Raw genomic sequence first — 72089 nt, forward strand, 5'->3', positions numbered from 1 at the left:
TATCAACAACAGATAATCCCAGACGGGACACAGAAGGGGATATTGAAATTAGGCTGGCCCTGCCATTAATCAGAATGAAGACTCTGTCTCAAGCAGTTGGCTCCAGGTGTCAGGTAATTAGTTACTTTATTTTTCTCTCACTTCTCTATGCATTTTCTAGGTAGTTTTCTAAGTATAGGGTAGAAGAGACTTAACTATTCCCTTTTTCTGGGACCATCCTGGGGCCATGCAGCTTGCCCAAGGCTACGCTGGCTTCCTCTTCTCCTACAGAACCAAACTCCCAATCTTTGGCTTCAGAGCCAAATGCTTAGATCTCTTAGCTACCCAAGTGTAACTCTGCTAAAACTTTGTCTGTCATATAGAGGTTTGCTGATCCACATGTGATCCCCTTATCATTTCAGTTTAACAACACCAGGATGCTCAGTTTAATGCTTCGCTGGGTAGCACATATATTCACAAGTCCTGTTCCTTCCATCCATTTTTCTCACACACATGAGCAAACATCCTGCTTTCTATTTAGGGAGTTCTTTGCCACCTAAGGCTTTAAAAAAACTTTTGATGTAGTCTGTTACCCTCACTCTGCAACTTCCCTGAGCTGACAGTTCTTGTCCCTTGGTGGTCTCCTTTTCTCTACAGCCTTGATAGCACCATCAGCGTATGGCAACGGGAGTACTTGGAAAGTTGGGTAGTGAGTTTCTAGGAGGCTGAGTAGAAGCAAAATACTTCTCCAGACCTAGAGAAGTTTATAAAGAAATCCCATTTATTGACAAATGATAGAGAACATACTTTCTCTGGTGCATATTATTTTGAACTAGTTCTAATAGTGTTTTAAAAATTATCTAACTAGAGAAATATCTCTGATTTGAAGGGTGGTCACATAGATGGTGGAATAAATTTAGTTTTTGATATTCCAAAGGGTAGGACCCAAACCACTGGGATTCAAATTACAAGAAAGGAGATTTTGTCTGAACCTTAGAAAGAAGGTTCTTCATGGTGAGAGTTGTTCAACATTAAAATACAGTGGTGCCCCGCATAGCGACAATAATCCGTTCCAGATAAATCGTCGCTATCCGGAAACGTCGCTATAAGGGGCAAAAAACCCCATAGGAACACATGAAACTCTGTTTAATGCATTCCTATGGGGGATAAACTCACCACTAAGCGGGAATCCTCCATAGGGCCGCCATTTTCACTGCCTCGGTAAGTGAGGAATTGGCGTGAAAATGCTGCGGGAGGCCATTTTCTTGATCCGGCGGCCATTTTGGAACCGCCGATCAGCTGTTCTAAAACATTGCAATGCGAAGATCGGTAAGCGAAACGCTTACCGATCATCGCAATGTGATGTTTACCCTATTTAAACATTGCAATGCGATCGCAAAAGTGATCAAAAAATGTGCCGCTGTGCAGATTCGTCGTTAAACGGTGCGCTCCTTAAGCGAGGCACCACTGTAGAAGGTGGTGGATTCTCCTTCACTTGAGGTTTTAAAGCAGTGGCTGGCTAACTATTTATCCAGCATGATTTACCTGTGGATTTCTTGCATTAGGAATGGGTTGACCACATGACCCTTGAAACCCCTTCCACCTATACTAATCTATGACCTGATTGCTGGATGTGTCCCATTTACCTTATCATACCGGTGCAAGGGTGGACTAAGAAATGTTGACTCACACAAAACCAGCCAAATTATTTTGGCACATGAAGTAGTAAATTCCACAAGCCTCTTTCACTGACAGTACAAATATAACAATAACAAAGTAGCTGCCTGCCTGTTCATTACAGGCAAATCTGTGGCTTGCAGTGGCTGCTATACTCTGTCTAATGATAGGGTCAGTTTTATAATCATTGTTCTTGTGACAATATGTAGGGTAGTGTTCAACGTTGCTCTCTAGATGGAAAAGGTCAGAAGCTTCGCCAGCATGTAGATGAGAATATTTAGCTAAGGTTAACACATTTCTCTTTAAACAGAAGATTACATTTTGAGCGGTGCTTGGCAGAAGCAGAGAGGAAACAATATCTATGGTATTACTGTTTTGAAACTGTATCTCCATGCAATAACTTTATTAAACCTGCCACTATTTTCTCCCCCCACTGTTTTTAAATACTTTAATTGAACAATTATAGAACTTCAAATAAATTGCAAAACCAATGCAGAAACACATGCAGTAACAATGAGTCAGGGTGTCAAGAGCTCCTGACTGCTGCATGGCGATTGCAGGATAATCAAGACCGGTCTGAAGTTTCACAGGAGCCTTTTTGCGTTCCTAGAATTTAGTTGCTGAAGCAGGCCATAGTTCATAGAATCATAGAAAAGTGAAGCTGGAAGGGGCCATCAAGGCCATCAAGTCCAACCCCGTGCTCAATGCAGGAATACAATCAAAGCATATCTGTCATGTGATTACAGTATCTAAGTTTTTCTTGGAGCACTCACCAACTCCCGAAGTACAACAATGTCTTTGTAAACAGTGGTTTGGCTTCCCTGCCCTGCCTCCTCTGCTGGAGGAGATGAGGTGAGCTTTGGAGCCCCAAAATGAACCAGCATAAACGTGCGAACCAGCAGTTCATGCCCAACTCTTCTGATTAGTACAGTAGTTTCAGAGTTGGACAAGCCACCCAGCTTGATTGTGATCCTTGTACTGTAGATGTTTTGTGGACTTTTTGCATCAGTCCCCTCTAATCCCATATGACTAGCAATGTAGTTGATTTGTTCTATTTGGAAGTTGCCATTCCAGGCCTTTCCAGGTGATTTGGAGGCATTAGAAGATTAATAGAAAAGTAATATTTGAAGATGGTTGTTCTGGGTTTTTCAAGGTCTTTGGCCGTGTTCCGAAAGTTGTTCTTCCTGACATTTCACCAGTCTCTGTGGCCGGCATCTTCAGAGGACAGCAACCTGTACTCTGGTGAGAGTTGGCGTCCCGATAAGTTGATGATGATGCGCGTGGTGTCTAGTGTAGGTTTCTGTTGGCTAGTTTGGCATTTGTTGAATTTCTGTTTTTGTCTGGCTGTGTGGTTCATCATTTCTTTTTCCATCTTTTTGTAAGAGAGGTTATCAATCTTGTCCCAATCTTGGCTTCTCATTTTTTGGCTGATAGTGATGTGTAGGCCTAGTAGTTCTTTGTCTGTGGAGTCCAATATTTGAAGAATTTGTTTTCTAAAACACTGTTCTGATATGTGTTCACCACATCACAATAGTTCTGGTATCATTTTTTGTTATCAAGTGCCTTTTCTGGCCTTTTCAGTGGGCCTACTCTGGTGTAACTTAGACTAAGAACAGGATTTCAACCAATGTACTTGACTCTGCCCAGGCAGTTGTGTATGCTAGTGTATTCTTTTAAAAATTGCAGAATGAATTTGATTTTTTTTGGCAGGTAAATCAGGGTATTCTTTAATTAATTAAATGGATAAAAATAAATTCTGTTATCTCTGACTACAGTACGGGTTTGTTCTATAACAGTTTTTCCCAACCTGTTGCTCTCAGACGTGGTGGACTAAAACCTCCATTATCCTCAACTACAATAGCTCCATGCTGGTATGGATGATGGGGCTTAGGTTCCAAGATCACTGGAGGGTGACAAGTTGAGGAAGACCATGTTGTAGACAACTTTCTTTGACAGATATATATATATAAAAAACCAAAATTATATTAAACATTAAAAATTACATGCAGCAGTTGGATCAGGTTATTCCCTTTCATTTTTTAAAAGCAGGGATAAACCAGTTTCTGCACTGAACATAATTGTGACTCTGTTTTAGTGTAAATTTATAAGAGTTTCCTGTCATCTCTTGAAGAGCTTACTATGAAGCTTTCACCTATTGATTGATTGATTGATTGATTGATTGATTGATTGATTAAATTTATACCCCACCCCTCTAGACCATGTTTTACAGTCATGTTTTCAAAATAAAATATGGATTTCAGCCCTATACTTTTCCTTTACGGAAAAAAAAATATCCTTCAGTTATCTAAGGTTGCAATTATGGAATTGCATTCCCTAAACATGCCATGAATTTCAAATATTGTCCCATTTTCTTAACTTCAAAACATGAAAAATGACCAAAAAATGTAGCTTACTTGGCTTTAATAGCACTGCTTGATCAAGCTGAGATTAAATTTATATACCTTTTTCTGACACTAGAGGGAGTACCTAATTTATTTTGCAAAAGGACGAGACACAGGCACAGTTGAAGTGGAAAATATATTTATGAAAATATACAACATAAGATTTTTTTAGAAGAGCAATCATCACTATATCTTAAAAAATAACTGGTCCCACGGAGACACCTGCAAAGTGAAGGGTTGTGTGCATCTTGCTTATGAAAGAATATAACAACCCTTGCAAATGTATGCACAAGCAGTCCAAACTGCACAGCTTAGGCATAGCACAGGTTTTCTGGCTGTAAGGAACAGTAGGAGATAATATGCCCATCGATCTATGAAAGCTTTATCTGGGCTCTGATGCCATTATAACAATTAAATCTTTGAAAGAGCTTTAATTTTTCAATGTCCTTCATTTTATTTGCTTGGGGGTAGATATTTTATCCCCCCCCCCCAAAATGTGCCATAAACCTGAAAAACTTGTCCCTAAAAGGCCTTAAAGGTAGAACTTGAAAAATAGCTGGAAATCTTACTTGTTACATCAAAATTATTTCTAAACTTTGTTCCCACTTGTTGCATTACCTTTGAAATGTACCTTCATTGTGCCTTTGTTGCCAAAAAGTATCCTCTAGCAAGTAAATATATGATCTGTAACACGTTAACTCCTAAGCACCTAACATGAAGAGGAAAACCGGGACTGAATTGTGAATCGTGTTCAGCTCAGGCATGTAGTTTGAAAGACAGACATTTATACTTCCCTGTTTTCTCTGTGTGACATCTCCGAGCTGGCGAACTGGGTTGGAGTTCCTGGCTGTGGGGCCAGGAGCTGTGTGTTTGAATCCTCTCTGTGCCTCCTAGGAGAAGGATCACCTGAGAACACTCAGAGGATGTGTAACTGGAGTAATTACACACTCTGGGCAAGCTGCACAGTCCCAGATGACAACTAGAAGGAGGGACTGGTAAATCATTGCTGAGCACGTTATACTTAGAAAGCCCTGGGACGGATGCCATTCGTCAGAACTGACTTGAAAGGACCTAGTTATTTCTATATGACATCTCTTTAAAGAACTGTCAGCCTCAAAGTTTGTTTGGACCCCCAGGGAAGTGCATGTGTCCCACAAGTCACACAATGCCAACTCTTGGTTAAGAAGAAGAGGTTCAATCACCTCCTAATTTTGTGACTGGTGGGTAGCCTACTTACATTCAAAACCAAGAAACCAATGTTTCTGGATTGTATCAGTCCTTCTTCATTAAAGGGCTGGCTTTCATTGACTTCTGATCCTGTTCATACTTGAGACTTCATTCACAGTTTGTCTCTTGAAACATGTTATTTTGGGGTCATGTTAATGGTTACTCAAAGCCACACTCCCTTATAATCATTCGTCATCGTTTAGTCGTGTCCGACTCTTTGTGACCCCATGGACCAGAGCACGCCAGGCCCCCCTATCCTCCACTGCCTCCCGCAGTTGTGTCAAATTCATGTTGGTTGCTTCGCACATGCTGTCCAGCCATCTCATCCTCTGTCATCCCCTTCTCCTCTTGCCGTCACACTTTCCTAACATCAAGGTTTTTTCCAAGGAGTCTTCTTTTCTCATGAGATTGCCAAAGAATTATAATCATTACTAGTATGCTAATAACAACACTTCAGTATTCTATTCTTCCTTAGAAGAAAAGGCTGATAGTGAAATCCTACAGCTGAAATCCAATACAGTAGTGCCTTGACTTACGAACTTAATCTGTATTGGAATGGTGGCTGTAAGTCAAAATGTTCATAAGTCAAAGCACCATTTCCCATAGGAATGCATTGAAAACCGATTAATCCATTCCAGACAAATAAATAAATAAATAAATAAATAAATAAATAAATAAATAAATAAATAAATAAATGAAACACTGCAAGTCCCACGCTGGGACTGCAAAAACCAAATCACCAAAAAACAAACAACAAAGCACAGAAACATACCCCCAGACCAAACCTACCCTCCAAAAGCCACCCAGAACAACTTTTTTAAAAGGAAAAAAGCAGCACCTTACCAGTCCGAAGCCTCCCAGGGGTTCCCTGCCGCCACTGTTCGCTGCCTTCGGAGGTCTCCCAGGGCTTCCCCGCAACCATGGGAGACCTCCCGGGGGTCCCCCGCCTCCCAGGGCTTCCCCGCCGCCGCCAATCACTGCCTTCAGTGGCCTCCCAGGGCTTCCCCGCCACCACCAATCACTGCCTTCGGAGGTCTCCCAGGGCTTCCCCGCTGCCATGGGAGACCTCCTGGGGGTCCCCTGCCACCGCCAATTGCTGCCTTTGGAGGCCTCCTGGGGCTTCCCTGCCGCCGCCGATCGCTGCCTTCAGGATTTCCTGGGGGCAGACTGGGCCTACCAGCGGTGGGGGAGACCCCCAGGAGGTTTCCCCATGGTGGCAGGGAAGACCTGGGAGGCCTCCAAAGGCAGTAATGGCTGTGGCGCCGGAAGCCTGGGAGGCTGAGCCTCCCTTTCCCTAACCATTAGGGCAAAAGAGCTATAAAGCAGCAGCCTCTTCACCACCAATAGTTAGATTTTTTTGAAATTCCCGCCCCTTTTCCCTGCCTTTTTCCGTTTGCAGGTCAAAGCTCCCGCCGCAAGTAAAAGCAAAATTTTGTGTCCAGAGCTGTTCGTAAGTCAAAGTGTTCGTAGGTCAGGTCAAGGCACCATTGTAGTAAGTTGTAACTAGAACAGACCTATGGAATCAACTAGACTTAAATTAGCATTGACATAAAAGTCCCATTCATTCAATGAATCTCCTGTAGTTGTGACTAGCAATTTAACTTGGACTACTGTATTTGCTGAGGCTTACTTCCAGGAAATTGAGCAGCAACCTAGAGGCACTCCTTACATTGGGAGCTGATTGATGCAATATTTATTTCCAGCAATTGGTTCGACGGTTAATCAGCTTCTCTTGCATTTTGTTCACAATTTGAAATGGCTCCTTATGTTAAACAGCTTTCTGAACTGAAATGTAACTAAAAAAATCTATTTTTAAAACGCCAGCCTTTAAATTAAAAGCAAACAAGTGCAACAAAATCATTTGGCAGCCTGCTGGATGATCTATTAGTTGTAACCGGCTCTTTCTCTAATAACTCAGCTGCCCAGAATATGAAAAACAGTATGCTATTTTTATGAAGCTTTATGGGAAATTGCCATTTTAAATACTAGTTCTCTTGATAAACTATGAGTGTGTTTTTCAACACAGAGGTCATAAATGTGGTAGATTTAAAATTCTCAATGCATTTAATGCTGTTTAAAGTGCAATACAGCCTACTTTATATTCCATAGCCTAAGGGAAGTGGAGATCCTGTGTTGGCATCTTTCTCAGTGCTCTGATAATTACTTCTGTGAGGTTCTAAAGTGACAGTCATTTTAAACTTTGAAGCAGTACATGGGACAATGAATTAACAATCATGGTAAACCGGACCAGCTGAATCATTTGACAGGTTGGACATTTGTCCTGATAGCTTTGAAAGGGGTCCTCTGCAGCCAGCAGCTACACATTTTGTGGCTTTGCAGACATGGCACAATAGGTGGGGGCAAGTCACATCACTAATGCAGCAACATCGATAAGATGGCGTGGTTTATCTCCAAACACTTCCAGAGCTGAATCAAGGGATTTCTGTCAAAGACAGAGGGAGCTGTGCGAGAATGTTTGATGTCCCTTCGTACTCAGGTACTTGCACTCAGGATGATGTGCACCCATTTGGCAGCAATTGCCTCTTGAAAGTCAGGTGCAGGGTCTTCCTGATCCCTGTGGGACATTCCACTTGAGGAACAGCATTGCTGGGTGGGAGAGGACCTCCCTGTAGGTCCCTGAAGGAAGAAAGCCCATTCTTTGCAGTTATCACAGCTCAGCAGAGCATGCTGGTCCTTGCTGAAGACAGTGTACATATTGGCCCTTTTTGGGCTGAGGAGTTAGTAGCAGGGTCCAAGAAAGAAGTCCATGGGAGGACACTGTGCAGGCAGTATCTTTCCTTCAAGGATGTTGTCTTGGTCATCTCAGACACAGGTACAGGGACCCCCCCCCTTGCCCAGTCCATGTAGTCAGGGCCTATCTACAACACTGCTAAGCTGGCAGGGGAGTCTACTGATACATGAAGATGGTCGCCCATGGATGCACTACCAGTCCATGAGAGTATTCTGAGCCACTCTAGCCCAAGTGAGCTACCATCCTCAGGATTTTGCATCACACGCCTTTAGAACTGGGGCAGCCACTGAGGTAGCCATTTTGGGCCTATCCTCCAACCCTATAAAGCAGATAGGCAGATGCAAGTCAGAGTCTTGCAGATGCTAGATCCAAGAAGTATCAAAACACAATCTTACAGTTAATCAGTGGTCCCTCTCCAGTTATGCAACAGGTTGGGTGTATCAGGTATGCCTCAATGACCACAGCATTGTCCACTGGGCAGAACAATACATGGCATCCAGTGACTCAGGATGGCATCTTGATTTAGACAAGGTGGCATGCATCATATGGCTGGGATAGAGGGGCATCATGGGGTGGCAGCTGGATGAAGAGCCTGGATATTTCATTAAAATGGACACACTTATTTCAGGCAGATGGAGTTCACTTCTTGAACTGGGGACAAGATATATGGTTAAGAGGTGTCAGCATGGTCATCGCAGATTGGTTGTAGCTGCAGTTCTCTGGCGGGAGCTGAGTGGTGCCCAGCTCTAGTGGCAGACTTGGGCAGTTGTCAGGTTATATTAAATAAGCCAATAAAATGGAACTTGAATTTTACAGACATGAACAATAAGCATAGAGATCACATACAGTGTCAGCAGGTGTGCCTGACAAGGACACTGGAATACACATCTTAAAGGTTAAGATGATTTAATGTCTCTGAGAACTGATTGGAAAGTGAAAGTACCGTATTTTTCCATGTATAAACCATACTTTTGTCTAAAATCTTTAGACTAAAAAATCAGGGTCGTCTTATACACGGAAGTAAGCTGAGGAGAGAAAAACCAAGTGGAGGGGAAAGCAGGGATCAAAGTGATCCTGCAGGGCTTTGATCCCTGCTTTCCCCTCCACTTGCTAAGCCTTAGCAAAAGAAAAGCAGGGATCAAAGTGCTGCAGGATGGCTTTGATCCTTGCTTTCCCCTCTCCTTACTAAGTTCCATGGGGCTTAGCAAGTGTACGGGGAAAGGATCAAAGCAATCCCATGACTGTATAAGGGGGAAAGGGATCAAAACAATCATGCAGTCGCGGGATTGCTTTGATCCCTTTCCCTCTCCTTTTGCTAAGCCCCATGGGGCTTAGCATGAAGGGAGAAAGCAGGGATCAAAGCGATCCTGCAGTGCTTTGATCCCTTTCCCCCTACACTTGCTAAGCCCCACTTAGATTTCTTAATTTTGGGTTAGAAAAGTGGGGGCGTCTTATACATGGGGGCATCTTATACACAGGAAAAATACAGTATATATAGACACTGTGTAATGATTTTCTCTCTCTCTTAGCTAATGTATTTGTCTGTGGACTGTAATGCTGCTCCTATGTATATTTGTAAATAGACTTAGTTGGTGGAAGTCTATAGTCTCTGTCTAATTTACTTGACTGTTTGGGCTGGAACAAGGAGCTTCTGCAACAGTCGCTGATGACATTGCACCACTCTGGCAGCATTGGGGTTGGGTCCAGATGATAGGAGGGCAACAAGCAGGAGCTTGGTCACCCCGGTTGTTAAAGGAATCATTTAAGAGGAGCAGGGGAAGGGCCATGATCTGGCCTACCTTAGGGGCCTGTTGGTTCAGCCCTGGCCTCAGGTGGCATGGAGTTGTGGACTGGTGCAAACTCCAGAGGACTGTTCCTTCTAGTGGAATCGTCAGTGGCTGCCAAAAGGGTTGGTGGTGGCCACTGGGGATCATTCGGGTTTCTTAATGCACCAGATCCAATTCCTCAATGCTGGGCCAGAAACAGCTACTGTAATCAATTATTTATTTATTTATTTATTTATTTATTTATTTATTTATTTATTTATTTATTTATTTATTTATTTATTTATTTATTCATTCATTCATTCATTCATTCATTCATTCATTCATTCATTCATTCATTCATTCATTTATTTTATTTTATTTTATTTTATTTTATTTATATGCCACCCACACTACCACTAATGTTGTGGCCTTTATTCTCCAAAGAATTGTATGTAGGCTTAGCCAGCTTGGGGCTTGCCCAACACTCGGCCAACCATCTAGTGTTCTCAACATGCTTAGGGGAGACTAATTAGCCCCACCTCTTTGTCACTTTTTTCACATGCACACCAATAAATCTGAAGAGGAACTATTCTTTCTCATGTGGACACTCTTGGAAATACATATCTCTGGGGTTTTACATTTAAAATTTCCAGGCAGAAGTAAGTGAAACATCAGGTACTGTGCCTGCAGAAACGATGCTCCTACTGTAGTTTCAGACTAACCCTAAGTGTTCAAGAAGAACTGACACACAAATGGGCTGTTGACTGGAGAAAACAAGTCTCAAATACAGATCAGAATCCTTAGTCTCAAAGTCTGGATGCATGCCCTCGCCCTTTTTTTGTTTTGTTTCACTTGGTCACTTGACAAATGCTGTTTGGACTTTGAATCCAGCCTTTGTGCACCAACAGGAGGAAAATGGTGTGATTGCCAAGAATCCATTGTGTGGTTTCAAATTGTAAAGAAAGCACAATCTAGCAATTCCCTTTATTATCTGAATCTCCTATACCAATTTTTACTCATTGAGAAAACTGGAATCTTTCTTCAATGTCTTTTAGAAATGGCCAAGAATTCACTTTATATATTTGAAATTTGAATGCAATCTGATACCAAGGGGGTGGCAGCATGATTTTTTTTAAAAAAAATTTGCATAGCAAAATTAGAAAAAGCTTATTAGAACTCTTTTGAACTTTAAAAGTATAAATAATAATAATCCCATGCTCTCAAGTCAGTTCTGACTTATGGTGACCCTTTCCAGGGCTTTCCAGGTAGAGAATATCAAGAAGTGGTTTACCATTCCCTTCTTCTGGGGGCATCCAGGGACTGTGCAGCTTGCCCAAGGCCACACAGGCTGGCTCTTTTCATAAGAGGCACCATGGGCAATTGGAACTCCCAAGTTCTAGCTCCTCGGCCAGATACCTAAACCACCGAGCTATCCAGCCAGCTAAAGGATTAGAAGGCTGAATAAAACACTGTGTGAAAATACATTGCTTATAAACAGTCTAGAAGGACAAGGAGGAGATTTCAGTGTTGCTTTCTAAAGGTGCATTTTGCAAAAATGGAAAATGAATAAACCTGAAGCATAGTAATATTTCCTTGTTGTTGCACCATATCTGGAATTCCCCAGCTAGCATTTCCATACTGGCTAAGACAGTGAGAGCTGTAGAGACTCTCCCAGCCTCTGGGTAAACTTTCAGAACAGTTTAATTCGGGTCTAATCCATTGGAATTGTAAACCTGTTCGTTCCTTGTAAGGCTGAGATTGCAGCCACATTTGTTGTCCTGTCGTAGTTTTCTATATGCCACTACAATATCTTCCTTTCATTCAATTTTTTTAAAATGGGGAAGTGCTTCCAAACACATGTCCCATCATCTGCATTATGGAAAGTAGGGCTTGGCATGCAGGCTCTGCACCCCAGTTTTACTGCCTCTGCAGCGGTACTTCTGCTACTGCAGAAGTATTGGCTCCCGATGTCACCACTATTTATGCTGCCCCAATTGCAATAACTCCTTCCCTTCCCTTCCCAACATTAATGCTTATCTCTGAGGTGGTGGTGTACTGATAAATTTGAAGGTACAGACACGTACAATGAGAGTCTCAATAACCAGCCCCCTCCCAGTAAGGAAAGTGCAAAAATGCAGGCCACTGGTTCAGTCAAGAAATGGGAAGCAGGTCTTTTATAAAGCTAATGTCTCTATACTTGCCCATTCAAGGTCAATCTGCCCTCAAATACTTTGCTTTCCAGTCGGAACAGGTTACAACAATGTATTGTTCCTGAGAAAATTCAGTTCTGTCCCAACTACTGTGAAGATTACAGCTAAGGTCAGAGGGAAGAAGGAAGTCTGTGGGAGGTGGCAGATGATGTCATTGTCTCTGCTATTAAAAAAAAAATCAGGGCTTTGACTTTGACAGTACCACTGTACCACTGCTCTGTGACCTTATTGTGTTCTAGGATGCAGAAAGATGCTCTCACTCCTTCTTGCTCCATAGAGAGCTGCAACAGCCGGTGCAAAACTTGAGACATCCACAAGTTTGGCGATAGGATTTTCTCTGGCTTTCAGAGTCAGGGAAGTGCAATGAGCCCTGTGAGTCGAGGGAATTGCCAGTTACTGCTGTCATAGTTGAGAACAGTAAAGTCAACCTGGAAGGACTGTACCATGTGGTTCTTTCCTGGACATCTGAAGGAAAGCTAATAGTCCAAGAATAGCTTTGATCTTTAAAAATGGAATTCATTTGTTTCTACTTAATTAGCTTAATGCTGCTGATGTTGTGGTTCATAGGCTGCTGACCAAGCTGTATAATGACATTATAGTAAGCCCTACGCTCTGATGACATTATACTAAGCCCTATGATGAGCTTCTGGAGAAGGCATTAACCTTCTTTGTCTCACTTATAGCTTTTTCTACTGCATTCACTCTACACATTCACTCATTTACTCTGCAGGCATCATTAAGCTGGAAACCAAAAGCCTTTGTGATCAACCAATCCATAACTTCAATTTGATGTAACAGAAAGTATCCTGTAGAGAAATGCATGCAATTGTTCAATATCCTGGAGAGTATGGTTTCAGAAATATAGGAAATAAATTTGTTGTTTGCTTTTTGCTTGCTTTTGATTATTTCTATCCAGCCATCTGATTAGAAGTTCCCTGAGGAAATGCTGGATTTATGCACCAGCGAAGTAAACTATAGTTTAGGGCAGGGTTGGGCAAAAGGCATCCTTCCAGATGATACTGCATGTTCCCTCAGCATTCACCAACATAAACAATGGTGAGGGATGCTGGGGTTGTCAATATTATCTGCAGGGCAACAACCCCCTGATTTAGTGCCTCAGGTTATGAGAGGCACACGGACACATGCCTTTTCAAATTTTAATTTTAAATTTAATTTTTAATGAATGTTCAGAATAATATACATGCTTTTGTACCGTTGTGACGTTTCGTCACACTGTACTTGCAAAGAGTGCATCTCCACTGCATAGTCATACCACTTTAGCTGCCTTGGCACCTTCCTATAGAACCTGGAGATCTGGGAAGGTACTTAGTATCCATCCTCTGCTCAGTTCAGGGAAGTTGTTTGGAGCCCTCATGCTTGCTAGTTTAGTTGGTGCTCATGGTGGATTCAGAAGGCAAATTCAGATTGGTTCAGGCGGTTCTTCAAAGATGATGGTCCAAACTGGTTAGGGAAGAGTGGGGCTGCCTTTTCTTCATGCTACCCATTCCTAGAAACACTGCTTAGGTTTAGAGAAAAGTGGAAAAGTACTGGAACTGACCAAAAAATGTTACAACATATAAGAAAGTGGTATTGGTGGGTCTTTAAACTGCCTTGGTCAGTTCTTTGTCCTTGTAGGCCAGAAGAGGGCAACTGTGTCTTCAAAATATTTTGGGCCCACAACACCCATCAGTCTGAGACAACAAGATCAATGGTGAGGAGTTATAGTACAGAAACATCTGGAATAGAAATGGGCATGTATTTAAAAACATACAGCAACATTAATCAAAAACAGCTAATTTGTCGATTTGTCAGAAGTGACACTCCCTGATTAATATGAATTGATTAATTTTTAGTGATTTTTGATTCATCAGTTTGTTGGGCTATAAAATGCCCCCCCCAGGCACCTAGAGACACCAAAATCTCAGAGAAGCTTTTACTAACTCTCCTCTACAATCCCTGCAAATTTGGTGAGGATTGGATTTTGTACATCCACTTTATATACTCACAAAATAGGTCCCCCCAGGAAAGTACCCTTTAGCAGCTAGGTTGGCGGAAATTCCAGCACTATCACAAGCCAATGCTGGGGTCAATAGAAAAGTCTCTGCAAATTTTGGTGTCTCTAGGTGCTGAGGGGGGACTTTCCTGGGGGTGGCTATTTGTGGGTGTATAACTTGAATGTCTGAATCCCAAACTTCACCAAACTTGCAGGGCTTATAGAGGAGAGTCAGGGGAAGCATCCTTGTGATTTTGGTGTCTCTAGATGCCTGGGGGTGCTATTTTATAGGATTTTTAAATTAAGATGAATTGACAAATCAATTCACAAATTCATCAGAAAAAAGCTTAAATTTGTGATTTGTTGACCCTGATGAATTACAAATTGTGGTGAATTGACATTTTTTTTTAAAAAAAAAATTGCATCCATCTGTAATCTGGAGAGACACAGTTGGCTGCTCTCAAGTGAAATAAAGGAAAGAAGGAAAGTTGTGCCTTGGAAAACAATCCATGCCTAGGTACATCTGTGTCAAACCTTTTAAAATATCAGTGGTGCCCCACATAGCGGCATTAATCCGTTCCAGGATTAACGTCGCTATCTGGAAACATTGCTATATGGAAAGAAAAACCCCATAGGAACGCATTAAACTCTGTTTAATGTGTTCCTGTGGGGGGAAAACTCACCGGTAAGCGAATATTCCCCATCCGGCCGCCATTTTCGCCGCCTCGGTAAGCGAGGGCAGGGTTGAAAACGCTGCCGGTGGCCATTTTCTGCACCCGGCGGCCATTTTGGAACCGCTGATCAGCTGTTTCCCTAACATTGCAATGCGAAGATTGGTAAGCAAAATGCTTACCGATCATCGGAATGCGATGTTTTCCCTATCTAAAACATCGCAATGCGATCGCATTAGCGATCGCAAAAAACACATTGCTATGCGGATTCATTGTTAAACGGTGTGCTCATTAAGTGAGGCGCCACTGTAGTTGTGATCTACTTTTACAATTATGTTTTGCTTAGCCCTGCCACCAATTACAGCTGAGCATGATTTGTGGGCAGAGCGTCACATCAGTTAGGCAACATTATGGTGCAGCTTAGGGCAGGGAGCAATGGGGCTCATGTCTTGCAACGGAGAAGATTTTCCAAAACAGACATTCTGAGAAGTGCTGTTGAAAGTAACAACAGTAGCCAGCCTATAATCAAAGATATGAAAATAATAATTAAACAGAACTGAAAAGGGAATTGAACTGGAACAAAACATAATAATTAATCCATGTTTATAGAACAACAAACATCTGCTCATGTATACACTCTATTGCTCAAATCATTTATATTGTTATAATAGCTTTCATGGACAAGGCATTATCTTGGCTAGTATTTTGGTCAAGTCTTTGGGCAGGGAATGATGGGACTTGTAGCTGAACATATTTGGAAGGCACTAAATTAAGAAAGCTTGGGGTTGGGTTTTTCCATTTCAGAGAGCAAAAATAATGGATTGAGCCAATGTGTCCCTTCAGATTAAATTTAGTTTAGGATTGAAAGGACTCATAATAACCATTAGAATGCATTGGATGAATGTAGGGGTTCTCAAAATGTGTGATGTAACACCCTGAGGCTCCCTGGTGCACCCCCAAGCCAGCCAGGAGCATCATGGAAGTTTCTCTGCATTTTTTTATTTTTATTTTTTAGCCAGGCTGACAGTACTTCCGCTCTGCTGGCTCCAGTTCCAGCTCCTTCAGGCTTTTCTGCTTCTTGCTCCACCCCACATCCCTTGCGATTCCTGGTAGTGCCACCACAACCACTGCCCAGGGGAGCCACAAATTGAAAAAGTTTTGGAACCACTGGATGAGTGTATAGTCGTGGAATCACTCAACCAGCTTATCCTGCTGGTCTCCAGCTTTTGGTTTATGTCTTGTTACTGGGTTGCAGCCTGACCTAAGACGGATCACAGCAGCAACATTACTACAACATCAATATATGTTTTGTTTTGCTTTGTTTTGTTCTTAAGGGTGTAAGAAAGAATTTTCTTTGGTCCACATTTTAAAGTAAACCAGGGTGATTTGCCTTGCCTGGATTACTATGCAGATGAGTAATCCTTTAGTTTCCACATTTTGCAGTACAGTTCTTGAATCAATATTTCCATATAGGATATGTATATTAGAGGGGTTTGCATACAGCATGCTTTGTGAGGGAATATCACAGATGCCAATGTAAAGGTTAGTGGGATGGGTGGGTGTTTTTTAAAAAATTGATTGATGTGGAAATGTGATAGAATAGACTAATGATTAAAAACATGTGAAATGGATGGAGCAACTGGACTGCTACCTGTTCTGCTCTGTGGGTAACATTTATCACTGTTCCTTTCAATATTTATTCCCTATATAGTTGATTGTCCAATTGATTGATTGATTGACTGATTGAAATTCTAACCTGCCCATCTAATGGCCACTCTGGGTGGCTTACAACAGAAATAAACATAAAATCAAACAATAAGCATAACAAACCAGCACAAAGCACTGAGCTGGTGATTCATGCCCCTCATTAGTTATAACACTATTTGTATTATACCACTAAACTGATGCAGTACTAATTCAAATGCTCATCACATCTTGCCAGTTCTGTGGTATTTCACTTCTTGAAGTCACCTGAATGCCACCAAAAGGGGTAGATAGGAAAGTAATGATAATGACAAAGAAGGATGAGGGAGAAGGGGGGGGGCTTTGTGATGAGTGGACACATGAAACACACTCTCCTGATGTAATTAAACATTTTTCTGTGAACAGTGGCAGCAGTTTAAATGCCATGGTGCAATATATAGAAGTTCACAACAACCTGGGATAAACTTTTGTACAAGTTATTCTAACTCAAACCAGAAATTGACAGAGTTCCACATATTTAGCTACCTTGGGTCTCTTCACAGGGAGAAAATTGGCATGAAAATGACAATCAATCAATCAATCAAACAATCTTGGAAAAGTTCTGTTTTGGATTGTAGCTCCCAGAATTCCCCAGCCAACATAGACATTGGCATTCAAAAACAAAAAACAAAAACTTTTCCTAGATCTCCTGATTTACCCCTTCCTATCTTCAATGCATATTTGAGCTGAAACGTGATAACTATTGTTACATTTGTTTTGAAGACAAAAATCATGACTACAGATGTACTGCACAGCTTTAGTATTGACCGTAAAGAAATTGAAATAGTTAGTGAATTTATATACCTTGGTTCAGTCATTAGTCCTAATGGAAACCACAGCCAAGAAATCAGAAGAAGGCTGAGACTTGGAAGGGCAGTAATGAAGGCATTAGAAAAGATCATCAAGTGTTAGGATGTGTCACTGGAGTCTATGACCAATGTCATCTACACTCTTGTATTTCTGATCACCATGTTTGGGCAATAAAGAAAGTAGAGAGAAAAAATGGTTCATCTCAAACGTGGTGCTGAAGGAGAGCTTTGAGGATACCCTGAACTGCCAGAAATATAAGCAAGGGGGTCCTAGATGAAATCAAGCCTGAAGTAGGTCTAGAGGTAAGAATGTTGAAACCGAGGCTGTCCTACCTCGGGCACATCATGAGAAAGCAGAGTTCTCTGGAAAAGAAAATAATGATGGAAAAGGTGGAAGGCAGCAGGAAAAGAGGAAGACCAAATACAAATTGGATTGGCAACCTGAAGGAAGCCACAAGCTTGAGTTTGTAAGAGCTGAGCAGGGCTGTTGAGGACAGGACATTTTGAAGACTGTTTATTCATAGGGTCGCCATATGTTGGAGGCAACTTGATGGTACATAAGAACAACAATCAAGTAGTTAAATGGTTCCCAAACATTTTAGACTCGCAGCTCCCTTGACTCACCAGCCACTGGCCGCAGCTCTCGCAAAACAACAGTTTGGGTGAGTGGGGAGAAGGGAGGGGGAAGCAGAGCTTGAGTAACACTTCTGCGGATTCTGCTCAAGTACTTCCGAGGATTCTGCGGTACTCCTGGGCGGGCTTGGTGGTGCCATGGGAAGGCAGCCCATCTAGAAGGAAAACTCTGATTCCAAACCTCCACTGCCTTGTGGCTATATCCACCGATGGAAAAGGCTTCAGAAGTTAACCTCGAGGCAAAATCCGGAGCTGGAGTCCTGGAAGCAGTTTGTGTCATTCTGGCAACTCCTACGACATTGCTGGAACCAGTTGTATTGGCTCTTGCCTTTCCATTGGACTATTTCAGCGATGTGGAGAGGGGGGATTTGCTGCTTGGGTAACAGCCTATCCTCCATATTATTTTACCCAGGCTTCATGCTCTGGAGAGGACACTCCAGCTTCACGTACAGCGTCAAAGTCCTCCATACAGAGCACGTTACCATAGTCTCTCAAGACTGAAGGATGCCTATGTGGGGTGCCATGACACAGTTTGGGAACCACTGAACTTGTTAAAGAAAAGTGTTAAATATGGAGTAGACCAGACTGGGGATTGGGGAACACAGAGCATTTGTTAGAAATATCTTGTGACTTCCAAACTCCAGAAATGGTGTCATTGAACAGAGGACCCAGAGCATCATCCTGCCACTCCACTATTTCAAATGGCTTAAACTTGTCATCATATCCATTCTTTGAAGCCCCATCTTTGTTCCTATACAGAAGCCCGGAGATAACCCTGAAACCATAACCAACCTTATTGGTTTCAGTGGGGAGCCCATCGTTAAACACTGCAGCCTGTTCCAGACTCTTTCTGTTTAAATGACTGCTCAATTTAGCAATTAGCCATTCTTGGCACTTCCTTTTCCTTTGTTTCCATTCTTTTGAAAAGCAGTTCAATACTGGCAGGCGGTGTAGGTGTTTGGTTACACAGTTAGAAAGCACCAGCACTCTAGGGGAGACTCTTGTTACATTTTAACAAGCAATGACCTTAGGAGTGGGCGGCGGATGATGGAGGACTTAAAAGGAAAAGCATCTCTTTAATGAAGCTGACAAGGGAACGGAACCAGGCTGTTCTGGAGTACACAAACACCCAGCACACAAATCAGTACAACGCAATTGACATGTGTCTTAATTAATTGACTTAATTACATAAGTTGGCTTTAAAAAAAAAGAGTTCTCCAAGTAAAACAAAGCCACTTCAGGATTATAAATAAGGGCGAGGGAAAGAAAAGGAACACTGCCAAGAAAAAGAACAGCAGTGGCAGCAACAACAAAAAACTAACAAGAACTAACAGCAAGTTTAGGCTTGAAATTATTGGGCCACTTTCAATGCACATTGTTCAAGCCGTTCTTCTGAGCAGGGAGGGCTGTTAACACAGCCTTCCTGGAAAGATCGTTCCAATTTCCATTTGTATGGAAATGCTCTAGATTTGTAATAATCGCTGGGTCACATATTCAATGATAACATGTAAACAAGCAAGCAAATAAATAATGGGGGAGAGTGATTATTGCATCATTGTCCTTGCAGCCACTGCCGCAGCCTAAAATCTACTGTGTACGTAGCATGATCTAATTTAATGAACAGCACAATCCTGTAATGTCTACTCAGAAGCAAGCAACAGTATATTCAGTAGGATTTATTTCAAGTGATTTAGGTACAATTGCGGTCTTCAATCCTGTATACCCTGACCTTGCAGGTAGCGCCACTGAGCCCAATGGGAATTACTCTTCAACAGATACTATAGGTGTTTGTTGCAAATCTGCTGCATTGCATTTTAGCACTGTACCAAGCTTCGTATCTTGGACTCCATGATTTCCAGCTCCCCACTCCTATTAATTCTGTTTCAATAATTAGCCTAAAGGAGAGTTGCAGAGAAATTTTACTCATACCAATCTGTGGGCATTGCCATTAATTCGTTCAGTTGATTTAGATAATTAAAACATTGAGCAACTGTGACTTCTGCATTTTTTTCTAATGGGCCGATATATATTTTGCATAGTTGATAATGATCTCCAGAGAACTTTGAATAGCAACCAATTTAGCAGAAGAATCGGAGATTTGCCCCCACCCCACCCCTTCACTACTTGACTATAGATACCAAGTTAAAATTCTTAAAGAAGAAAAGGAGAGCTAGTGGGGTGTGCCTTTCCCAATTCAGCAGTATTCTGATAGCATCCTTTCAGATGGGATGCATAAGTGGCTGCCAGTAGAGATATTTGTACTCTGAAAGTTTTAATTTAAAATCTCATTTAAAAGCCAACAATAGAGAAAGTGCACGGAGGAATACTAATGGCGGCAAAAGTCCTGTGCTGTAACTATCACAATTTTTTAAAAAAACAATATAACAGCTCAAAAGACAGTGTAAAGACAACACTGGACATTTGCTAGTGGCCAAGCTGGCTGGAGAATTCTGGGACTTAATTGTCCATGAAAATAATTTTCCTGAGCTATGTTATTTGTAGCAGGTGCTTACTAGTTGCCTTTCTTACAAAATAGGCCATGCTGCCTGGGGGGTTCAGTGCAGGGGAGGGCAGGTTTGAAAAGGGATGTTTCTGAACTCTGTCAGATACAAATGTGAGCCACTGAATATTCACAAATTCTAGCCCAGCTCTGAGCAAACATACTCTTACTATCCCCATGAGTAGTAGGAGGTGAGAGCTTGGGCAGCAGAGAACTCTCTTCTGGAACTTACTCCTCCAAAAGCTCCTTATTTATAGCACCCATCCAGGTTTTCTTGTACAGGTTTCCTTGTGATATCTAGTTCAATCCAGTGTTGGCTTGAGTGACAATATATGTGCTCCAATATGAATATTTTGATTCATCACTTTGGAAAAATGCATACTTTGTTTCTGAATCCTCTCAAGCCAGTTGGACGTTGATCTGGAACATGAGTTGAAATTTGGAAATCAGAAGGTTTATGCCTCCCATTGGTTAGTGCTGGAAATGCAATAATTGCAATAATTTTTTCTCTGTGTTTCTATTAGATGATATTAGCAGGCCTAATAACCCCTTAAGGAGGGGATTATAACTGCCACATTGCAGAAAAACAGGCGCAGAAAATTGATTGTTGAAAAACTGAGCTGTCAGTAACTTTTTAATTTCTTGGTAGAATTGGATGGAATTTGCAGGAATATTTGCCTTTTCTGAGGTAGCAAAGCTGAAGTATTTCAGAAGAATAAGATCAGGGATTTTTGTGCAAGAACAGCCTTTCCTTGTGGGTAGCATCCAAAACACGAGGTCTTTATTCCCCTGAGTTTTTAGTGTACCTGTGATCAACCCTAACCTGTCTAAGCATCTTTAAACTGCTTTTACTTTCTATGGGCTTGCCTTAAGCCCAAATCATAAGAGCGCAAATGGTTTTCAAATTTTAAACATAAAAATAAGATCTTTATTGAACTATAACAGTTGATTATCTGCACAGAATTTAGGTGAAGGCTACATTAATCATACATGCCAACATTCCTACAACAGACCTTACTCTCAAAGCATATCTCTTTCTAAAATTCAACCTCCATCCTTGGGAAACAAAATAACTCTCTCTTCACTTCTTCCTTCCTTTGGAGAAACAAGTTAACCCTTTCCTCCTCCTCCTCCTCCTCCTCCTCCTCCTCCTCCTCCTCCTCCTTCTTCACAATTGGTTGTCCTCCTGCCTTTTCTCACCCAATAAGCTCATTCCTGATATTGCCAGGTAGATTTGGAGAGGGTTCTGTCCCAGTACCCTTGTTCTGAAATGACAGATAGCAGAGTTATGGCCAGATGTAACAAACATGCAATATTATAGAAGGATGTTCAGTGGTTCATTTGGAAAAGGAGTCCTAAAAGATATTAAGGAACCATATAGTGCTACGAAGACCACATACTTAAGTGGCTTTGGAGCAAATTCAAATGAATCTCTTGGCCTGTTTATTTTGGCTGTTGATTATGGGAGGTAAATATAACTTTTGTGTTTGTAAGTGGCATGCCTATGTTGCTAGAGCCTGGAAAACAACAAGAGGGAATGATATGTGAACACAAGAAGTTGCCTTGCCTTATGTCAGATCATCCATCGGTGCATTGCATCAGTAATGGCAACTGACTGTGGACAGCTTTCCAAGGTGTCAGGCAAAGATCTTGATGGGGCCGTAGGTTGTGTTGTGTTCAAGAGCCTCCACTGGAAATGAAACTTTTTGCATCAATTTGTATTGTGATGTCCTAAATTGTAACTTCTTTAGCTTGCGAATATATTCAACCTAACTCTTATCATTTGTGATCTCCATCTGATGAAGTGATGTAATCCATGAAAACTTATGCTAAATAAAACTTTTGAGTTTGTAAAGTGCCACAGGACTATTTGCTGTATTTACCTGATTACCAAAGTGAGGATTCCAGGGTTCTACAAACTCACTGAGCTTTAATCATTTCCCCAAATTCACCTCCATGTCCTGCTTGTCAACTTCCTAAAAGGAAGGAACTTACATTTTAAAAAAAAAAAGCAGATACGCTTCTTTTGAATCGGATACAAGCATTCTAATTGTGTAGGTTTCTGTATGGCAAATGGTGGCTGTGTTCCATTTCTTCCTAGATGCCTCTTCAATGATTATTGAATCACTGTCTTGCTTGTATGTAACACTTTGTCTTTTTAGCAATCCTGGCAGGCTGTCGGGTCATCTGATCTGTGTAGGCAGAACTTCTTTTGCTATTCATTAGCCACATTCCATTCCCCCATAGATAACATGTTAATGATCCTTCAGTTTAGGAGTCAGACAATAATAGTCACTGCCTGGTGGGAAGAGTTGTAGTTTTAGTATTCACTATTTTGATCTGTTGTAATTACAACTTGTAAACACTACTTTCCAGAATTCTGGGGATTATCATTTGAAACAGAAACTTTTCAAAGCCTCGGCTTTACTGCATCAAGATATAGGACACCGAGTAAGCCATGACCACCTCATCTCCTCCCACCCTTTCCCTTCTTGTTCCCCTTGTACCAGACAGTAGACGTCACAATGGCTGCACCAACTTTGATTGTGTCAGCTCTAAATGTTACTGTATTTTATGCAGACCAGTCTCCAAAGGGTTTCAGCCACTAAATCCCTCTATTTCCCTTTCTTTCCCCATTTCTTTCACTCTGAATGATCAGCTGTAACAATCTTTTATGTTCTGTTTCTCAACAAAAAAAAATCACCACGAACCTGATAATTCAATAGATTGAGCAAAAGGGAGCACTCTTAATTTTCATATTTTTTTATTTCATTTTTCTTTGTTTCTGGGCAAGATATGACATACAGCTATATTTCCATCTCCCAATGACTTGTAATGACAATTTCGTCATATGCGAGTAATTGATTCTGTCAACACAGGTGAGTTTTAGAGAATAGTTTTCATAAGCACTAATCATTCACTGAACCGATAACATATAGATGACTTAATCCATATCTTGACCTTCACAGTGACACTTGTCTTTCACATTCTTGCTTATTCAGCTCACATATTTACCTACAGTCTTAACAATCAGGCAGAAAAGTTGATTGTGTGGAAAGGCTGTCAAAGGAAGAGAACCACCACATTGATTCCTTTGATCCTGATGATAATGAAAAGAATATAGAGTGACAATTGTTGATGTCTATATGGCCAGATATGTCTTTATCAGAATCAGTTTAAACAGTGTAATTAAATCAGTGTAACTAAACTAATAATGGCAACATTTGGAAGTTATCTTTGAGCAAGATGGCTTGTGGGTATTGTTGAGTACCTGTGCTTCAAATTTCACCATCACACAACTGATTTGTTTTTGATAATTCATAGGTATTTGTGCCGTGTAGATAGTACAGACTAGAGAAATGCCTTTAAAAAATTTACAGTTCCCAAAACCTCAGAGCCTTCTCCAGTCTCTGGCAAATAAGTATGTTCCCTCTCTGAGTAGAGGTTCTGTTGTTGCCACATCCCTTTCCGCAAATACACTAAGAAAATAAGAATACTGTACTTTTCTCCCACCCTTGCCTGAGGCACATTTTCTTCCAGCTGTTGTATTTTCAAGGAGGAATGCACTTGTGCCAGTCAAGTGCTCTTACTGCATATTCCCTTTGATGTTTATCAGTTTCTATACCCCACGCTTTCACCACTCTGTGAACTTCCTTGTTAAAAAAAAAGGTAGGGACTCTTAAGTTTGGAACTTTTGCCAATGGTATATATTCTCTTGTGGTGAAGCTGGCATTATTTTTTAATCATGTGTTCTTAGACTGTGTATTAATGTTTTAATTATAATGATGAATTTTATCTGCTTTTTTATTGTTAGCAGCCTCAGGCACTATTTTTAGTAGAACGGTGGGATACTGAATGGATCAGTCAAAACTTCTCCTACTCTTTGGGTTACTAAATTTTGAGTCTTTAAACTCAGTGGTTTAGGTATGTGGCAGTGGAGCCAGAGATAGAAAAGGTGGTCAGGCACTCCCATTTCTTTAAGAACTTGCCACACAGTACACACAGTGAAAGGCTTCTGTGTAGTCAATGATGCAGAAGTAGATGTTTTTCTGGAACTCTCTGGCTTTCTCCATAATCCAGCGCATGTTAGCAATTTGGTCTCTAGTTCCTCTGCCCCTTCGAAATACAGCTAGCATGCAAAATGAATGCAATTGTACGGTAGTTGGAGCATTATTTGGCACTGCCCTTCTTTTGGATTGGGATGTAGACTGATCTTTTCCAATCCTCTGGCCACTGCTGAGTTTTCCAAACTCGTTGGCATATTGAGTGTAGCACCTTAACAGTGTCATCTTTTAAGGTTTTAAATAGTTCCACTGGAATGCCTTCACCTCTACTAGCTTTGTTGTTAGCCATGCTTTCTAAGGTCCACTTGACTTCACTCTCCAGGATGTCTAGCTCAAGGTCAACAACCACATTATCTGGGTTGTCTGGCACAACCAGATCTTTCTGGTATAATTCCTCTGTGTATTCTTGCCACCTCTTCTTGATGTATTCTGCTTCTGTTTGGTCCCTGCCATTTTTTTTCCTTTATCATGTCCATCTTTGCACAAAAGGTTCCTTTAATATCTCCAATTTTCTTGAACAGATCTCTGGTTTTTCCCCTTTTTATTATTTTCCTTTATTTCTTTGCACTGTTAATTTAAGAAGGTCCTCTTGTCTCTCCTTGCTATTCTTTGGAAGTCTGCATTCCATTTTCTGTAACTTTCCCTATCTCCCTTGCATTTTGTCTCCCTTCTCTTCTCGGCTATTTGTAAGGCCTCGTTGGACAGCCACTTTGCTTTCTTGCATTTCCTTTTCTTTGGGATGGCTTTCTTGCTGCCTCCTGTACAATGTTACCAGTCTCCATCCATAGTTCTTCAGGTACTCTGTCCACCAAATCTAGTTCCTTAAATCTGTTCTTCACTTCCACTGTGTATTCATAAGGGATTTGGTTTAGATTATACCTGACTAGCCCAGTGGTTTTTCCTACTTTCTTCAATTTAAGCTTGAGTTTTGCTATAAGAAGCTGATGGTCAGAGCCACAATCAGCTCCAGGTCTTGTTTTTGCTGACTGTATAGAGCTTCTCCATCTTTGGCTGCAGAGAATATAATCAATCTGATTTCAGTATTGCCCATCTGGTGATGTCCATGTGTAGAGTCACCTCTTGTGTTGTTGGAAAACAGTGTTTGTGATGACCAGCTTGTTTTCTTGACAAAACTCTATTAGCCTTTGCCTGTTTTCTTGACAAAACTCTATTAGCCTTTGCCCTGCTTCATTTTGAAAGGTCTGCTTTGGATTTGTATTGAAATCATTTTATCATTTTTGAGATTGTATCCCAGTACAGCTGTTCCCACTCTTTTGTTGACTATGAGGGCTACTCCATTTCTTCTACGGGATTCTTACACACAGTAACAAATGTGATAATCATCTGAATTGAATTCACCCATTCCTGTGAATTTTAGTTCACTGACACCCAGGATGTCAATGTTTATTCTTGCCATCTCCTGTTTGACCACATCCAGCTTACCAAGGTTCGTAGATCTTACATTCCAGGTTCCTATGCAGTCTTTTTCTTTGCAGCATCAGACTTTCGTTTCACTTCCAGGGGCGTCCACAGCTGAGCGTCCTTTCGGCTTTGGTCCAACCACTTCAGTAGCTCTGGAGCTACTTGTCCTAGTCCTCCACTCTTCCTCAGTAACATTTTGTTTAGCCTTTTGTTTTTGTCCATGGAATTTTCTTGGCAAAGTACTGGAGTGGCTTGCCAGTTCCTGCTCCAGGTGGATCACATTTAGTCAGAACTCTCCACTATGACCTGTTCATCTTGGGTGTCCCTGCACAGCATAGCCTATAGCATCTCTGAATTACTCAAGCCCCCTCACCATGACAAGGCAGCAATCCGTGAAGGGGAGTTCTGAAATATGGTAGCCCAACCCAGCTTTTAAAAAAATTATTGACATGAGGGTTTTTGTGTTGTTTAGTCATTAAGTTGTGTCTGACTCTTCATGACCCCATGGACCAGAGCATGCCAGGCCCTCCTGTCTTCCATTGCCCCCCACAGTTTGGTCAAATTATGCTGGTAGCTTCGATGACACTGTTCAGCCATCTCGTCCTCTGTCGTCCCCTTCTCCTCTCTCCTCCTCATCTTCTGTTGTCCCCTTCTCCTCTCTCCTAACATGAGGATTAGTAAGATGTTAAATGGCAGTGATGACAAAGAATCCCTCCAAAATATTCCTCTTTTGATGCTAACTTCCCCAATTTCTTCACTGTGGGCCATTTGGATAGTTTTCTATTTTTCCATGTTTTTGAGGAACTTCTGAATATTTTTACTAATTGAAAACTCACCATCATCATCATCTTTATGTCTATTTGTAAGTCACTGAGAGAAAAAGGTAGCTGTAGCCTGCTTTCAAAAGTATGGAGCCACAAGACACTGAGAGACCAACTTACTGTAGATGACTGACATATTTTAACATATAATTCTGATGAAACCTTTTATAAAATAAAATCCATTCCCTTCTTCCACCTTCCAATGTGAGCAAAGACAGAGACTATCAAAATGGACAAGATCAAAGCACAGCTGGGGCGTTCCCTGTTTCTTTTCCTGTCATGGAAAAGGAAGAGATTGCCATAAGGTGGCATTGTTCGTGTCAGCAGGTGTATTCTAGCTAGAAATACAGTATGGAAAAAAGGAAAAGGCTAAAGCTAGGTCCATTACCTTGGCCGTCAGAAACACTGTGATGACTCTTGCAAGTATGAGGGGGCTTACTACTCTGCAGTCCCTCATTAAAAGGCAAGTGTGAGGACTAATTGTCAGGCTTATGATCTCAGGAAGCACTGATAACCACTAATAGAATGCTTCCAACTACCAATTAATAACTATTAACAATTACATATATAGCTCAGAATAAGACAGATGGATCTGGTTCCTGGAGAACTGTGCTAAAAATTCACCACATGATAAAAATCCTATTTTTAAACAGCCATCAGTCTGCTGTCCACACACATCCTGAAAAAAGGTCTGGCAGCTATAATGTGCTTGGGAAAAGTAAGCTTTTTTGGGGGTGGAGGAAAAGCAGTTTAAAAACACAAACACCTAATTTAACCTGCAGAACTTGTTACTCTTTGTTGCTATTGTTACACGGAGCAATAATGGGCTTTCAAAATGGTGGAAGCATTTACCATGAATGCAACATATTTTTCCCCTCGTCCCAGGGTAATCCATGCCCTTTCTTCCATTCGTTCTAGCAATTCTCCATCCAGTCTAACAATTCTTATCAAGAAAAAACATAACTTTGACAATAAACGGTCTGTGCTAATACAAAAATGGAAAGGAGCAAACTGACAGGACACAAATACTTTTTCATTCTCTTTAAAAAACAAACAAAAACAAACCAAGATTCAACGAACTATCCAATCAGAGCTCCAGCAAAGTGTTGCATCAAGTGTGAAGTGTTACCTACTCACCCACAGTCACTGCCAGTGTCTCCTGTACTTGCGTCTCACCTGGGGAAAGGACAGCACTCAAGATTTACAGAATCTGTCTCCATGCCACAGACATCATGTTGACATTGACAGCCCATTCACCCTGAATTCTCTGTGCACCCTGTTCTACAATCCTACAGACAGTGGACGAGCACAACACATGAAGACTGCCAACCACCCAGTTTCTTTCTAGTACTACTTCCATCATACCAGCAAGACCTACTCATTTTTCAGAACTTGAAAAAAAATGGGGGGGGGGGGGAGAGAAGAGCTATTGCTCTCAGAATGCCCCCAGTCAGAATGGCCATAGGCTATTTCACCTGGCCAGATTCTGGGAGTTATGGCTTAAAAAACTAGCGCTTCCAAACTCTTCTCCAAGATCTCTTGCAGTGACCTTGTAAATATCCGAAGGAGAAAACCCAAAGAAAAGCTGAGTAAGAACAGACAAAGCAATTTTGTTTATGTGGCCATGGTAACGATGGGTAATTCAGGCAGGCAAATTTATCCTGAAATTAACATGACTTTGTGCTTCTTGGTGCCTTGAAACATCTTGCCAATATGAGCCCTTTTCTGTATTCTTCTGATGGCACAGACGAGTTATTTCTGCCACGGCACCATCAATTACTGCGATGTTGCCTGTGTCTACCTTTGATAGCCTCAGCATGCGATTCAAATGAAACTCAAGATAGAGGGTCCTTTTATCTTCCTCATCAAAAGGTATTTTGGTATAGATTTTTGACACACTTTTGATTGTACTGGGGATTATGTAGCAACACGTTGAAATCTTAAAGGAAGAAGAAGAAACATGTTTGTTTTTCATGGGGGCATAACAAAAGAAAGCACCTCACTGTTAAAGTCTCCTGCTGGTGGGATTCCCAGAAGCATCTTTTTGGCCAACTACAGTGGGAGACAGGAAGCTGAACCAGATGGGCCTTCAGCCTGATCAGAATAGCACTTTAAAAAAAAAAAAAAAAAGCTCAGATTCTACCAAAATCCCTGTATGGGTTTTTGGAGAGGGGTGGGGTAAAGACCCATGAAGCTATTTCAGAATAGGGTGACACTTTCTCATCATCCAAAGAAAATAAAAAACAGGACAATCCTGCCAATAGAGGATGCTTTCAAATAAAGTACTGTTCTCTGACAGCTCTTAAAATAGAGGATTATCCCTAGTAAACTAGGTCAGCAGGCTACTCTACCTGACATACATAATGCTGTCAGCATTGCAGACTCCTAAAGAAAACTCCTATCAGCCCTTCTGAGTATCTCCAGAGAGGCTGGGGAGATTAGACAGTTCAAAGATCTCTGCTTGAATTTATTTATTTATTTATTTATTTAGTTATTTATTTATTTATTTATTTAATATCCCGCCTATCTGGTCGGATCAGATTTGAATTTGAATTGTTGTGCTATTTTAAAATAGATGTGAAGAATTCACTCTATACATTTCTTATAAATATATGTATATAGCTATAAACCAAGGAAATAAATAAAGAAGCTAGTGAGTTCTAATTATTAATAAGCTACCATTTGGGGGAAAGTCATGTTTTGGACTATAAATGCCAGAGTCTAGGAGCAGTAGTAAAAAAACCCCACAAAGAAAGAGTTTTTTAAAAAAATGTTGCAAAAAGCCAAGGTCCGATGGCTGGTGGTTCTTTCACAGGGTCAGTGACATCACAAAAGCTTTGTTCTCAAACTGATGAAAGCAGGCTTCATTTACTAAGTTTTTGTCTTTTACTGTCAAATGTTTGTTGGATTTGTTCTTATTGGATTTTTTTTCACAGATCAGAAAACTCAGTTTCTATCAAATTTACCTATTTGCTCTGCTTCTTGTGATCATCATATGTGTTCCCCAAATATCAATGAATTGGAACTGATAATAGAATGTAGATTTTTACATCTTTTAGGGAGTCCACATTAACAGGGAGGAATCCAGGAACCAGTCTACGTATGTAAAACAGTGGCCAAAATCCTCTTACTTAAAGTAGCAAGTTGCAACTAGAGTAGGCCCATTGATTCAGTGGTGATTTGGTCAAGTGACTCCTGTGTAGGTTCCAGTGATTCAATGGACCTACTTTAACTCAAGCCACAGGATTCCAGCCAATATTTTGTTTTCTGTTGAAATGAATTTCAATTGATTTTCCTTCATTCTCTCTCCCTTCTGAGACTTACACTGGTCTGTTTTGACTTCTAATAATTATAGCTGTCTAGAGGATTTGTGGAATGTGGTGATCCAGTTGTTACAGTAATCAGGAGAATGACAGTGTATTGTGCCTGACTCCATGATCTCTGACAGAGAGCTGAGCAGGATGTGAACAAATGCTCAGGGACTGAGGTGACTAAATCCCAGGGCTACGTCACCAGAGGGAAGGAATGTAAATGACAGATAGGTAAGGAGTGAGACAGGAACAGGTTATATTCAAACAGCAGAGATGAGAAAAAATTATTTTTTGGATTATGACTTTCAGAATATCTCATTAAGAATCTTCCCTGGCTATGCTAGCTGAGGTATTGTGGGAATTGTAGTAAAGAAAAAGAAGTGTTCTTATCTCTGATAATAGAAATCATTGATTTGGGAGGGTGGACAAGTAAAGAAAAGCTGGACATGGACTTAACGACCTACAGCAGGGCACCGGATGTTATGAGCCCTAGGTAATTTAGAGTAATAATTTCCATAGTCTTTCATTGCTGGCCATGTTGTGTAGGGTGAAATATTGGTCTCTGTGTGTGAAATATTGCTACACCTTGGCCTACAGAATGATCTTTTCCTCCAAAAAGGTGAGAACCACATAGAAAGAAAAGGCTAGGCTGACGTGTAATCTGGAATAAAAAAATGAATCATGACCTAAGAAGGACTGGGGCTCATTTTGGATTGTGGCGCTGTTTACTCACAGCAAAATATCCTTCAGATTCCAATTAGGCCATAATGATCCTCTAACCATGTAAACCCCAAACACTGAATCAGGACAGGTGATTCGATGAAGGCATATAACAGCATGACTCAGACATAATAGGTTATCTATCATGGAATACTAGAGGCTTTAGAAGGAGAGTAAAGGTACTTGACACTAAAACAGCTAAAGAGTCTTCCAAAAAGGAAAAATGTTCCCTCAGCACTGAGTGCAAACAAAACCAAATATTTATTTTAAATATGTAAGGGCTGGCTTTAAAATTTAAAATTATGAACAGTTTTAAAAATGAAAGGCCTAAAATGGCAATGCATATATACCTATTATATACCCATATACCTGTGGTTTAATAGTATCCGTATCCCCACAGGTAGGTTCTGTATCCTTTTTTACTACCACTTTCTTCCATCTCTCAGAGATACTGTTACAGTATCTTAGCAGTCAGATGGTAAAACACATCCCCAAGCTGCTATTTAAAAAAAAAATCTGTAACGTGTATTGCTATTGTTCTCCATTTGATATTGCCTGAGCTAAGAAACTCTGAGTGCTCACTGGAAGTACAGATCCTGAAGCTGAGGATCCAATACTTTGGCCATCTGATGAGAAGAGAAGACTCCCTGGAAAAGACCCTGATGTTGGGAAAGTGTGAAAGCAAGAGGAGAAGGGGACGACAGAGGACAAGATGGTTGGACAGTGTCATCAAAGCTGCCAACATGAATTTGACCCAGCTCTGGTCCATGGGGTCACAAAGAGTCGGACACAACTTAACGAATAAACAACAACAAATATACAGGATTCAGCTAAGATGGGTATTTCCTCAAGAATCAGAGGCAGAGAGCAAATTAAGGATCAAACCTGAGCAAATGGAAGCCTGAATATTGTAGCTCTTCCTGCTGGGTCAGAGCAATGATGAACCTTCATTGGAATAGTCCCTCCAGAAATTGAGAATCTTTGCCTGTTTTGTATCCATGGCAGTTCACCACCTAGGGAAGCTGTATTTAAAAGAACAAGTTCTCATTTAATTATTTGGTAATGATCACAGTGTTTTCCATCAATAAACTGTTGCAGCCTTCGGGCTGTAACTTGTCACTATATTGCATTTTTGTTAAACATGAGCAACAGCAATAGAAGAAAAACGAGGGACTAATGATAGCTCAGTGATAGGTCAGCGGTAGAGGTATGTGGGAGTTCAATTCCCCACTGTGCCATCTTGAAAGGGGCTGGACTCAATGATCCATAGGGTCCCTTCCAGCTCTGCAGTTCTAGGATGATTGTTAATATTTGTTTACTCTCATTAATGAATTTTATTTGGTCATCTTTGTCAGTCATGTGTCTCATTTTTATACCTCTTATGTTTATTTGCATGAGGAGCCTCCTGTTTGAAACAGACGGACCTGGACTTAACTTGGGTCCCGCATTGTGGCCGGGGCAGTGGCCCAGCCTCCCACACCCCTCAGCAGCTCTGTAATGACGGCTGTCACAGGGCAGGCTGCGAGAGAGCCTGGGAGCATGATGCAAAGGTGAAAGGTCACACCGGCAGTCAGGATTTGCTGGTGTGCCTGGGGGGGAGGCAAGGCCTGCTGGACCCCTTGCCCAGATAAAGGAGTGCTCTGGGCTGGGGGTTCGAGTAGGTCTCAGCAGCATTCCACCTCCTCACCCATCCTGTGTTTGGAATAGTTTAGGAAATGTTGAGGTTTAATAATGGTTTGTGTTAGATCATTTATGTGTTATTTCAACTCTCATTTTATATTCATGTCTCAGCTTTGTTAGCAGTTTGGGCACACTGGGGATGGATCTGGTGGAAGACAGAGAGTCCTGCCCACCACAATCATAGGACCCCCTCTTTTTGGGGGGCAGGAGCAAGGGCCAGGGCTGCCCCAGCTGGGGGGGGGGGGGACAAAGGCCCTGTCATATGCCTGGTCTCCAAGAATCTGCCACCCCAGGTCATTGTCCAGAAGGGTGTGGGAAGTGGTCGGCTACATCAGTGATGGCACCCAGGCCTCCCAATGGAACTAGATCTGACCACAATGCTTAACCAGGTGAACTGCAGCTGTAATTCAGCTAATAAAGTTGTGGCTTTTTTTCTTCCAGTTTGACATGTGCGGTGTGTTTATTGTTTAAGGCTGGGATCTGGGCCTGCTTAGCCTTAGGCAAATAATATATTGCACTATTATAGCTCCTGTGTGATAATGCATTATATTGATCAGTTCTTTTATTATTTCTTTTATCATAAGTTTCTGCTGATCTTTGCCAGTTAACTCCCCTTTATTGTTCTCGTTTTTTAAAAAAAATGTCTTATTTAGAGCATAATTTTATTCATAAAATTTTAAATGATTATTAATAATCCCAATTTAATATAATATGAAAAATTCAAAAATAATGTACAAGATGAATGATGAGTAAAACATACAGTATACATAAAAAATCTTATCTGAATACTAGGTACTTGTTGCTCACCAAGAGCTACAACTGAGAAAGCTCAGGCCCACACTTTCAGCTGTATTCTCTTTGCATGTATAGATGATACTTTGAGCCAGCTTCTCCTGGCTGACCTTAAAGGGCAGCTGGGTTCACACTGGAGAAGGAACACTAACTGCATTATGGGTTGTAGTTTCCTAGGAAACAGGTGAGTAGCAAAGGTTATTTCCAGACATTCTGAGTTCTGCTGCTGAGCTGGAAGCCAAAAGGCAGGGAAAAGCAGAACGGGGTCATCTCCACTTTTATACTTATTACTTCATTGGCATTGTGGTGTTCAGAGGACATTATTGTCTCTCTCCCAGCCATGAAACCTACATGGTGATTGCTTTCCTTTGAACTCTCTCAACTGTTATTTTCCATCAGAGATGTTATTCAAACATTGGATCAGCAGGCTGGCCGGGCTGTGAACTGTGCTCCTGAATGCTCAAGATTCTGGGAACATTTAACTCTCTTCCCAGCAGGCTTCTTGAATAACAGGAGGAACTAGCAGTGCTACAGAATGTTGTTTTTCAAGGAGACGCAGCAAATTGTAGTTTGATGAGGGCAATTCTGGGTGGGTTTGTAAGTACAGTACTGCTGCTGTTACCGCTATTGCTGTTGGCAAGTTAGCAATCTTGATGTAACACATGAGAGGGGGGGCCTCCATCACAGACTAACTTGTTTATTTGTTTGTTTGCATGCTAACTAATCCGAGGGGCTTGTTTGTTCCCCTGGGCCAGTGGTTCTTAACGTGGGCAATAATGCCCCCCAGGGGGCGATTTCATTTTTCAGGGGGGCGATAGAACGAAAAGGGGCGGTGTGGGGGCACTGGAGCAGAAGGGGGGCGGTAGGGGGGCGCTGGAGCAAGCCAAACCTGTGAAGATGGCTGCAGCCTTTTTACAGTGTGCATGAATATATATTTTCCTCCAATCTTAATTTAGTTTCAGAGTTTTTGTCTTGAAATTTTTAGTTCCTGCATTGTGGTTTGTTTTTATGCCCTTTTTATATTTCTTTTTGCGTCTTAAAATTTGCTTGCAACTAAATCATTAAATGTTTTTGGGGCATTTCATTTTCTTAGAATTGAATTTTGTTTTCAGGGGTCATTGGATTTAAGTGTCATAAATAAATAAATAAATAAATAAATAAGAAAGATATCACCACGGGGAGGGGGGCGGTGATAACTTCCTCAATGGCTCAAGGGGGCATTTCTTTCAAAAAGGTTAAAAACCACTGCCCTGGGCTATTGAAACTCCACCCTTGTTCATCCCTTCTCCTTCACACGTGTTTCAGAGGCTCCATTTTGTCTCATACACTTTTTCATCTTTTAAGATGCTGCGTCTCCAGGCTGGATCTCTGCACCCTAGAGATCCTCCTAGCCACATGGGCTGAGGAAACAAACCTTACTTTTACTATTTTTCCTTCTGTCAACTTTAACCCTAATGTGTGCCTGTTTAAGAAATGGACGTTTAAGTGAGTAAAGTACAGTATACAAAATCCTTTATACTTAAATATCGCCTCCTGGGCCTTATTTCCTAAAGTGCTAGGCTTTGGTGAGGGTGGATACAGCGGACCTTCAACTTACAAACGGCCCGACTTACAGACTTTTCGAGTTACAGACTTCTCTGGCCGCAAAATTTAGGTTCGACTTGCAGCTGGAGTCAACCTACAGACCAGGAAAAAAAAACCCAAAATGGAACAAAATGGAACAAAAACGGCTGGTTATGGGATTAATTGGTTTTCAATGCATTGTAGGTCAATGGAGACTCGACCTACAGACTTTTTGACCTGCAGCCACCGTTCCAATACAGATTAATTCCGTAAGTAGAGGGTTCACTGTACCAATAACAACTGGGCAAAAGGGGACTTCTACAGCCAATTCTATCCTTAAGGAGCTAGCCTTTCGCTGTACATTTCACTGGAACTTAAGCAAGTTCCCAGACCTATCAACAACTGCTCCTGCTACTGTGACTGCTGCTGCTGTTGCTACTATTATTATTTACACTTAATTCAAACCCTTCCTCCCAGGAACATAGCCCTCCTCCTCTGCACAATTCTGTAAGGCTGAAGGAATGGGACTGGGCCAAAGATAGGTTTCATGGATCAGTGAAAACTAGAACTGGGTCTCCTTAATTTCCAGATGAACCCTCTACCCATTATGCTACACTCTCTTCTCAGCTGCAGTTGCACTCTTGATCAAATCACTGAGACACGTAGAGCTAGAAAGGGTATGTGAAAAACTAGCTGAAAGAGACATCAAGCTGCAGTATCAAATAAGAAATTTGGTCCACTTGTCTATCCATTGCTTTCAAGAAGAAGCTAGTGAGTCTAGCAGAAACAAATGCAGCCTGCTTGTCATGTAATGTGGTAAGAAAGGGCAATGACTCACATTGAACTGAGTGCTCTTCTGTCTGTCAATATACTGTACCTGGTGACAGTCTTCCTTGGGTACTGTTGTGAAGGTGATATTGGGTGGTTGAATTGACACAGTTATGCTTTTAGAAATGTAACACAGGTTTAAGGATGTAAGGGTTCGCTGGTTGGTCCTGGCTTCCCCTGTCTTTCAGGGTCAATTTCCACAGACATGTCCTTTGCATCCAAACCATCAACATTTATTTCTGGAGCATCCAAAAAACTGACAACATTTACTTTAACGTCCAACGACTCCTCAGTACCCAATGAAGTACTGAAGGGATAATTATCTTGAAGCACAACCGGAATGTAAATATTTGTCCGTCTCCTTCTCCCTTCTTCCTCAACAAGGGCTCAGGGAATAATGACATCTCGAGCATCAACCATTGGGCAGGGTTGAATGGTCCCGTCAGTCCCTCTCTTGATACTGGGATCTCCCAGGGTTCAGGGTTGAGGGCTTCTCCTTCCTATATACCTGTATCCATCTTGCTTGTTCTCTCTTTTCCCTTTCTATTCTAGCTCTCTCTTCTCATATCTTACATCCCTACTCCCTGGCCTCTTTCTCTCCCCAGTAAGAAGGTTTGACCACTGTCATCCCCTTTCATCTCCTTTCTTCCTCTTCATGGGGACCATGAGCCTTTCCCACTTACTCACCCAGGGGTTTTCCATCCTTATCCATTCCCATCCTAGGGTTAATATCTTTCCTTTCCTTTTAGTCTCCACTTCTCCCGCCTCTGCTTTTCTCTCACCCCTTTTATCCTCCTCCTCCTTTCCCTCCACCAATCACCTCTCCCCTTACTCCTCCCTGTCCTAACTGTTTTGTCATTTTAATTACATCCCCTTCCTCTGTCTGAGAACCTTCTTCTTCCCTCACCACCTCTAGCTTCTCTCCTTTTTCTTTCCACGACATCCTTCCCATCCTGTTTTTCCTTCTAGGGTTCTGTCTTCCCTTGTAAGTGAGATGGGCAGTGCTTAGGCAGGTAGGGTCTCACTCCCACTGCCATCCTCACAAATGATACCACCAGAACATGAAATCAATCAGTTTGTAAGTTGAATCTAGTAGTTTTGTAATTCATTAATGTATCATGAGTTGTATTATGTATCAGACTTGTACTTGATTTGGGTGAAGACCAAAGCTTGAAGCAAATTGCGCCCCTTCAGTCCGGTTATGCTGAAGTTAAATTCCCTCTAAAACTAATAGGGAAAAAGAAGAAGCTGAAACTCAGACAAACTTTTGGATGTAGAAAGGCAGGTAAACCAACAGTGAAAATGTGTAATTTACTCTTTGTTTCTATGACAACACCCAGAGAAGGGGAGTTGAATGACAGTTATACTCCCTCCCCTTCTAATGCTTAGGCACATTTTACCATGGAATAGGCAATCATTATGTTTTGGGGAGAAACTGTAACTTTGGTAAACACACAAATTTGAGCTTTTCCCCTCTTTATTGGGTAGAGAAAGACATGGTAGCAAGGTAGAAACCAGCAGGATAGTAATATTTGTTACAAAAACACCCATCACATGACTGATATTGCTGTGCAGAGCTACAGAGGGAGTATGACAGGTGGAAAGGTAAGTAGAAATGAATGGAGTGGGACAAGGTACTGTAGATTCTATTCCTTAAATGTTACCAGACTTCACTGTAAGTATTGCCTGGGACATTTTGCCTTTTTCATTGTAGCAGCTGAACAATAGAAGTCTTAAATATCAGTGTATTATTGCACATGCAGTTTTATCTACACACCACACTGTAATTCAGTATCATAATGGAAATCCACAGAGGATCATTACAATGGCTGCAGAAAATGTTGTGTTTAAATTTTTTAACAGGTCATAAAAAGACTTGTGAATGGAATGATTCAAAGTGACCATTGCATAAACCAACCACACATTGCTGTCCAGCCCTAGCCCCTACTCCTGCCCCTTCCGCTGCTCCAGCTCCTACCCTAACCTTAACCCTCACCTTACCTACAGCCATGATCTTACATTTCTTGTCTAGCCTCATGAAGTGGGACTTGAAATGCAGTCATTAGAAACTAGCAACGAAGTGAAGGCTGTAGTGAAATGGGTAAAAGACAGAGATCTGGAGTTCTTCGCTGATGGGATAAAGAAACTGGTTGTATGTTGGAGAACTATGTTGTAGGGAATGGAGGAGGAGGATACTGAAAATAAGATGCCACCTGAAAGAGGAAGTTTAGAAGTTTCTTTACTTTTACCCCAAAAAATCACATTATAAGTCAACAGGCCAAACTTTTAGCCAACCCCCAAATTTTAAAGGCCTTTAGCTGGATTTCAAGCATCATAACACCATAGCTTATGTTCCTATTTTATGAAACTTTGTAGACTTATTACTTGGTCTGAAGTCTACATTTTTATTCTCTGATGTCGAACATTATCTGAAGCACTGAGATGGAGCTGAAAGAGAATCTTGAGGCTGGTATACATCTCTAACAATAAGCCTTGGCTGATTCAACAAGTTTTAATATTTGTATGATTCAAGCTGAAATCGATTATGAGTCAAACTATGTTTTCTGTGCCTGCCTGGTTTCCATTTTCTCCTCTCTCTCTTTTTTTTTTTTGAAAACATCAGCAGCATGGCACGTATTACTAGAACATGAAATGGCACATTTTGGTTGCTTGTTCTTCTTCTCATTGCCACTGCATCTACTTGTGGCTAGATGGCAATCTGTTACTGTAAACAAATCACATCTTACAACAGCCAAACAGAGAATGAATACATGATGTAGCACAACATTGTCATGTATAGGGCAAAAAAGAACATCATGCTGCACCTAAGCAAGGTGGTTGAGAGGGTGGTGGCCGACCAGCTTCAGGCGCACCTGGATGAAACAGATGCCCTGGATCCATTTCAGTCGGGCTTCAGGCCGCGCCATGGTACAGAAACAGCATTGGTCGCCCTGTGCGATGACCTATTGAGGGAGGCTGACAGGGGAAAAGTGTCCCTGCTGGTCCTCCTCGATATCTCAGCGGCCTTTGATACCATTGACCACGGTATCCTCCTGGGGAGGCTCTCTGAGTTGGGAATTGGTGGCCTGGCACTGGCCTGGCTCCGTTCCTTCTTGGAGGACCGCCCCCAGAGAGTACAGCTTGGGGAGAGTGTCTCGGCCCCATGGAGCCTCAATTGTGGATTTCCACAGGGGTCGATTATCTCCCCAATGCTGTTTAACATCTATATGAGGCCGCTGGGCAGGGTCATCAGGGGATGTGGAGCTCGGTGTCATCAGTATGCTGATGATACTCAGCTGTACATCTCCTTTCCACCTACCACAGGAGATGCCATTCTGTCCCTTCAGCACTGCCTGGGGACCGTACTGCAATGGATGCAGGAGAACGGGCTGAGGCTGAACCCGGACAAGACGGAGGTACTGAGGGTGGGCGCCCCCACAGTCGGGAGCTTGGGAAACTCCCTCACTTTTGGGGGGGGGTGACCCTCCCCGCCAAGGATGGGCGTCCACAGCCTGGGGATCCATCTGGACCCGGCGCTCACCATGGAATCCCAGGTGGCATCGGTTGTCCGAACCGCCTTTTACCATCTTAGGCGGATAGCCCAGCTGCGGCCCTATCTTGAAGTGGGGGCGCTCACTACGTTGGTGCATGCGATCGTAATCTCAAGATTAGACCACTGTAATGTGCTCTACGTGGGGCTGCCTTTGAGGCTGTTGCGGAAACTACAGGTGGTGCAGAATGCGGCGGCCAGACTTCTTAGTGGTGTGAAAAAATACCAACACATTTCGCCCACTCTGGTCGCATTGCATTGGCTGCCCATCCGTTTCCGCATCGACTTCAAAGTGTTGGTGCTTACTTATAAAGCCCTAAACGGCTTAGGGCCTCGTTACTTGGCGGAACGCCTACTTCCACCAAGTTCTACCCATGTCACTCGCGCGAGTCAGGAGGTGAGGCTGAGAAGCCTAACGCCGAGGGAGGCCCGGAAAGAAAAGACAAGAAATAGGGCCTTCTCGGCGGTGGCTCCTCGCCTCTGGAATAACCTTCCCCCTGACATTCGCGCGGCTCCCTCACTGGGTACTTTCAAAAAACAACTAAAAACATTGATGTATCGGCAGGCCTTCCCCTTGGTCTGTTCCTGATCCCCCTTTCCTTCTACTCCCTAGTTCTGTCCCAACCTGTTGCAACTTTTCCTTTGTAAAATTGTTTTAACTATATTGTCGTTGTTTTATTGTTGTAAGCCGCCTAGAGTAATCTTAATTGATTAGATAGGCGGGATAGAAATTAAATAAATAAATAAACAAACAAACAAACAAACAAACAAACAAACAAACAAATAAATAAATAAATAAATAAATAAATAAATAAATAAATATATATATATCATATTCCCAAGATGCATTTTTGGTGATTTGCATGTATAAAAACCTGACTCTTCAAAGTCTTCAAAATCTAAGAGTGTTGGAGGACTTTTAACCAAGTTCATAATGTTGGATTCAAACTTTAGAGAGCCAATTGTGAAATATGAGAGGGTCAGTCCATTTATCACTACTTAGGTTACATGAGTCCAAAGGTTTCTTTTTCTGATATGTTGAGCTAACAGACAAACATGACTCAGTCAGATACAGCTGGTGAGTTGTAAGATCAGATATGATTACTCTAGCTGGGATGTAATGCTAATTACCATGCCACATGTAATTGTAATTAATTCATTGTACTGTGAAGGAAATCGTACAGCACATGCCTTGCAGATCCCATCTCTTCTGAGTCGTACTTCAAAACATTGGCATGCTTGTAAAAACAGATCTCGTGCATTACAGGCACTATAGTTAATTCCTAGGGATTTACTTGTAGGAGGCATGTGAGAGATCTGTAGCATTTTGTGATTAGCACAGAATGTACGGCTGAAAGCAAAAGCATTCCTATCTGAATTCTGTCAGAAAAAAAAGCCTTAGGCTTTTGAAAAAGATTTCCCTCTGTCGTGTCTTTCAAACTGTCTATTTAAAATGGGCTCCGAGAAATTATGTGTTACTACTAGAACAATGACGGGATGCTCTTAGCAACAGCTACCAAAGGTGCTCTGTGAGAGTTAATTCTGTGTCAAGCAGCATTAACTGCAGCTCAGATTTCCAATCAGCAAATCCGTAGGGTCAGACAAGGATAGGGATATGAGGGATTGGTTCTATGCTCTACCTCTTCCAGCGACTCTCTGAGAAAATCCAGCACATCGGAGGTATCGCAATGTAGCTTGTCATCGGTCAGTGGCTTTGGGTCTTGGAGAAGGGCTGTGTCTCTTTCTTCTTTCCCATATGATGAACTGGCAGCATGTTCATATTCTTAAGCAGTTGATCAAAGAACAGGCTTTCTTTCGGTGTTGAACTATTTCAGGTTTTTTTAAAAATGCAAAGTATTTTTAAAATTATTAGTATTTAGTTGGAGAACCATTTCCTCACCCTTGCTGATCAACATTTATTTATTTATTTTGCTGACTAACATTTATTTATTTATTTATTTATTTATTTATTTATTTATTTATTTATTTATTTATTTATTTATATTTATTTATTTATTTAGTTAGTTAGTTAGTTAGTTAGTTAGTTAGTTAGTTAGTTAGTTAGTTAGTTAGTTAGTTACAGTAGTTAATTAGTTAATTAGGTTCATGCCATATGAATTTAGTCAGTCTGCTGGAGGAGCCTGGGACCTGTGAAATGATAATGAGGAGCTTCTGGATGTGGCCCTCAGGAGGTCCTTATCAAGCCCACCAACTTGATAGTATCTTTGCGTTTGAATGAACACTCAGCTTCTCAATGATCTGCCTGGGAAATTCTGGGAACTGTAGCCAGGTTGGCTGCTGACCAGACTAGCTGAAAGATTCTAGAACCTTCTTTGTCTACATTGAGCTGTGTTGTTATACAGTATGCTCAAAGGTAGGATGGGAATGCTTTAATATTTCATGGGCGCCATCTTGATGCTCTTTTAGAACCCCCTGGATTTTTAGATCAGTTTGTGTTGGTAAGTGTCATATTATGACTATCATGCAGCTGTGAAACTGAACTCTCCAACTTCTGTGCAATAGAGTAGTGCTATATTTCAAGGTGCAGGTGCTCGTGACAGTCTCATAGCCACCTCAGGAGAACCCAAGAAAACCCACAAATGCAGGAAGCAGTGAAGATCCACACCAACAAATCAACTGTTGCAGTTTACATCTCTACCTGGAATAGGTCATTTTTAAAGCTAATGGGTAGAATCCTCTTTGTTCCTCCTGCTTGCTCAGTGCTACATTGCATAAGTGGTTGGACAGCTTCTGAGCTAGTACAAAAACGGTATGTGCAAACATAAATCCCATCCATTAGTTTCAATTGAATGATCTTGGGCTTGCTCAACAGCAAGCTGAAGATTATGCAAACTACTACGCTGGTGGACCATTATCCTCCGTGACATTAGGATACTGGCCAACAGGGTTTAATTCCTCATTCAAAACAAAGCCACCTGAAATTGTATTTGCACAGGACAGGGAAACTGTCACTGGAAAAATGCACCCGCTTACTCCTAGCACTGAGTATTTCAGCTAATCTTATGCAGAACAGGGAAGCCTGGGGGAGTGGAAGATGACATCACCATCCCTGCTAATCAAAAACTCCTGACAGTCCAAAATTTAAACCTCTGGCTCTCCTTGACATTTGCTTCCTTCCCTGAAAATTTCCCCTGTCGTTTCTGACGGCTTAAAGGAAACACAAACAAACAAACAAACAAACAAACAAACAAACAAACAAACAAGGGACTGGGTGGGAAGGAGCAGAGAAAGGATTGCTGTCAGGCCAAGCTCTCTGGCTGGGTGTGCAGAAAGATCTGAATGAGGGATTAAAGGAATCTGGGTCAAACAAACTAAGGACCAGAATGCATACCATTCTATATTGTAGTGTTTTGAAAGAGCATCTGTGAATTTAAGCACTATACACCACTGGCATTTTAATTTCAGATTACCTAGTTCACAGTAACCCCCGTCCTTAGTGATGTTTGTGTTGCACTAACTACAAAACCCAAGTAAGTCACAAGGGTTAAAGCCACCTAAGTGGGCATTTCCAGTTGATATTTATGGCCATTTAACTATTGGTGTAGTATTTACTTAGAAGGGCACCATCTATTGATTCTCCCACATTTCCACTGGAATATACTTTATATTTGTGTAATTAGTTGGGCTTTATTGGTATGTGCTGTGGTACCTACAAAGGCCTCTCGGGGACTGTATTTCAATGTGCCTCATGTGACTTCACTTAATATTGAGGTTAAATAGCAGGAACAGTAATTACCTAAAACTCGTCTAGGGATTTCTACTCTCATTTAAATTTTTTTAGTTAAAGCTGCTCATAATAGAAAGTACTCCTCACTCCAGGCATAAGGTGCCGCTTAGAATAGGGTAAATATTTTGTGTGACCTGTTAGTGGTGGCAGATTAACAGTAGTACTGTACCCCTTGAGAGGTTTTTGAACCTGAGAATTAGAAAACCATGTTTATTGGAGTACTGTGTTAGCTAGTACCATAAAAAGGGAGGATTCTCTGAAAGACCACGTCCTGCAAATTCTTACAGAATTTTCAAAATTCAATCTTGATACTTCCTCAGAAATCCTTATAAGCAAAATATACACATTATAGTTCACAGCAGTGGATAACAAAATATATTTTACAGGTACCTGGTGATCCTCTTTACAGCTCCAGTGCTCCAGATGTGATTGCATTTACCCTGAAGCGGGTGTATCTTACAGCTGTCATGCCATGGTTAATCTGATCAACCTGCCACGTCACAAGCCTGCTTCAACAGATCAAGAACCAGCAGTAAGTAAAATACTATTAAATGTCAGAGCCTGCTCCTGAATGATATAACTGCAGTGTTTGTTTATGGAGATAATGAAATGTGCTGTATAGGATTCTTTTTAGATTGTAGAAATGTCACTTTTTTGGACCACAACTCCCAGACTCCCCCACTCCACACGGCTGTTGGGAGTCCATGGGATTCTAGAAGTTGTAGCCAAAAAGGATTTGTTTTGATTGACTCAAGTTGCTGCTCCACCTATTTGATTTGCTCTGAAACAGCAACGGCTAATTTTTAAGAAACATTACCATAGGGCATTTCAAGCTGGCTTTGGGACAGCCTCCTTTCTTCAGTTTCCCCTTATTTGTTTTGTGGTTTAATATGCTTTGCAGAAAGATGACAGTTTTAGCTGGGTTGGATTTATTTAGCAGGGAAACTTCCAGTGAAAGCCCCAACTACCATGGCTGGTAGGGAAAGATGATGGCAGCTAAAGTCCAAGAACATATCAAGATATGTACACAGATCCTTCTTCTGATAGAAGGCGCTCCTCTGCCTCAGGTTCCTTCTCTAGATCCAACCCAATTTAATGAGAACATGAAAAGAATCCATGGATTCCTGTAACACCCTTCCCCCCCCCCCTCAGATAGCATTCCTATGCCCCTATGGAATGCTGCCTTTGGGGAAGGAGTTTTTCTTTGCTATAATTGTCATGATTGCTTGGAAGTCTTATGCTCCTCTCCTGTCCTCCCCTTGAGGCATCTTTCTCCCCCCCCTCCTCCTGCCCCCTCCCCATTTGTTTTGGGGTTTTGTTTTGTTTTTAGTGCTGGCCCTTGAAATCTGATCCCTATGCCTTTTCATCTCCTAAACTCTCTCTGCTGTGTCCCAATAATTTCCCTCAGTGTACAAATTTGTTTCTTGCATACAATTTCTGCAGCAGGTGACAGTCAGTATTGTTGGCATCCAAGGGATTATTTTATACGACAAGGCTGGGAATCACATGGGCCCACTGACTCTGCACAAACACACTCCTGAAGGACCTTTTGTGACCCCTTGAATTGTCCAAGTTTTTATTCAAACAAATGAACTTCTCAGCGGTTATTCACTCATTTCTAATGATCTGCTATGACAGTACACATGGTCTGCTTTCAGACTGTTGGATTTAAAGGTGTTCAGTCAGTCAAAGGACTCATTTGTCTAGCTTCCAGACCTAGGGCATAGAGAATGACTAGTGGCAGTAATTAATTACACCAATATTACGTAATAATTGTGGTCTGAAAGAAAGCTGCATCCCTTTTCCAATTTAGATCCTGATTTAGGGTCTGTTTTTACTGTTTAATTATACAAACATCAAGTGGCTTTGAAGGAACATTGTCAAATGTCAATGTACTCTATTCTTCATATGCTGTTTAGGAAATCTTTTTTGCATGTTCTAAAGACTTTTTTTATGTTTTGAAAAATTTTAGATGCCCTCAGTTAGTGTGTATGTCTGTATAGAAATATAGGAACACAACCAATTTCTCACAGATCTCTAGCTATTTTTGTCTTTTTTCCAGCACAACAGTACCAAGGAAGCCTTGTGCACATTTACTGTTTTATTAGGAAATACCTTCTGTCTGTTCTAGCAGTAGCAGCTGTGAATGACTGAGGGTTAATTGAGCATCAAACTAGAATACATGTTTCTCAACTTTTTTCACAATGGTGCTCCCTTGAGTTGTAGAAGATATTTGTGTGGCCTACATACCTTGTGATTAGCATAATTTCTTTTGTGACTGGCCATTGAAAGGTAAACACAGGCAAAATTTTCAAGTCTGATTGCAGAGGCATATATGTCTAAGGAAATCTTTAAAATTGTGGATACATGTGAAATATAGGTAAAATTAAAACAATTTAAAACAAATTACATCAGATTTTAAAACCACGATTAGGCTACTTTAGCATTATCACAACTATTTGCTAGATTTTTCTTTTTTAAAAACACATTTTGTTGCTTAGTCGTTAAGTCGTATCTGACTCCTCATGACCCCACGGACCAGAGCACGCCAGGCCCTCCTGTCTTCCACTGCCTCCCGGAGTTTGGTCAAATTCATGCTGATAACTTCGGTAACACTGTCCAGCCATCTTGTCCTCTGTCGTCTCCTTCTCCTCTTGCTTTCACACTTTGCCAACATCAGGGTCTTTTCCAGGGAGTCTTCTCATGAGATGGCCAAAGTATTGGAGCCTCAGCTTCAGGACCTGTCCTTCCAGTGAGCACTCAGGGTTGATTTCCTTCAGAATGGATCGCGTTTAGTTAGAACTCTCCACTATGACCTGTCCGTCTTGGGTGTCCCTGCACGGCATAGCCCATAGCTTCTCTGAGTTACTCAAGGCCCTTCGCCACAAGGCAGCAATCCGTGAAGGGGTTTTAACGCATAGTGGGGAATAAATACTATTCACATAAGTGCTGGAATGACTGAAATTCTCCACAGTCACAAAAATGTGTCCTGTATCCAAGTAGCCCGATTTTACTTGGTTATCCTTTGACCTTCCACTAAGTGATTTCCAGATGGGCCAGCTAGAGTCTTGTCCTTGAGGAGAGGCATTCTTTGGACATCCATCCATTTGACAACGCAAATGGGAACCTCGCAAGGTGAATGAAATTTATTCATTTTGTGAGGCATCGGTCTTTAAAAAACAACAAAAAACCGTAGAAGAAACCATCTTGCAAGGCACCATAGCGATCGCAAAAAACAATAGTCTTGCGGGTTTTTCATCCCGCGAGGCATTCGTCTTGTGAGGCACCACTGTACATATCAAAATAATAACACAAAATCTTAGTGCTCCCTTCACCATTATATCTTACATAACGTTTTTTCTCTTTTTAGTCCAAGCTTTCAGTCCAAGGTATGTTGATTTTTGAGGAAATCATGTTGGGGGAAGGAAAAGTGCAGCTACTGATCCAAAGGTACAAATGAGCTCCAAAGTGCAGATCTAGCTCCTACTTCAGGACCAGCCGGCATGCCAATTCAAGCATTCTTAAGTCTGTGGTATGACTAAGGCAGAAGAAAATCACAGAACTTCAATTTTCTGGTGCTCCCGTCTATCTTATTAAAGTAGATCTGAATAAATAATTAAATAAAGGTAGAAAATAATTAGTATAGTCTGTTTCATGAATTATTACTTAATGAATTAGCCTGAAGGAAGGAATTTGATTTTCATAGAATGAATTAAATTTTATGGAATAAAGTAGCATTTTAACATTTAATCATCCTTTATTTATCATGCATTACTTATTATGTTTGCCTACATTTGGGGCTGAGAATTCAAGTACATTGCAAAATGTATTTTAAGTAAGGAAAGATTTTAATAAAATGATTTTTTTTCAAATACTTCTGATTTATTTATGAATTCTCTATATATTATATACATATATAATACATTCGTGTTTCCATATGTTCATTCATTTTTACATACTTACATGTTGCTGAAACCATCATATATTTTTCTAACCTATTGAGATGCTGAAATATTGAAACTTAATTAAAAATAAAAAGCAAAACCAAAAGGAAACTACTCTACACTTACTTGGTCTACACCTTCTTGGGACTGCAGCCATTGAACAGCTCCCCAGAGTTGAAAACAGTCCTCAGGCCTGGCCTATGTGTGTCCTCCTCCCCCAGTCCTATATTGTGCTTTCTATATTCTCCAAGAACAAATGGTCAGTTTTGTCCATACTTCCTTCTGTTCATTTGGCACAGGGCCCTTTGCTGAATAGAACAGAGAAGGCCTTATAGGAGTTGTAGTGCATTTTACAGTTCTGGTCCTGGGTCCTCAAAGCAAACAAATAAACATACGACACACTGAATTAAGATTTTTGGAATCAGTTCAATGGTCCATTCCCAGGCCCAAATCAAAGTACTGGTTTTTAACCTATAAAGCACTTAATTACTAGGTTCCAGGCTATCTGAGGGGCCATATGTTTCCATTAGAACCCTGGTTTGATATTTTGGAGGAAGCTTTTCTCTTGCTCCTGTAGCCCTTATGGGTCTTCTCAGTGGCAGCTCCTACGCTGTGCAAATTGTTTCCAAGGGAGACCAGGTTGCCACTGTCCTATCATCAACAGGCAAGGAGGAGCCTCGTGGCGCAGTGGTTAAAACGCTGTACTGCAGCTAAAACTGTGCTCACGACCTGGGGTTCAAATCCCAGGTAGCTGGCTCAAGGTTGACTCAGCCTTCCATCCTTCCGAGGTCGGTAAAATGAGTACCCAGCTTGCTGGGGGGGGGGATGTGTAGCCTGTATAATGAAATTGTAAACCGCCCGGAGAGTGCTTGTAGCGCTATGGGGTGGTATATAAGTCCAAAAATAAATAAATAAATAAAAAATATTCAATTTAAGGCAAAAGTAATCTAGCCAATAGCCAATTAATCTGTTGTAGCAAAAGAGAAACCAAATGTCTTATAGCTCCTTTAAAGACTTACTTAAATAAAAACTAGTTAGTCTTAAAGATGCCAGGAGATATCCGGTTTCTCTTTTTAGGCAGGCTTTTACTAAGCAAACTGCTGCTAAGGAAGGGGTTCTACTGACATTTATCTTTTAAATGTGCTTTTAAATTGTTTTAAAAGAGTTTTAGTTACACTTTTTAATGATTGATTTTTTAAAAAGATACAGTAATTTATTGTATTTTTAGTTGTTTCAAGACGTGTTTACATTTTTTGTGAACTGCCTTGGGTCCATTTTTTGGAAGAAAGGCGTGATAGAAATAAAACAAAATAAAGACATGTTATGAATAAAATATAGGTGACTGAATAGTTCACTGGTTGGGAGTTCAAGTCCCCACTATTTCTTGTAGAAAAGTGACTCTGTGTAGCTTTGGGCAAGCTGCAAATCTCCAGCGTGCCCTCGAAGAAGGGAACTGTAAACCACTTCTGAATTCTGCACACCTAGAAAACACTGGAACGAAGTACCATAGAATCAACTTGACAGCATGTAGTTATTATTATAAATAAAATAAAGAAGTGCTATCGTTCCAGCAGTTCCTTCTCATGTTTTGTGCTGATATTTAAATTTTAAAGGTTTTTTTTGTTATTTCAATGGAATAGCACACAAAAGCTTTCAGGAAATGTTTAAGACAGCAGGAAAAAGAACAAGATCAAATATGAAATGGATTTATTTAATAAAGGAAACCATGACTTTGAGTCTGCGATACATGAGCAGGGCTGTTACTAACAGGACACCTGGAGGTCACAAATTCAAAGGATTGCCATAAGTTAGAAGTGACTTGACATCACAACAACAGTCACAAATGTTTCTTCTGTTTCACCTGATGAAAATAATTTCATTAAAAGAAAGCTTCAGAATCAAGACATCTCAAAAATGTCTATGTGGGCATTAATTTATTTTAATTCTGTCTTGTAGACCAGCTAGTTAGCCGGCATTTTATGCTTCTCTTTCACTATTTTGTAGTTCCTTGAATAAGCAATAATAAACAACATATACATTTATTGCAGTTAGAAAGTATTAAATTAGCATGCCTTCTGAGTTCTGAAATTTCTCATTAACATTGCATGATTAAAATTCTACAGCTCATCAGAAGTAGCAAGGAACACTTGGGTGCCTTACATTTCGGTTGAGTTGCTGAATACTCTATGTGCTTGTTGAAGTTAAAAGAAATACTGCAGCTGCAATGGAGTATCGTAATAAAAAACTTAGATGTTTCCTAATTCTTTCTATTTTCTGGCACAGATGAGGTTGGGAGCCTTTGCTTCTTTTGTTGATCTGTTACAGCTTTAAGATCACACCCAACTTCTATATTGTGCTTTATTTTAAATACAGTTTACTCAAATATGCCAGGTTTGTAACCTATGATTTGAGGTTTGCTTGCTTCAAAAACCCGTACTTATTATTTCCATCAGAACAAACCATAGTTTATTGTAATGTGTCCAAATTCAGCAACCATGATCAGGGCATCATATAATTCAGCTTATAGTTACATTGTGCTTATAAATTGAATGAATACCTTCAGTATTCTGAGATTTTAACCTAAAGCTATTAATATGATTATCCAGTTCAGTGCTGTAGCTCAATGTCTCTATTAAGGTATTTAATTATATTTATGGTGCTTGCATATATAAATCATGAATTAAATTATTTATATCTTCACACACCATCTAACATGAAATTGTCTTTTTCAAATTCCCTTGATTATGTACTTCAGGGAATTAAGTCAGCTGTGCATGTGAGCATGTGATATGAATGCAACACATTCTTGCTCAGTTTGAGGGGGAAAGAGGCCAAAACATAGTTAAGCAACAAATCCTATCAACAAGTGGCATTATTTTCTAAGCTGTGTGTTTCTCGAGACTCAGACCATTAGTTTCCATAATTCACTCAGATTACAATAATGAAAAAATGGGAATTTATGAAATACACCAATATGTTTTTATGCAATTACCAAACATTAACCTGGGAAGGATAGTTTGGAGTACTGCTTCAAAGGCACTGGATACCAGGGTAAAATTTGTTATTCTGCCATAGGTTCCTGCTCTAAACCAGGTTAAACTGTAGTGAATCTGGTACCTAGTAAAAAAAATTAAGACCATAAGGATTAAAAAGAAGTACAGTATTTCACTTGTTACAAATTAGTAAAATCATATTACTTTATCCACAGTACATATTATTACTGCAGTATTTTATATATCATTAGGCAAAGATGTTTAATTTTTGTATTGTTAAAATATACCAGATGGGTAGGAGACTTTTTTCATCCTGAGATGCATTTTCCCTCATTAGTAATCTTCCAGGAATGGCTGGAATGGGTGGGACCAAGGTCACTTCATACACCATTCAACCATACCTGCCTAGTTACACTCTCCTCCATTCATACAAATCCATACATTAATGAACTCCTGTGATCTCTATTAGCCCCACACTACTCTCTCTTTTACATAAACTGACATTAACCAACCTGCACACCCATCCAGCCCCCACAACTCCCCAGTTGTTGCCATAGTAATTTCTAATGAATGACTGAGACAGCAAACAACTTTGGTTCGGAAAGGCAAACACAGGGTGTTGCCAGCCAATGTTGTCTGAATGGTCCAATAATAGTTGTAGACCTCTGGTGATTTCCAGGTACTTCTAAGGATTACAGGTTATTACTACATTGTGGGAAGCGCCAAAACAGGTCAGAAACATAGTGAAGTAGACGCTGAGTAGTTTGTGCCTTAGAAAATTGTAGCCAGACTGTTGAAGAGTATGCGGTCAGTAGATGATCCTGAGAGAAGGGGCTGGGACTCTGAAGAGGAGATAGAAGCACTCAGTACAGAAGTGGGGCTCGAGAGACATGGGAGGTGTGCTTGTCTTGAAAGCTTTTCAGACCAACTGCAGTCTGTGGGTTGCCAGTTCCCAACCCCTAATGCTCCACCTAATACAAAATTGGGTGCTAAATAATAGACAATATTCTGTTCTCAACAAGGTGCAATATAGTTTTTCCAAGGTGTCTAAAGATTCAAGATCTTTGAACTTACCATGCCCTCAATAGCAGAAGATGTGAGAACCTGTGAAATCTGAGTGTTGCAAATTTCTTAATCAGAGATGATGGGAGATTAGTAATGCAGCAGGAAGGAGGTGTTGGATTCATGCGAAATTGTGGGAGAAGTTAGAAAAAGATAAGGGTATAGTAGGTTGCCATTACCATCTTTGTGGTGGGTGAAGAGACAGAAGACTGGAAGATAAGGAAGTAATCTCTAGAGATAGTGGTCAGACCTACCAGGCACATGCTTTGAGCAGTAAGTCTATGGATCATTTCCCTCTTTCTTGTTCTTGCTGCTTCTTTACCTAATTACTCCAAGCATCAGTGGTGATCATGACAATAAATAAATAAATAAATAAATAAATAAATAAATAAATAAATAAATAAATGAATGAATGAATGAATGAATGAATGAATGAATGAATGAATGAATGAATAAATAAGGATCACTAAGTCCTATTTCACTGGGTTCTGGGCAGTAGTGAAGATTGGGTATGGAGCAAAGGTGCAAATCAGTGGGTGATAGTGACAATGATAAGGTCATGATCCCCCAGGTGGTGTATTGCCCCTGTGCTCCCCAAGTCTTGAGCGGATGCTGCTTATGTAACTGATGGCCTTCTAGGAGAGAAGAGGGCAGGAGCTGTAGAATGTCTGAGAAGGCTGCAGTCTCTGTATGTAATTTTTTTTACATAGTCTCTGTCTATGTCATTTTAAAAATATGGCTGGCTTGATCTGTTCAGGAGGGGCTACTATATTTTTTAAGTTCACCTAGTCCTGCCAGGTAATCTCTTCCCCTCAAAAAAGTGAACATCCATTTCTTTTGACGAAAATGATGATAATTATTTAAAGTCCTATTGCACTAACACCTTGTATCAGTTTGCCTGAAGTCTGACAACCACAATCTTCTTAGGAGGAATCCCTTTGCCAGCACATGTCAATCCATTCAGACAAATATTGCTATTGATGATTATAATACAGTAGTTTAAGCTGTTTGTTGATTTGTAGTGATAGGCAATTAGAAGCATGAATATCTGGCTTTCCAATCACAGGTTCAGATTTGGATCAGAGCTGAACTGGGCCTGAGTCAAACAGAACTTTTTCAAGTCAAGGCCTAAATCATATCCTGCTGTTGGTCCATATCTCTAATTAAAAACTTGAACATATCGTTTATCTGCAGAAGTTACACTATTCAGCGGGGGGGGGGGAGAGAGAGAACTGGAAACAAGTTTTGCAATAGGTAATAAAAAACCATTGTAAAGATTCTTCTTGGATATTTTTCCCAAGACGTGTGGGAGCTGTTTTCTAATTAAAAATGGAAAACGTAACCTTTCTAACTGAAGATGCGTGTTTCACAAGTCCCATGTCCCACAAACCATCCTTCTTAATTAAGATGCTTAGGAAATAATTAAAGATTCAGAATTCCACCCATAAGAAATTAGGGTTTGTAGCTAGTGAAAATGGGACTGTATGCTGTAGTGGACCTGGGCAGGCCTTGAATGAGGATGAAAAATCTGTAATTTGGTCTTCAGGCAAATATCAGAACTCTCTGTAAGCAATACAACTGCCAAGAGCTATCTGTCCCTCTTTCAGCTCTCTGGGTGGAAAGGAAAAGATAATGTGGGCTGGTGGGGAAAGCTCACCACCTCTATGGGTCTCTACGTATCCTCTTTTACAGAATACAATCCCATTAGAGAGGCTGTCCATGATTTAAAATCAATTACTATGCAGAGGCATGCTTGTCTTGAGGTACCATAAATTTAGCTAGACAACGCAGCACAGAAGGCTACAGGTGACCTTCTGTGTTGACTCCCACAAAGGCTCAGCTGATGGCACACTCAGAATTTATAATTCTCAGCCAGCCTCTTCTCAGCAACCAACTGTTTCCAATTAGCACCAGAGAGCCTTACAATGCTGGCCCTGCTTTTGCACTAATCTCTTCAACCTGTGTCTCCCCCTGGGGCAAACGGGCCTCAAATTCACTAGGCTATCTTCATCATCTGATACTTCCCTATCAACTGTGCTGCTTCTGGAACAACACTGATCACTGGGGCACTGAATTCCCTTTCCACAACAGTCTCTCTAGCTGCATTAGTTTTCCCTCCTCTTATCAAGCTGATTTGGCAAGGTGAGGCATGATGATGCAAAAGACTCTGGAAATGTGGTGGACCTTCAGCTTGTAGACAAAAATCCTACTCGTTTCCTTCTTTTCTTTCACCTCTTTAGTTTCCTTCTTTCACTTTGAGCACCTCTTCCTGTGCTCGGGAAAAACATGAGTTGGGAATATGGAATGTGTCCCCCTCAGTGTTTCCAATCAGCAGCCTGTCTTGTCCAAGTGTGCCACTCACTATCTAGCTCCAATGAGAGTGGTACACATTTGGAACCCACCCACCCTGGGATGTACACATGTAACCATGGCAAGAAATAATGGTTCTGCACATAGAAGTCAGCTGCAGCCACTTAAAAGGGAAAGGAAGTGGAAATCAGTAGTAAGAAAAATAGTCCCTGAGCTGACTTTGTCATATCCAATCAAAGCCCACACAAGAGAGTCAGTCATCAATCCACATTCACATATACATAACTAAGTGTACCAAAGACTTTGCATAACTGCATGAAAGAAAACCCAGGAAATTCTATAATACAGCCAGTCCAATAAGTGGTTTACTACCCTACCCTTGCTATTCCTGGAAGTGAAATGGCTGCATGGTTAGTAAGATGGGGAACAGATAGAAACAAGTGAGGTTGATCTGAGTCTTCCTCAGGACCCTATGACTTCTGTTTCAGGAGATGTTTCGATTTTCAGAGGGATCTCAGTTGTCAATCTTCCGTTGCTTTAGCACTTCCTTCATTTGCTACATCAATTGGTGCCAAGTATTTTTTGTTCAAATTGCAGGATTTTTAACCCCCAAAATGCTCGAGCAAATTTCTATGATTTGTAGGGGTGACTGAATCAACTGAAACGCAACAGGGGGCTTCTTGGAGCATTAAGTATCTGTTCAGGTAATGTAGGACTATCCCAGCTCCACCTTGTTTGGACACTTTCCCCCCAAAGCCAGTGCACATGACTAGCTGTGGTAGGTAGAATCAGAGAGAAATGCACAGCAACTGCAGTATATACTCATTGTCAAATATACTAATTAAGATCCAAACCATACTATTATGTGATACTTACCTTGCCTTTATTAACACTATTTTGCTAGCTTTGACTGCCTAATAATAATCCCTGCATTCTCTAAAGAGACATATTCCTCATACAGTGGATATTATATGCTGAGGCATAATTGCTCTTGGCTTAAACACAAGAGTGGACAAAGTGTGGTTTTTGCAGTTCTCAAGTTCCAAATAGCAACAAATTATATTTTGTCAAAAAGACCCACTTGGGGGTGGGGAGGTGTCTAGAAGCAATTGGTTTTTTGTTTTCGATTGGGGGAGGGTTTCCTTCAAGATTTCCCTCACAAAGGAACCAGAAACCCCTATCTGGGCGATACCTATTTAATTTTTTAGACACTGCAGTTTTTGTCCATTTCTGAACTTGGTGCAATCCAAGGGAGTGCTGGGGGTTTAAATTTTGATCCCAGACCTTGACCGTTAAGGAAAAGACAGAATAGTATGAGGGGGTTAAGAGAGAATATGTAAATATCCATATTTTGAATATAGAAGTTCACATTCATTGGGTCAGGTCAAAAAGATTGTGATAGATAAAGACATTTCCTGAACACAGAAACGTTCTTTATAGTTGCATACTGTAGTTTTACATTATGCATCCTGGTTTTGCTCAGCTTGTGCTTTTTAAAAGTTCACTTAGAAGGATAAAATAGAAACTGTTTGTTATTCAGTGAGAGCCACTTTACACATATATTGATGTCTCGCCTACTTTCGAAAGCAACAACATTTTATTGTTTTATTGTTGGTATTCACTCTATGTCCTGTTTTGCAATGCCCAACCAGCACCCACGTAGCACACAATGCCTTTTAATTGAGAGAAGCAGATGTCCTTCTGGAAGTATCCTAGGACTTTAGTTAAGTGTCTATCCAGGCCATGTGATTTGTTGATAAGAAAAAAGACAGAAGAAGAAACGGGGGATTTTTTAAAAAGGGAAAGATTACAAATGGAGGATAATTATGTCTGGAATAGCTATATATTTCTGTGTTTGATGCAGGGCAGTTTATATAGAATGAGCTGAGGTAAAGTTTGGCCCAAGGCTTGCATGTGGCCTGAAATTTTTGCAGAACTCATATTCCCCCAACGATCTATCAAAGAAAGTCATTTTCCATTCCTAGCAGCCTCTGTGAATGGTGGTTTTTGTAATAAAGTAATGTGGAAGGCAAAAAACCTCAAGCGAAACCAGAAGCGAGCTTCCACAACACTCGCTTTTGATAATTTTGCTCTCTTTTTTTAAAATGCCAGTGGGTTCTCCAGTGGATCTTAGAGGTGGCAAATTGGAACATCTACCTTAGTCTAGAAGCAGTGGTGAGAATAGCAGCAGCGTTGTCTTGATGAATATTAAGTTCTGTATTTCTGGAAATAACTGGAGAGTTCTGACTCAGTGCATTAATTTTCAACATCCATATTTGAAAACTGCTATATTAACAGAACGCATTAATATGTAGCACCCAGTATGAAATTCCACCACATTTTCTGGATGTGTTTGAGTGTCAGGGAAAATCAAAGAAGGAAAACCAAGAGTTTCATCCATTTATTCTTTCAGGTAGCACCACACAGGGATGAATGCTCTCTGCTACCTGAAACAACAATAAATATTTGTTTGGCAACAGGAGTCATATTATGGTTTTTTGGTATTGAGCTGAAAACCATTGTCTTCCCTTTAATATTATTTATTATGTTGCTGTATGATTGATGACAGCTACTGAGGATTGTTTCTATAAACAGTACTGTCGCAACACTGCTACTCTTCTGAAAATATGTTTCTATGATATCAAAGAAAGCAAGAAGCAAAGGACAATGAGCCATTTCATGCATAGAACAGCGGGCTAGACTGAGGGTGCAGGCATGGCCACCTAAACTGGATACTGTGCTCTTTTAATAGACAAACACTAGGCCTTTGAGAACTTGTGATTTTTGTCAAATACATTGCTAGGCCAAAAAGAGTGAAAAATGAAGAAACAACAACTATCGTTTACTATCCCTTTTATGAACATGCTTTCTCTTGAGGGAATGCAGAAATTAATGCTCAGCTACAAAATAAGTGAATATGGGGAACAAGATGGGTTTAATGAATGCAAGATACCAATCAGGTTTTATCATATACATTTGGCATGGACAGTATTTAATTCCCAGTTAAGGCTAAGCAATCAGCAGCTCATAGCCAAAGGCATCAATTTCATTCTGACCACAGATATTTTGAGGTAAGTTTCTAGCCCTCAGGCAAGTAAGCAGAAAAGGAAACAAAAAAAAAATTGAAAATGCTATCAAGATTGAGGTTAGTGAGAAATGAGATGTTACTGAGGAAGACAATGAGGTTTGCATAACATTTTAACTTGTTGGATTTCATGCAAATTTAGAATTAATTAATGTGAAGTTCAATAGCTCACAAGATATTAAAGCAATCTGTTGTTTAGGCAGCCTTTGTGACAGCCTGCTAAATTTGTTATCCAGCTGCTAACTTTTGATGGAGAACTTCAAGGCCCTTGCTCTTCCTTCTTGTATGTGTTTTATAAAATCTTTAAAGTGGACTTCGAATTTACAACAATAGAGGGACATGTTGCTATCAAGTAGTCTAGCTTTGTTCTGTTTTGCAATGAAATCAGAGCACCTATCTTTTGTGACCCTTATCTCAGATGCTCTTACCATTTCTGATAAAGAGAAATTGAGTTCTAGGGAGAAGCTGGTGATGGAGTACATGTTTTACAAGCATCAGGCCCCACATCCAGCTTCTTTCATCCTCAGTTAAATAGCATGGCTGCAGAAAACATTGGAAGAGAAGGCATTTATTATTTATTTATTTTTATTTCATTTCTTTACTGCCCATCTGGCCAAAGGCTGCTCTGGGTGGTTTATCACAAAAACAACCAACATAATCAAAATATAATATAACAGAACAGAAAATAAAAATAATAAAATATTTAAGGCATTAAAATACATTGGCATAAAAGCATTTAAAACATTTTAAATGGTGAACTTGATCAAGTAGGATAATTAAGTTCAGCTGAATCCACAGGTATGATGTTTTCAAATGCTTGCCTATATAGCCAGGTTTAGAGTGACTTTTAAAATATTGCCAGCGAAGGGGCCAAGTGAACTGCATGGGGAGTTCATTCCACAGCCAAGGAGCAACCGCTGAGAAGACGTGGTTCCTTGTCTTTTCCCTCTGGGCCTCTCTTGGGATTCGCATTTTCAGCTGGCCTGCTTGAGGTGTTCTTGTAGGACAAGCAGACCCTGTTGGAAGTAGGCGTTCTGCCAGGTACTGAGGTCCCAGGCTGCCAATCTCTGAGTAGACAATGATGGATCAGACAGACCAGTGATTCACTATGAGGCAATTTCTTATGCTGTGTCTCCTAAATCAAACCTGAGTAATTTTATTAGGACATGTAATCATGAATAACATTTGTGTAATTGGTAGAGGCTTTCCCCCTGATTTGCCTTGCTTGTGATGAAATTGCAGAGTTTATCCGTTCTGATTAATGAGCTTTTGGTTTGCAGTATAATAATAATAATAATAATAATAATAATAATAATAATAATAATAATAATAATAATAATAATAATAATAATAATAATAATAATAATAACAACAACAACAACAACAACAACAATAACAATAACAACAACAACGATGATGATGATGATGATGATGATGATGATGATGATGATAGTAATAGAGTAATAGTAATAGTAATAGTAGTAATAATAGTAATAATGCCATTTAGAGATGAGAACGAACCACCAATTTGATGGTTCATGCTGGTTCAGCTTTCGGACAAACAGGTGTTTGGTGGTTCCCAGACCCTCCTCCTCTGGCAGGCACCCATTCAAAGGCAGTGTCCTGAGAAAGTGGAGCAGGGAAGCCAGGGTGCTGCCTCTCAGTATCTTCCTGTTGGAGAATGTGGGACTAGGAACCCTTGAACCTCTGGTCGTCTGAAGGACAAACCAGCACGAACTGCCAAACCAGCAGTTCATGCCCATCTCTAAGAGCTGCTAAAATTCAAAAGTCAGTGATTTTTCAAGCACATCACCTCAGTCATGCAATTTTAGTGACTCATAATTTTTAGTCTTGACCCTTCAGTCCACCCTCTGCACCAGCGATGCCAAGAAACAAGAAGTGTTATTTATGATAATAAATACTGACTGTTTGTTTGTTCCACAACAACTTCTGCTAAGGGAGATGAAAAGCATGGCAAAAGCATCTCAAAGATTTCAGCGAAGACTCAGTGTTTGCTTTGGGATTGGGGAGGGCAGAGTAAGCACAAAGTAAGGATGGGGGTTGCGAAACTCAAAGTAGTTCTTGAAGACTGCCTTCTAGAAATGGGCCGGGTCAAAGCCAGAAGGATGAGACTTGGAACCTCAGGATTTTTTGTTTGTTTGTTTGTTTAGTTGTTAAGTCATGTCCGACTCTTTGGGACCCCATGGACCAGAGCACGCCAGGCCCTCCTGTCTTCCACTGCCTCCTGGAGTTTGGTTAAATTCATATTGGTAGCTTCAATGACACTGTCCAGCCATCTCGTCCTCTGCTGTCCCCTTCTCCTCTTGCCTTCACTCTTTCCCAACATCACGGTCTTCTCCAGGGATTCTTCTCATGAGATGGCCAAAGTATTGGAGCCTCAGCTTCAAGATCTGTCCTTCCAGTAAGCATTCAGGATTGATTTCCTTCAGAATGGAGAGGTCTGATCTCCTTGCAATCCATGGGGACTCTCAAGAGTCTCCTCCAGCACCATATTTCAAAAGCATCAATTCTTCAGTGGTCAGCCTTCTTTATGGTCCAGCTCTTACTTCCCTACATTGCTACTGGGAAAACCATAGCTTTGACTATGCAGGCCTTTGTCGGCAAAGTGATGTCTCTGCTTTTTAAGATGCTGTCTAGGTTTGTTATCGCTTTCCTCCCAAGAAGCAGGCATCTTTTAATTTCCTGGCTGCTGTCATCATCTGCAGTGATCATGGAGCCCAAGAAAGTAAAATCTGTCATAGGATATTTTAGCTTAAAGCCATGCCTTTCAGGAGTAATTTCAATATTTTAAAATGGATGATACGTATACTGGGGAAAACTGGGAAGCCAGCAACCACTAGTCTTATAGGGAAAGAAGCATGGCCATTTTCAGAGCATCAGAGGGCCAGTTTGGCCTCCCAGTAGAACCCAAGGCCTGGGTTTTCCCTTCCCTGGCATGAAGTCAGTGGATAGAACAAATATGTAGCTGATGTCCTATAGTGAATGAAAATGCCAAATAAAACTGAGGAAGCAGCTCTCTTCCTGGTGAAGGAAGTACTATTTTGCAAGGAGCTGTTTTTGCTTAAATGAGGGAAAGCACAGCTAGAACATAACACAAAATATAACAGCAGCCTACACTGTTTCCCCCTCTTTTTATCTTTTAAAAATGTCAAGTGAGCAAAGAGAGGGTGATGACTATCTGAGGGGAAAAAAGAGAGGAGACTGTAGAATGTTTAAGATAATCACTCTCTTTTCTCTCACGCAAACATCTACTCACACACATGCACTTAGACCTATCTGTTCCATTCTCCTGTTCTCCCTGCTCTCTTGCCCTGTCCTGTCTGTGCCTGTTGCCTTTTTTGTTTTTCCCTTTCTGATAACACATTTTGCCTTCCACAAACACAGTATCAAAAACTTGCTGCTTTATTCATGCATCTCTAGAGGTCTTTTTCAAGGGAGGACAGAGATCCAAATCACAAACATGGATTTGAAGATCTCCTTAATTTGAAGGGTTGTTCACTCCAAACTTGGTTTAAGGATAAAGAACCACAAGGAAGGAGAGATTGGGGGGGGGGGGGCTGTGAACAGATGAACAGCAGGCTCAGCAGGCAGACAATCACCTGATGTAGTTCTCCCCACACAAGTGTGTTGCCTTCTAATTCTGTTTAAATTACAAACACCATTTCTGATTTTGCATCTGTGCCTATACTTCAGCATATGGAGTTTCACACAAATCACTACAGTACCTTCTTTTGTTCTCCTTTTCAATGCATTGCTTTTTTTGGTAATGTCTAATCTTTGGTTTACAGCAGTCCAGGCACTGCCCTCATTTCCACAAGAAGAATGAGAAACTGAGGACAGACAGCTGCATGCCTGAGCTTGTAGCCCTGAGTGCATAGCATTTTCTGGATTACACTATCCTTCTTTAGCTGCTGCACTTCACGGTGTGGCTTCTCTTTTGTTTGATGATCCTGACAGGTGTAAGATATGGGGGCAGGGGTGGAAATGAAAGACACTGAGGTGGTGGTGCTAGCAGGGACATATCCAATAAGGTCAAGAATTTCATGTTTCTTGGGGACATTGGGGAAATTTTTGCTTAATTCCTTTTAATTAGAAAGTATAAAGTATAAAAACCAGTTGCAGCACAGGAGAAATATGAGGCAGAATAGCTAAAAGTCCTAGCTTTCACCCTGCCGCTTTTGTTCTCAGTGACTAGCCCTTTGTATTAGCAGAATGCCCAGCCAAGGTCCAGAATTCAGATTATGACTGATTCCAAAATCTTGCCTTCTTAAATTCAGCACAGAATGAACACCCTTGTTTCCAATGGCAGGAACTGATAAAAATTGGAATAGAAGAATACTGTAATACATAATGCCCAGCACAGCTTGTCCTATCATTTCTCCAGCACACATAAATTGGTGTCTGTTCTTATATTTCTGTTTTCAGAGAAGTAGCAACCTCATGTCTCTCTAAATCCGCCTCTAGTGCTTTCCAATCTTGGGTCCCCAGATGTTCTTGGACTGCAACTCCCAGAACTCCTGGCCAGCAAAACTAATGGTGATGGCTTCTGGGAGTTTTAGTCCAAGGTTGGGAACCAATGCCCTAAATCAACCCCAAAGAACTCAGGGCCTTTCCTTAGGATTCTCCCACGACCCTGGGCTGAAGCAGTTAGTTCACGTGGGTTACATCTACAGGCTTGGTTTGACCTGAAGCCTAGCTGGAATTAGAAGCTACTGTTTAAATCAGAAAGCTGAGGCAGGACCATTATGTAAATCAGTGAGAAAAACCTCAAGATTGCTTTTCAGCCCATCTCCAGTGGCAGAACTAAGCTCTGGCTGGCTGCAAAGGTTGCCACAGCCCTCAGTAAATGTACTGTTTTTCCCCCTCATATTATTCCTATCAAAAGATGATGACCAGCTTTGTTTCAATCTGTATGCTTTAGGCACCGAAACTTTAATAGGCTGATATCATGAAGAAACACAAAGCTCAGCTGATAATACACATAATCAATCAAAACCAGCAAGGAGGGAGGGATAGTTCAAGACAAATCATCTTGATTGTAGGGATAGTCCTGCTGTTAATATAAGAAACACAGAAAGGATTTCACAGAGTTTAGGTAAGTTACTTTTTCTTGGACTACAGCTCCCAAATCTGATGTTTTTCATTCTGTGGGAATTTAATCCAGGAAACAGTGGCTTTGTTCAATCCAGTGGTCACACATGCTGGAATTGAACCAAAACGGAGTGATCCTACCCACACCTAAAAAACAGTGGCCCCTGATAGGAAGCCAGAAAGGTGCATGTAGGAATGCTCTTGGGATGAGTCGTTTCATGCTGGCACTTACGTCCCTGGTCGTTGGCAAAAGGAGCAAACGAACCCATCCCCAAAATGGACCAAACAGTGAGACAAAGGCCTGCATAATCAGGCATTATATTAAGACATTTGAGGAAGAGATGCTCCGTTGAAATCACATTATATGTGTGAGAAGTTGTTGGTTTTGCTGTTGACATATGACTTCATATAGCCAGAGCTGAGGTGGGAAATTGTGAAGACATGCCTCATGTTTTGAATAATCCAATAAGACCGTTTTAGCCACAGACAAGCACCAAGAGTAATAAACCTGCCTAGATAGTGGCATTTGCCTTGCATGAAATGCAGGCTTCCCTTGACTTCAGAGTGTGCTCTTGATGTGAGGAGAATGGCATGCAGCACTGTGTGCCATGCAGCTGTGGCTTTTTGGGTGTTTTTTCCCCCCCTCCCACAGATGAGTTAAAACTCCTAGCTCCAGAGCAGAGGGCATTCTGTTTTGAATTCAACTCAGGTGTGCTGTCTGATGGAGCTACTGCAGTTGCCAGCAGAAAATTAAGACAACTTTAGCTCAGCTAAGGCAATGAGTGTTAATATATTTTTGCACGCCATCAGAATCTTCCAATTTTGGGAACGTGCTGTGGGTACAACATGTACAGATGGCAAATGGATGATGTTGTCTTGAGTTTTATTCTATATTTGCCATGTGAAAGGAGTGTATGTATTTGCTGTTAAATGGTTGCTCTGAAATTTGGCAAACAAATTGGCAGGACATGTCAGATCATATCAGATCACCTGTTACCTTTATAAACCGCCTGACTGCTCACAACCTTCAGCTGGTTGGAAATACATACAGAATTATTGCTTTTATGGGGGTGAAGAAGAAGCTCCTTGAATGATATAAGCTTCCCGGCCAAGGAAATAAGAATAATAGTGCCTTATTGACCTGGTTTTTCAGAACTGCTGAGCACTCATAGCTACCATAGAAAGCAATCATCATGATGGATTTCAGTCCTATTTCCCCTCTGCTTTCACAGAGATGATGTGGATGATTGTGATGACATTATCTTTATCACATATATCTGCCTGGTATGCTAAATCTTTTGTGGGAGTGATGGGTAACTGTCACTTCATAGGCGTTCAGAAAGAGTTCTGCTAAAATTCAGCTGCAAGGCCAATGTGGGTGCATGCCATGGGCAACTGCAGGAATATAATAAGATGGAAGCATGCCACTCAGGAGATTGAGTCTGTTGTGTGGTTAAGCTTAAGGAAAAAATTGTGCTCCTGTAAGAAAAGAAACACACACAGATGAGTAAACTCATAGTTATGGGATATATAGTGGTGACTCGCAAGACGACTGCTTCACATAAAGACGAATTCGCTTCACGATGAGGTTTTTGGAGCGATCTTGTGCTTCGTTTAGCGATGTTTCCTATGGGCGATTTTCGCTTTACGATGTTAGGGACCTTGCCTCGCAAGACGGTTAAATTTTAGGTCCGTTTTGCGGTTTACAATGTTTTTGACAGCTTGGTCTTGCTTTGCTATATGAGTCTTTTAATGGTCTCTGTTTCGTTAGATGGCTGTCTTTGCTTGGGAACCGTGTTTCGCTTAATGATGTTTCCTATGGCAATTTTCGCTTTACGATGACAATCTGTTCCTATTGGAACGAATTATGAGGTTTTCAATGCATTTCAATGGGAATACGTGTTTTGCAAGACGACGTTTTCGCTTAACAGCGATTTTCGTGGAACAAATTGACATCGTCTTGTGAGGCACCACTGTATGTGGGCCACAGAAGTTCAGCTCCCTCAAATTTTCCCCTGACTTTTCTCAGAGCAGGGAGGACTGAACCCCTATTCACTGCACTCATAGCTGTGCTCCCAGTACCTCTGCACATACTCACTTCCTGGTGAAGAATGTGAAGTCTGTTCAATAACAGATTTACAAGTATCATGCCTAATTTTTATTTAATTCTCCCACCCACTCTCATGCCATCCCAACTAGGGATACATGGGTACCAAAAGGAGGACATAGAAAGACAAAAAAGAGGACAGAGGAGGATGTATTGAATGTTTCATTTAACAAACAGGAAGGGGGTCTACCAAGAAACAGCGGCTTCCGATTGGGAGCAAAGCAAATAAACCCAAACCCACCACCCGACCTGGCTGTGGGATCCCCCGACCACTCGCACTCTGCACAGGCTCAGAGGCAACCTTGCTAATCTGGACGCCCAAACAAGGCTCCAGTGCAAGCAGGGGGGAAGCGGTGCTGGGCAAAGCCGAATGAGGCAGCCTCCCTTCCCTCGAGGGTCATAAGTTCGAGCCTGGGGAGTGTGGGAGTTGGAGTCCCCGAAAGGGACTTTGAACACACACAGTCTGGGCGCTTGCCTGGCTCAGCGGGCAGCGCTCTGCTCGCACTGCCTTTCTGGGCTCCATTTGGGCTGAGTGGGCATGGCGAATCGCCAAGCAGCTGCCGCCACTGCGGTGGGAGGGGGCGAGGGCTACGCTCTAGCGCCATCAGCACGTAATGGGGGCAGGCAGGTGGGGGCGGGGAAAAACAGGGGGAGGGGGATTCTTCCACCTCTCCCCCTTCCATCCAAAATTATAACATAAAATATACAAAAGCTGGATATTTTAAATGTTTTTATCTTTGCCTGCCAGAGGGAGGACGTTAGGGTAAAAAGGAGGACATGTCCTCCTTTTGCCAGACATCTGGCAACCCTAAACTTTTGTGTGTTGTTGTTTAGTTGTTTAGTTGTTTAGTTGTGTCCGACTCTTCATGACCCCATGGACCAGAGCACGCCAGGCCCTCCTGTCTTCCTAAACCCTAAACTAGGGATGTGCTATTTGGGGTTCTTTGGCTCTAAGTCCCGACACTTTCCATTCTGAGAGTTCCACCTGCTAAACTCACACCTAAATCATGTTCACCCGGAGAAGGGCCTTGCTGGAAGGTCTCATGGCCTAGGATGGGTCAAGTTCCAGCCTAACTTCCTCTTGAAAAAAGAAACTACCCCCAGTGCTTGTTGGGAGTTTATCAGAAATTCAGAGTTGGTTGGTATGTGCAGTTTCCAATCGAATCTGATCAAGACTGGGTCTGCAGTATGCTGGGGGTAATAACCTGTTTCTATCCTATGCCTGTCCTAAAGAAAATCTCTCCTCCCAATGCCTGCAGCTACCATTAAACTTCAGAAGCTCCCATAAATGCCAGTGATGCAATGACTACAGTAGCAACTAGATTTACTTAAAAGTGTTGGCTCAATGTGTCCTTGCCACATCTTTTTCTCTCGGACTCCATAATAGCTTGCAGGGGACTAAATCGTGCATTCAATGCAATCATATGCACATTTATTCAGAAGTAGCTTCCCACTATCTTCATTGGAAGTTACTCCAAGGCAAATGTGCAGAGAAGCCACAACAATTCACACTCTTGTTTGAGTATTCTTGTGTATAAATTCAATGGGTAGTAAAAAAAGAAAAAAACTGGACCAGAAGCACCTTTCGCTGAGTCAGAGAACCTGTGAGATTTACACCGAAATCAGTGACTTGACTGCTTCTGCTGGAGAGAAAGAAAAGCCCAAAATCTTTTTTTCCTAACCCCAAAATATGAAAACTAAATCTGTGCAATGCAGTTGTGGGATTAAAAAGGGGAAAATACACACCATTAAAGACTGTGCATGGCTAAATCCTGAGCTGAATCAAACTAATAAGGTCTGAATAGGATCTGATTCAGGATACTAAGACATTAAAAGAAAGCCAGCCAGCATGTCTCTAGAGTGTTGTAATACGGCATCTTAGAAAAGAAACACTAGGCTAGTATGTTGGGGAGGGACCAGTGAAGTTGGACTTTGCTCATGGACAACTCTAGCTTGTGATTTGGATAAGAACTTAACTAGCAGTTTCCACTCACAAGTCCTGCAGTAGGGATTGCATAGCGTTATTGAAGTTGTATATTCAGTTCTGTCATGCATCTCTCTTGCTCTTCTCTCCTTTAATGATTGCTTGCAGATGGCTGAAAAACCTGCAGAGGGTGTTTAAATGGCTACTGATCAGTCTGGAACAGAGCAGATTCAAATTACTCCAAACTGAATCAGGCCCAAAGCACCAAAGTGGGTCCTGAATTGAATCAGGCACTGCTAAACAGCCCTGTACAATATTATAAGAAGATTGCAACTGCCATGTCTGGATTTCTGAACAGGCACAGAGGTATGAATGAAGCTGGTGCCGGTATTTGGAACAGGAAAACAAACTATGAAGACATGCTGACAAAGAAAGTGATTAAGTACCTGAGTAGAGGCTAGAGCAATGGGAAAATATGTGTTGGTTTCAGAGGTGAATATATATTAGAAGATAAGGTTAACCTCTGTAGAATTCAGGGGAGAAAAAGCAGTTATACAGACTACCCCAATTTCTAACTCTGCGTGGGGAAATAATACAGCAAGTGATATAAGCAAAGTAACAGCCCTCAGGGAATACATACTAATGGAGAAACTGAGCAAAATTATTAAAAGGAATATAGTGCATGTGAACATCTAAAGAAAAGACAGAAAAGAAAACCTTAAGGCAGTGTTAGAAACCCATGAACAGGATATCCAAATTAAGAGAAACCAAATAGGGACACAATTGCAATTACACAGCAAGCAAAATTGTTAGAAAGTTATACCTGCTAAAAATAAGAAGAAAAGAAGTGGCTACGATTGCTAAATTTTAGGAGGAAAAATGTATAAGCAGTTGCTTAGCATAGCAAGTTGCAGCTAAAATATGCCCCATTGAATCAGTGGAATGTATGGAGGAGTTGGCTCACCAGATTCCCACTGATCCAATTTGGACTTAGGATATTATGACTCTAGTTGTAACTTTAGGGCATGATCACATGAGTGATCATGACTTGTGGAGCAGCCCAGTGCAATTTATTTCCCTGCGATCCCATGATGTATTGGGAATTGCACTCCAACCTGACCCCTATCCATACCCAAGCTGGACCTTTTTGGTCCAACAGTAGGGCTACTACCTGTGGAGAGTGAGCTGGGGTGATTTTCCAACAGCTGGGATGGTTGCTTTAGGAGAGGTTGGTTCTTAGAAAGCAACCCTTTCCAGTGCAACCAGAGGTGCACCTTTCTTGCCACCTGATTGCATGCATCCTTATTATGCTAACAAACAGGATTTCAGCCATTGCATACAATCAACCAGGCAGAGTTAACTATACTTCGCATGTGTAGTATGTTTCTCTCTGTGTGCGCGCGCACATCTGTTGGTCTCCAACATGTGGCTAAATTTACATTTTTCAACTGAAGTGTGGGGATATGCATCTTGAGGTTGCTTTAGCTGATTTTTGTTTGAAAAGTTTAATGGATTATTGTTAATTAAAATCTGTCACTAGGAGTGCCATCATTAGAAGATCCCTAATTATCAATAGAGACAAGATGGAGGTCAGCCTGAAGGATTAATTTTTTTCACAAGGCCTCTAGTCAGTTCAGTATATCGGTTTTCTCTGGAGTATCCAAAGCCCTTCAGAAAGAGAGAGAAAGATTGAGAGAGACCCTATCCAATGGAAGGCTAAGTCAGCAGTTGGGAGGTAGAGATGCATGCAAACTTGTGCACCAACATTCCCAACCAGAAATCCCTCAAACTTATACATGAAGATTTGAAGTGGAGCCTGTAAGTGCATTTTGGTCAATGCACTTACACAGTGCACGTTTTCAAATAGGTCTACTCTAAGTGCAATTTACTATTCTAATGTAAGTTGCACCTAGAGTAGGCCTATTTGAATTGAATTTAAAGGGGGTTCAGCTCACCAAATTCCCACTGGGAATGGGCCTACTCTAGTGCTGTGATCGTGCTGCTTGTCATCATCTACCTCTCTTTTCCCTACTTTGTCCAAAGAAGGATTCATCAGACCCAATTCTTCTAATTAAACCGGTGTATTGTTTAACATGGCTTCTTTGATTTTTTTTTGTCTTGTTTTGTTGGTCTTCAACAACAAATCGTAAGTCTTTACATTATTAAAACTGGGTATCTCTTTGTGATAAGACAATGGGGAATAACTGTTAACTTCTTGGGTCCATTTGGGTCTGCCCCCCATCAGCTCTGGTGTGTTCTCAGCCCACTTCAAGTTTGTAGATGGGACATCATAGTTCCCTGCAGTCCCCCATTTGTCGAGCCACATATCTTTCTCTGTTGGGGTTTGAAGGGGCTGGGCCCACGGGACTACTCGGGAATCACTATACATTTTTGCCTTTCTCTCCTTTGTTCTTCTCTCTTCACCTATGCCCTATATTCCTTCCTTTGCTTTTGGTCCTCAGTCTCCCCCCAGTATGGTGGCTTTCTATACATTTGTCGCCTCCATTTGCTTTTGACGTACTCACAAGGTACTTTGAACTCTACCCACTCTCCTGTCCAAGGATCTTCCTGGATCAACTCTACTAACTCTTCCTTTTTCTCTCCTTTCTCCTCTCTTCCCCAACATGCTTCTGACTCCTCCCCTCCTTCTCTCTCCTTCTTATCCCCTTCATTTCCTGCCCGATTTGCACCCTGTTTAGCCTCTTCTTTTATTTCTAGTTCACTTAATTCCTTTTCTGTCACTCCTATCTTTTGTGCTTCTTCCTTTACTTGAGAAGTGGATGGTACAGTCTCCTGATGTTGGGAGAGGTGGCTTGTCGCCTCATAAGTGCAAATTACTAAACTAAGCAACAGGATTTAATCCTATACATTTTTCTTCAGAAATAATTCACACTAAGTTCAGTTAAGGTTTTACTTCGATGGAAATAGATAGAGATTTATGAATGTTTTTGTACAGTCATAATGCTTCCAGTCAGAATACAGACCAGAATTCTACTCACACTCCCAGTTAGAGTTGATCCAGTAAATCAGTGGTGTTTACAAAAGTTTACCCATTCAACAATTGATTCAATGCATCTACTCTAATTCGGACTTGTGTATTGCACTGTGTTGTGAGGAGGGATATGTTTATAATTCTACTGTCAAACTAAGATTAATAACATGTTTATAATTATATTGTCAAATTAAGAATAAATATTAATGATAGTCAAGAATAACAATGGCCAACTGTTGTATATTTTGCTGACTGCTTGCAGATTTCTGCCACCTCTTTTTTATTTTATATTTACACAATGCTTCTTTGTAAAACAAGGGGAAGCAGAAAGAAACACTGTCAGGAAGCAGAAGACATTTTATATAAACATGGCCTACAAAGTCATAGCAGTAATTTGCAAGCAGTCAAAAAAGAGTTATTTGTCTCCATTTGCAATAGGAGTTTTTTTTGGGGGGGGGTTAAGTCAAAGCTGCAATAGGGAAAGAAATGTAGAATACAGGTTTTCTAAAGGCTCTGGCTTGTTCTTAATAGTAAAAGAAAAAATATATGTAATAACTCTCAAGGAAAAAAAATATGTACCTGGCAAGTACAGTTAATGTGTTTTAGATAAAAATTATATCTAAGTCCTCCCTTCCCATCTCTTCAAATTTGTGACAGCAAGCAGATTCAGATTTTAAAGCACTGTTTCAAGTCAAAAGAATAAAAGAGGGCGATGTATGACAACAATAACAACAAGATGTCCTCTTTCAAAACCAGCCTCCTTCTGTTCTGTGACAAGTCAGCTGGAGAACTAGTCCTGGGAAGTGCAAATCAAGTCAGAATATGATCAGATGTCGAGCAAGGGCTGGATCTGATTGCACCAGAAAGTGTTCCTTTGCTGGCAGTGATCACTTCTGTCTGTGAAGGAATTGCTCCAGTCCAGCCCAGGAAGAGAGCAGTCGTGTGATTGCTGGGAAACTAACTCGTACCAGACTGCACCACAAGTGGTTTATTTATTTATTTATTTATTTATTTATTTATTTATTTATTTATTTATTTATTTATTTATTTATTTGGTTTTTACCCCGCCCCTCTAGACAACGTCTACTCGGGGCGGCTTACATCAGTTAAAACAAGTTAAAAAACATATAAAATGCATTTATACTAATAAGTTCTAAACAAAAGGTTTCCAAGATGGTGGTATATAAAAAAAAAGATAGAGAAAAAGAAAAGGAAAATGACTTAATTGACTGGGGGGTAGGCCTATTTAAACAACCAAGTTTTTAATTGGCTTTTGAAAACCCCCAGCAAGGGTGCCAGCCGGATTTCAGTGGGGAGTGTGTTCCACAGCCGAGGGGCAACCGCCGAGAAGGCCTGGTTTCTTGTTTTCTCCTTCCGGGCCTCCCTCAGCGTCAGTCCCCTCAGCCGTCCCTGCTGGCTATGTCGCATGACTCGGGTAGATCTGGGTGGGAGGAGGCGAAAATGCAAGCTGTTTCCCCATCTGATTACAAGTTCAGTTTAATTAAAATGAGGTTTGAACTAAATCCTTCACATTTCTATGGAACTGAGCAGCCAGGGCAGCTTACATCTTCCTCCTGCTTCCATGGGGAAGAAAAGTGCCTTCCTTCCTACCCATCATCTAGAGAGGAAAGCACCTCACCTCCAGAGGCAGCAGCCACAGTCCCTTCACACTGTTCCTCATGATACTGTAGGAGAAGTAAGAAGGCATTAGGGAACATGATGGAGCAACCTGTTAAAGTTAGGAGCTGCTGCTTTCTTCAAAAATTCTGGCTCTGAAGGGTCCTCTCAGGGCCAAGGCAGATGGGATGGTATCCAGAAGAAGGAAAATACGGCATAGGCATTCTTTAAATGGTTATTCCTCCTATCTGTCTTAGATCCAGGAGGACCTTTCAGAATTGGGACTTAAAAAATAAATACAAAGCAGGCTCTAATTTGCTACTGCCGGCTTCATGCATGGCAACGCATGCTACCAATGGCAGGGCCAGCTCTGGAACTTAGTGTTCAAAAAACACAAGGCTGCATCCCTCTCATCCCTCTATTTTATAATACAAAAAATGTGCATCATATTCTGAGATGTTACTACATGTGGAGCTAACTCTAATTGCTACTTACAGCTAGACATATAGAAAAAAAATAGGACTTCAGCATAAATGATTGAATTGATTCTATACTTCACTTGGATTTAGCCCTGTGTTTTTCTTGTCCCTGCTAGCAGTAATCAATGATGGGTATAATGAGGTGAGGAATATGTGGACATCTAATAAAACATTGTAGAGAAAGAGATTGAATTCAGCCTTAAACAGCCCATTGGACCACCGCCCTGTAGTCCCTAGGGTCAACCTGGATGGAGTGCAATGCAAATTGAAGGTCCAGAACCAGTGGAGGACCAGAACACAATATGGATGTGAGAGGGGTTATGGGCTAATGCATCTTCCCTCCTGTATCCCAATTCAGATTGGGTGTAACACACATGATATGCTTTTTAAAAAGCCCTTTATGCACTTGCCCATTCTGTGATCGCTAGTTCCACTTTAAGTACTGCTAAGTTCAGTGAGGTTTATTCCCAAGTGTCGATAAGGGTTGAAATCCCTGGAAATGTAATGAAAATGGCATGTAGGAAGAACTGGCAGAAGTGTGGAACCTACAGGTAACTAGCAGTATTAACCAGAAAAGAATACACTCAATCCAGGATGTGCAGTAGTTCCCATAGTCCATGCCCAAATAAGGGCACACATACAGGTGCCCTAACTAAACCTTTGATCTTTTGGTGACACTCCAAGCCAATCTGTGTTTGCATCCATGATGGTAAAAATCCAGGGGAGATCTTGGGCTTTTTTCCCCTGGGGTTTAGGTGTCATTCGCCTTTCCCTTTAGTGTAAGCAGTCCGGCCTTTCCCATTTCCATCTCCTCATTTCAAATCGTTGGGCATCTTTAGTCAATGACTGTTGAACCCATGAATGCCAGTTGAACATAAAGGATCTGTGAGGTGACTGTCTCTCTCTCTCCAGTGCCTCTTTGCCCCCAAATCATTCAAATCTCCCCATTAAATCCTTTTTTGTACTTTTTTTTTTTGGAAGGCAGATCATATTTCTGTGCCCAGCGCTATTTTTGGAATTTAAAAAAAAAGGATGAAAGACAGAAGGAAGAATGCAAAAGGAGATGAACTGGAACAGAAAAAAGATCAAGTGGATATCAGTAAAAATAGAATAATATGCAGAAAATAATTAAGAAAGCTGCTGGAACAGTATTTTAGTTAGGACCTTACTGGTTGCAATCTTAAAATATATAAAAGGTCTTCATGGACAATGATTGGCTTCAATGCCCTTTTTCAGAGCTCTAGCTGAGACACCTCATGTTCAGTTCCAGAATCACTGAAGTCATCCAGTCTTTCCTCATGCTGGTGCAGGAAATCCACTGTAACAGAATTATGGACATTCAATGTATGTATCTAAGAAGTGTCCTTGCAGCAACAGGTTCATCTTGCCCTACATGCTTTCCAATATATCTGTTGTATGTATGGTTATAATGTGACATTCACAGTACCAGTATTGCATTTCTTTAAATGTTTTATAAATGAAATATATATCAGTAGCTGAAATCCAGCAGTAAGTCACAGCTAGAGTAGACCAACTGAATCAATGGAACTTACATAGGTGTTGACTCACCAGATCTCCATTGATTCAGTGGGCCTGTTTCAGA

General features: G+C 41.1%; 1 long non-coding RNA gene across 1 annotated transcript; it reads left to right on the top strand.

Annotated features, from left to right (window-relative positions):
- The first annotated feature begins 40383 nt into the window (after positions 1–40383).
- On the top strand, positions 40384–56919 carry LOC144583445 (uncharacterized). The gene is made up of 2 exons (XR_013537210.1): positions 40384–43393; positions 46232–56919. It is a non-coding gene; the product is annotated as an uncharacterized LOC144583445 (long non-coding RNA).
- Positions 56920–72089: the final 15170 nt, after the last annotated feature.

This window comes from Pogona vitticeps, chromosome 6 (assembly GCF_051106095.1).
Source record: "Pogona vitticeps strain Pit_001003342236 chromosome 6, PviZW2.1, whole genome shotgun sequence".
In the NCBI taxonomy this organism is placed as follows: Eukaryota; Metazoa; Chordata; class Lepidosauria; order Squamata; family Agamidae; genus Pogona; species Pogona vitticeps.